Source organism: Peromyscus leucopus, chromosome 6 (assembly GCF_004664715.2).
Source record: "Peromyscus leucopus breed LL Stock chromosome 6, UCI_PerLeu_2.1, whole genome shotgun sequence".
Taxonomy (NCBI): Eukaryota; Metazoa; Chordata; class Mammalia; order Rodentia; family Cricetidae; genus Peromyscus; species Peromyscus leucopus.
In genome coordinates, this window is record NC_051068.1 from 117,472,949 (window position 1) to 117,533,896 (window position 60,948).

The 60,948-nt window shown below is 44.6% G+C and overlaps 1 protein-coding gene and 1 non-coding gene across 5 annotated transcripts; one reads left to right on the forward strand and one right to left on the reverse strand.

Annotated features, from left to right (window-relative positions):
- Positions 1 to 1,861: 1,861 nt before the first annotated feature.
- LOC114698292 lies at positions 1,862 to 1,963 on the reverse strand. The gene has a single exon (XR_003735337.1). It is a non-coding gene; the product is annotated as a U6 spliceosomal RNA (small nuclear RNA).
- Positions 1,964 to 19,218: 17,255 nt separating this feature from the next.
- Positions 19,219 to 59,940, forward strand: LOC114698274 (SSX family member 2 interacting protein). 4 transcript variants are annotated; one of them, XM_037207178.1, is made up of 15 exons: positions 19,341 to 19,453; positions 22,408 to 22,506; positions 36,406 to 36,534; positions 37,006 to 37,175; positions 37,861 to 38,073; positions 41,599 to 41,709; positions 43,343 to 43,478; positions 44,733 to 44,808; positions 44,881 to 45,061; positions 48,774 to 48,924; positions 50,597 to 50,733; positions 51,048 to 51,221; positions 54,525 to 54,639; positions 55,155 to 55,320; positions 56,410 to 59,940. In XM_037207178.1, exons 3-15 carry the CDS (start codon positions 36,492 to 36,494, stop codon positions 56,594 to 56,596), a joined length of 1,860 nt encoding a protein of 619 aa, XP_037063073.1. In that variant the 5' UTR covers positions 19,341 to 19,453; positions 22,408 to 22,506; positions 36,406 to 36,491; the 3' UTR covers positions 56,597 to 59,940. The 4 variants fall into 4 exon arrangements, with proteins under 4 accessions (XP_037063072.1, XP_037063074.1, XP_028732710.2 ...); XM_037207177.1 differs by lacking the exons at positions 19,341 to 19,453; positions 22,408 to 22,506 and adding an exon at positions 19,219 to 19,305 and having other exon boundaries at positions 56,410 to 59,939; XM_037207179.1 differs by lacking the exon at positions 22,408 to 22,506 and having other exon boundaries at positions 19,339 to 19,453; positions 51,051 to 51,221.
- The last annotated feature ends 1,008 nt before the right edge of the window (positions 59,941 to 60,948 follow it).

The window sequence follows — 60,948 nt, forward strand, 5'->3', positions numbered from 1 at the left end:
ACCCTTGTATTTACTGTTTTCTTTGCTAGAGTAGCCTGCCCCAGATTTTTCATGGACTGCTGTTCCTGAGGTGACCCCTACCTGTCACTCATGGTCATGCACGTTAAAGATTTTGCAGAATATATGATCAGAAGGAACAAAGCACACACCTAGACAGAGGTCAGAATTCTCCCAAACGCTTGCTGGATGAATCCTGTTACTCAGCACTGCTCCCTCTGTAGGCCGTTGCTTATGGAACCTTGCCAAATTTGGAAATGGGGACTGTATTCAGAGAAAAGACATACTCTTTCCTTCCCATTTCAGCATTTTGTCGGTTGCCACAGAAGATATCCAAGAATGGAAGCAAGTGGATTCCTTTCAAAGATCTTTGTTGACAACAGCACCTGTAACATCTTTACAGGGCACAGGACTTCTTTTCTGTTTATGCAGTGAGTTCAATACTTAGAGCCTTGATGCAATGGGAAAACTCAAACATCCATTCAGCTTCTTCCCAGGAGGCCACATAAAAAGAAGCTCCGGTGAGTCTTTGCAAATAGATAGCTCTTTCCTCCGCCTGTGTGAGTGCCAGTATGTTGGTGCCGCACATATGCTTAGGGCAACGTGAGTCTCCTGAAACATGTCTTCAGGAGTTTCTACAGAAACATGAAATTTGTAGAGTTCAATGAATCCTTGTAGAGCATTGAGGGAGAGAGAGGTGTTGGCTGCCTCTGGAGGCGACAAAAAGGCTTTTTACAACCCCAGTCCCCGGGTGACTAGCCTAAGTGAGAGATAAACTGCCTCCAACAATGGGCTCATGTCCGGGGACAGAGTGCTGTCTCTTTTGGAGTTCTCCTTCCATAGTCCTATGCTCATGTCCCTTTGGTTTTTGTGTCTCTCCACTAACCAACTGCTGAGACTCAGGAGTGCAGTATTCTCATTGGCCAAGACTGAGTCTCATAACTACCTTCAAATTTAGGGTTAAAATCAATCTATCTAAACTTACTTCAAGGACAACTGTAGAGATACCCCTTAAAGACAATCAATGCTGTCACCAGTATGGGGAATAGGTACTGGGTAGTCCCAAGAAATCATGTCTTCTGCCCACTCCTGTGGCTCAAGGTGGAGTCCCAGGCCTCAAGACTTTGAATCAGGAGGATAATTTTGAAGACTTCGGGGAGGGGAGATCCCTAGATAACGCCACCTCCTCCAGCCCACTCCACTTGCAGTGAGAGCCATCTGGTCTGGATTTGTCTGCTGTATCCACACTGCTTGCAGTTCTAGCTTCAATCCCTTTGCTTATGAAGTCAGCTAGCAGCCTTTAAACAAGCCAGAGTCTTAAAACGCCCGGATTAAAAACAGCTCATCGCGCTTTAGAAACACAGGCGGCAGCTCTGAGGATGTCGGCCTCTCCAGACCTCCAGCAGAGCTGGTGGCCCTTCCTGTTTCATTCATTTTGCTTTGTTGCACAACATAGTTGAAAAAAGAAAATATTTGATTATCAACAATTAACCTTCTACTAAAAAATGATATAGCAAAACCTTCTTTACAAATAAACTTTGAATACCTATTTTATTTTTTTTAAGGCAATGAATTTTTGAATATTTTAGAATGTATTTGTGTGGTTGACTTCCTATGCTGGGTCTATAGGAAAATATGAAAATTAATTTATAAGTTTAAAATTCTCTGTGTGTGTGTGTGTGTGTGTGTGTGTGTGTGCGCGTGTAAACCTGTGCATCACTGTGCACATATAGAGGTCAGAGGACAGCTTGTGGGAGACAATTCTCTCTTTCTACCCTGTGGGTCCCAGGATATAAATCAGGTTGTCTGCCTTGGTAGCAAGCACCTTTACCCACAATGGAAACTGAAGGGTTTTTTTTTTTTTTTAAATATGGAACACTTTACAAATTTGCATGTCATCCATGTGCAGGGGCCATCCTAATCTTCTCTGAATGTTCTAATTTTTAATGTGTTGCCAAACAAGAACTAAAAGTGTTTTGTTTTGTTTTTTATGAAACTGGTAACTGAAGGTATTAATCAGATCTTTCTGACGTGTGTTGCCAACTTGGAAGATAACAATTGGATTCCTTTTACTTTTCTCTAATCTTCACTTCTTACGATTTTTGCTTAATGTTTCATAAACTTTATGAATGAGTGGGTAAGACATTGTCAGTGCATTGGCACAACTCTCTTGAGTGTGGAATGATTGTGATCTAAACACAGCTTAGTCATAGTTCCTTGGACTTGTTTGCTACCCAGGTTTCCAGGCTCCTCTTTCTCTTCAGGGCATGAGTCGTTTTCCTATGTCCTCCATCCCCTTTTCTTTGGTGACAGCATTATCCCTCTGTGGCCTTTCCTTTTCTCTCGTGTTTCTGATTGGACCACCAATCACAGCAATGCTGCCCCTGGCAGAGAATTTTATCATGACCAAAGCTAGGCTAGTGGCTGCCATGTTTATTAGGACACAGTGATCTGGTTTAGAAGTGACCACATGACCTAGGAACAGAGCCGTCCACAATGGAAAATAAAGGTAATTGGTAAAGGGTGGTGCTACCTACAAAGACAAAATGTTAAAGCAAAGACTAGCATCTTTCTGTAAAGAGAAGCAGGAAAACATGCCGATACTTGGAGAAAATAATATGAACAGGAGGAGTTTTTGAAATGACCTTTGTTTGCTAATGGGAGCAATTCAATGGCGAGAGAAAAATTTAAACATAAAGGGTAAAAAAGCATCTTGTGGGTAGTTATGGGAGAAGAACCCAAGGTACAGAGAAGGTGGTGTGTCAAGCAGATGAAGAGGAGGAATATATGGGGAGAGCTACAGTGAGGTGTGTTTGATTGTGCTGCTTGTGGTTTTCCTTAAGAAATATGAGTCGGGCTGGAGAGGTGGCTCAGCGGTTAAGAGCACTGGCTGTTCTTCCAGAGGTCCTGAGTTCAATTCCCAGCACCCACATGGTGGCTCACAACCATCTGTAATGAGATCTGGTGCCCTCTTCTGGCCTGCAGGCATACATACGGGCAGAACACTGTGTATATAATAAATAAACAAACCTTTAAAAAAAAAAAAGAAATATGAGTCGTGGCCAGTGAAGCAGGAAGAGGGCAATGGGGTTTTGAGAACAAGAGACTAGGTGAATCAAAGACATTAACTAAGAACATGCATAAAAAATTGGATTGCAGCACTGGGGGATAGCTTAATATCTAGGGATAGCATAACCATGGTTCTATTGAGACATATTCAGATTCTAAAGGACAGGAGACAAGAAGATGACCGGGTGGGGCTAGTCTAGATTTGAGGATGGATTTGGGAAATGGTTTGAATGATAATCCCCATTGGCTGATATATTTGAATGCTTGGTCCCCAGTTGGTGGGACGGTTTGGGAAGAATCCTTGGCCTTGTTGGAGGAGCTTTGTCCCTGGAGACAGGCTTTGGGGTTCCCTAAGCTCATACCATTCCCAGCTAGCTCTTTGCTTCTTTATTGTAGATCAGATGTGAGCTCCAGCTACTGCTCCAGCACCATCCCTGCCTGCTGCCATGCTCTCCTTTATGATGGTGATGGACGTTAACCCTCTAGAACCCAGAGCCCCCAATTAAACTCTTCCTTTTATAAATTGCTCTGGTGTCTTGTAATGGTGGTAGAACAGTAACTAAGACAGATGGGGATAATGCATTGGAAGTATTAGACAGTCAAGAAAAGTAAGAATGTATTTGAAGGAGTAATTATGATGAAGGATAATGGAATTGAGGTAGGCAAGAGAGAAGCAGGCAATGGGAGTCTTGGGAGAGATACAGTGAAAAGCAGTAAGGTCAAAAGAACGAAGTGCTTGGCAAAGTGGAATTTTTAGATCTGGGGCATGAGGGACAAGAGCTGAAAATGTAGGAGTAGGAAGTCTAAAATGAAGATGATTAGCAGGTGCAGATATTTTAAGTGACAAGAGGAGAATGTGGAGAGCAGTGGGTAAAGTTCAATGGTAGAAGCCGAGCTCACTGGGGATAAAGAGGCTCATGGATGGAGAGGTCGTGGTAGTGAGTGGACTATGCATGTAGTATTAACCTTACCAGGAATCGTGGCAAGATAATTAAGGGAGCAGGCCACTAAAACTGTGCTGATGTCTTCAAGGAAGCATGAAAGTCATCTAGAGAAAATGACAAGACCACAGTACAGATGTCTGGGGGGAAGTCGCTATGGTTTAGGCCATAAATACACCCACTAAAGGACCCCATGATAGAGGTTTACATTCTGGTATGGCTCTGCTGGGAGGCTGCAGGACCTTTAGAGATGGAGCCCGCTATCTCTAAATCCCTGGAGGCATGGCCTCACCCTGTCCTCCTCCTCTTTTACTTCCTGGTCATTATGTGGACAGTGCTCTGTCAATTGCTAGGCTGCTTATCCACAGGCCCAAAAGCAACAGGGCCCACAGATTATGGACTGAAACTTCCCAAGTGTGATCTAAAACAGCCCTGGATCAGATTGTCTCCGATATGTGTTACAGTAACGGGAAGCTGACTCAGACAGAGAGACAGTTGGTGAGAGGAGCGTGAAGCAGCTGCTGAGGAAGAGTGAGGAGGACACACTGGTCTGGAGGTCACAGCAAGGAACAAGAATGCTGTGTGCATCACCTGACAGCCCTGTGGAACATGACAAGTGGGAGAAAATTGGTCACCACTCACAAGGACCACAGAGAATTCTGTGGCTTTGACAAAAAGACAGCGTCCTTTAGGGTTAAAAGATGAGAAACTACTCAAATAGCATGTGGTGAGAGGAGACTTTTTTCTGATGTCAGGGAGATGGGAATGAGAGTGGGAGATTTGACCAGAGAACCTGGACATTCTTTGGTCACTGAAATAACTATTTACAGGATCATGTGGTGATTGCTTAAAGCAGGGAGTATTGGTTCAGATTATTCTTGGAACTTGAGTCAGACAAATCTGAGATAAGGAACGAGCAGGAACTAAATGTTTTAGAATCCGGCTGAGTCAGGATCCATTCTTCTTTCTCACTGACTCCGGCTCCCCTTTCCCTTAGGTCTACGCTGAGTCTGTCTTTCCTGGGGTCCTCAGTGCTTTCCTAGGCGATTACAACTGTTTCCTGGTCTCTCACACGGCTTGTTCATCTTTGACATGGTTCTTCCTGTGTCTCCAGGGTGTTCTTTGTAGATTATTAATTTCAGTACGTGTCTCCATTGCTCTATACCCATGCATGGCTTTCCAGGTGCTGCAAATCACAGCACTATAGTTAATAAAATGGCTTCATGCTCAGGACTTCTGCTAAATAAGATCATTCCTGCTCTTGCTACGTAGAGGAGAAGAATGATGTTTATTTTTTTAAAACACCTTTTATATTGACCAAGTGAATCACCAAGACAAGCTTGGAAAAAAAAGAAAAACAGTTTACAGAATTAATTAAACCACAGGCAAAATGGGCAAAGCTAAGGTTGAAATCATTATAAGCTTTGGAAGGTTGGCCTTCATGCACCAGTTAAAATTAACCAGGAAACAGATCTTAGCTGTTCAACATATCTCAGTAAAAAGTGACTGGGGGGGGGGGGGGAAGGCTCAGCAGTTAAGAGCATTGGCTGCTCTTCCAGGGGACTAAGGTTTGGTTCCCAGCACCCACACGGCAGCCCATATGTCTGTAACTCCAGTCCCAAGGAATCCGATGCCCTTTTTTGGCTTCCGTGGGCATCAAACATGCATGTGATGACAGGCATACATGCAGGCAAAACACTCATGTACATAAAAATAAATTTAAACATATTTTCAAGTAGTTAGGATAACCTAGTCTCTGGGTAAAGACAAACTCAGTTCTCAGCTGTTTGATGAGTGTCCCAGCCATGAAGAGCAGAGAGCAATTTATTTCGTTTTATGCAAGAGCTGTTGTTCTGTGTACAATTTTGTGTTCACGATGACCTCGCAAGATTCTAAGCATCTTGGAGAAAGCTTCCCTCGTCTTCAGTTTCGCCACTCACCTTCATCCTTGTATCCCACGTCTTTATGTTGTCACCTATAATTTTTCATCTCAAGTTTTTGACAGAGACTAGATTGGCTGGCCAATGAGCTCCATACTCGGTACCACTCTAAGGGACTTCAGGCTGGGACAGGGAGTGCTGGGGAGGGTGAGGGGCCACTTAGCCCAGGCTGAAGATTTCCGTTAATTAATCAGGAGTCTTTCAGATAAAAATGACAGGAATCAACAGCGATGAAGGAGCAGATTGGCACTGGCAGATGGTTAGGAGGAGAGCTGGGCCAATCCCAGCTCTGAAATGCACTAAGTAGGATTGTTACCCTCTCCCGGGTAATCCTCATCTGGAAGTGGAGGCCTTAGTGACAGGGTTAGAGGGATTAAGTGAGTTTGTACAGGAAGCCCTGACCTGTGCTTGAGGCTGCAGCCACCCCATGAACAAACAATCCTGGGAAACGAAGACACTTGACACAATAGCTCCAGAGAAGTTAAGGTTTTATATACGATTTACCGTTACTAAAGAAACTTGTTTTATTCACACGTGAGACAAAAAACAAACAACAAACAAACAAACAAACAAACAAACAAACATGATTCTTTTTCTTTTTTCTTTTTCACCTCTCTTCCCTTTAAATGGTAGTTATATGTCAGAACCACAATTCTCGCCTGGAGTTTTCACTTTAAGGACTGTGTTGTGCCCCTTGAAAGACAAATGATACAAAAATAAAGGAAATTGGAGATGAGCAAGCTTGGAGATTATTCCTTCTAGATCAAATGGTGGCACATTAGACAGAATTTCCAATGTCCCTATTTCCATAGTGGTGAGACGTATTCGTGGGCTTTACCCTCATCTTTTATAGCCACAGAAATGCCCATCATTTCCATTTATGATGCTTCTCCCTACCCACACACGTATGGATATATATATATTCCAGCTTTTTACCCTTAGACATTCAGGGCTGTGGCTCTCTGCTGTTGCTGGGGCTTCAGGAAGATTGTGTTTAACTTTTATTTTTGCTAAATGAAACTTAGAAATTTTTCTCTCATATTGTTTTCTTTCCCTAAAACTTCCAGTTGTATCCACCCCCGCATTTGAGTCTAAATTTGGGGTTTATGTTTGATAGCATAGTCGAGTTGAAAAATACAACAAAGCTTGAAAATCCCCATCTGAATAATGCTGACTTCAGGCACAGCTGTTAAGATAAAATAAAACCAAGACAACCCAGCAACTGAACTCAATTGTTTCTCTTCTTAAAGGGACAGGCAGGATTAAATGGCATCGTCTGAAATACAGTATTTTACTTGGTGCAAAAATGTTCACATCTGAGATTTTACGTGTTTGTTTTGATTTTGGTTATAGAGAGGATCCTATTCCACAATAACCCAACTGGAGCAGTTATTTGCTAACGGTCACTGAGCATGTGAAAAGAAACTGCAAATGCCAGAGAGATGGCCCAGTGATTCAGAGTGAGCACCGCTCTTCAGAGGACTGGTGTGTTCACTCCCCAGGGCCCACGGCAAGCAGCTTACAACCACCTGTAATTCTAGTGCAAGAGGACCCAATGCCTCTGACCTCTTCGGCTCAGGTTGCCTCTATGTACACATTTCCTCCCACCCAACCCCCACATAGTTAAAAATAAAATAATTGAAAAACAGAAACTGCCTAATGAAATATAAATCATAAAGGCAAATACATATTCACCAATAAAATAAAATTGAATTGGCCATTGAAGAATTTAAAGGTTAAAATGTTTGCTTGATTCCAACAACTTAGCCTTCTGTAGTCTGATCCATCCTGCAAGAAACATTAAAATCACCTAAAAACAAAAAACCAAAAAACAGTTGTAGCTGATGGCAGAGAAAACTCTTTCGAGGGAAACCAGAATATGGAGAAAGGTCCCTAGCATGAATGTAGGCTAGATGTTTTGTTCTACTCCGGCATGCTCATCATGTAAAAGGATGTATCAAGTTTCCCTGTAAATATTTGACTTCAACAGGGCATTTAAAATACGATTAGATCTGTAAAGGTTTTATTTACATATCATTTTTTCCTGGCAGGTATCCATTACATAAAGCAAGAGCAAGCAAGAAGACATAGTCGTGTGGCCTAAAAATTAAACAACAATAAATCATTTTGTAAAAGTTGCATTTATCAAAATTCTTTTATAATTTATTTAATACTGGGGAGACTGATGGGGGAATAGACGTACTACACAAGGATGAAGGCCTGAGCTTCACCCTCATCACGAAAACCCATGTCAGAAAACTGGGCAGGGTAATGGTGAGATTTGTAATCCCGATGCCGGAGAGAGGACAGCCAGATCCCCAGGGCTCACTGGAGAGTCAGTTTGGACTAATCCGTGAACCCCAAGACCCTTTCTCCCAAAACCAAGGCAGACAGAGCGTGAGATTGAGCACACACATGCACACACTTGTGTGCCCCCACACACATGCACACACTTGTGTGCCCCCATACACATGCACACATACGCAACCAAAACAGCAAATCAAGTAAACACGATTCTGAAAAGCTTTTTTTTTTTACCATCAATGTATAATTCTAACACAAGTCTTAGATTTGCCCTTTGATGATTTGGATCTTAAATGTCCCCAAGGGGGACATCATGTGTTGAAGGCTCACTTCTTAGCTGATGGCACTATTGAGAGACAGAGGAACGTTAAGATGTAGAAGGGCTGGACATGGTAGTGTACAGACCTGTAATCTCAGCACCGTGTGCATATCGGAGGGGGTGGAGACAGGAGGAACACAGTGGGACATGTTCTCTGCAACCCTAGTTCCAGTTCAGGAAGACATCCCATCTCAGAGGAATGAGGTAGAGACAGAGGAACAGAGCAGGACACCCGACATCCACCTCTGGTCTTTGTGCACACACAGGCACATATGTGCCACACACACATTTTCAAAAAGAGATGGGACCTACTTGGAGAAAGTTAGGTCTCTGGGAAGGTGCCCTTGCAGGGGATACTGGGACCCTCCGCCCCTTTCTCTACTTTTCAGCCACCATGATATGAGTAGATGAGTTAACATTCCCCCAAACAGTGGAGCCAACCCATGTACTGAAACCTTTTTAAAAATTTATCATCCCATGTACTTTGTCACAGCAGTGGAAAGCTAATAGAAGCCCTGAATTTTTCCTTCTTAATTATTCCATTTAACCTTTATTTTGTAAACAAGTCTTCTATTGACTATTGTTACAGCTGATCACATTTATAGCAGTAACACAAAACATCACAGCCTCAGATCATTTCTTGAGAGTCTTGTTTGCCTGTCAGTACTAGGTAGCACTCTTGGTTGGAAGAACAGCAGCCTAACAGTGGCTTGGAACCTTCGTGGTTTACTAAGAAAACACGCAGAGAAAGGTGGTCCCTGCAAGTTTGGGAGCTCAGTGACATCACCATGGACCCAGGTAGTGTAGCTCAGAGTTTAACATTGTCATTATTTTCCCTTCCTTGGACACTGGAGTTCCTGTCGTGAACAGAAAACTTTTCTTACATTGCTTGGCACACAGTCACCATTTAGTAAATATCTACTAAGCCATGAGGTTGGCCTAGGACGTGGTGAAACTGGAGTGCCATGTACAGAACCAAATGTTTGAATTAATCAAGTTATGCTGGATTGTGCTTTTAAACAGATTTCTGTATAGCTGAAGACATTTTGGGATTATGTATAATCTTTGGGTTCTTTGGAAGGTTTTTTTGCCAACTGAGCAAGGCTCTATATTTAAATTTTCAAGTCTAAGAGAATGAAGCAAATTAAATTACTCTGTTTTTAAAAAGGCATGGACATCTGCTATTTGGTAAGGTAGCTTTGTGGTGTGTGTGTGTGTGTGTGTGTGTGTGTGTGTGTGTGTGTGTGTGTGTGTCTAGTGTGCACACTTGTATACTGGAAATGAAGGACAGACTGAGCAAAAGCCATGTATGAAGAAGGATTGAGAGGAGGTGTGTTTGGGGCTGGTATGAGGGCTAAAGTTATGTTTTAAGTTTAAATTACTGTATTTAAGAGATCTAAAAAAAAGAAAAAAAATACCACTAACCTGTAAGCCCCACGTGCTCAAGGACAGATAACTTCCTGGAATGCTGGAGGCTGTTGTTCATGTAAGATAACAAGCCACTTTTGTAAACAAGGTTGGTGCCCCAACTGCAAGGGATGTGCTTAGCTCACCCGTAGGTGGGAGGTACGTAGGCAGGACATACGTCAGGATGTACACTTGCCCCCGACTGGATGAAGGTGGGAAGTACGCAGCCTGGTGGGTTTTGCCTTTGTAAGCACTATTCAGATTCTCATGGTCATTCATGGGAATACTAGGTAAGGACCTGGCCAGGGCACATTGTCCTGGCCTGAATTTAATAAAGCTCGCTTCAAATGTTGGCTCAAAAACTGTGGTAGTGGTTTTGTTCTTGTCTAGTAGGGATTAACAATGGTTTTGTAAATGGTGATTTTTTTTTTCTATTAGACTTGAGACCTCACAAGCTTTCAGTTTCTGTAAGTCCTATTATAAACTGGGCATAAGGGCACACATTTGTAGTTCCAGCTACTTGGGAGCCTGAAGTAGGAGGATCAGTTGAGCTTAAAAGTTCAAGATCAGCCTGGACAACATAGAGGGACTTGATTAAAAAAGGGAGTTGAGCTCCTCTTCATATGAATGATTGATAAAGATGAGTTTCTGTCAAGAACTTGAGATGAAGTGTGAGATGGAAATTTAGAGCAGTCAGTTCTCCTTAGCGTGCTCACCATTCGCGTGTGTGTCATGTGTGTGCCCACTCTTTCTGAAGGCAGTGCACTTGTCTATTAGAAATGCAGTCTTAGCGGCTGGGAAAGATGCTTCAGTCAGTAAAACAAAGACCTGAGTTTGATCCCTCAGACCTACATAATGCAAAGGCATACTCCAGTAACCCCAGTGCTGGGGAGATGGACACAGAGGGGGCCTTGGAGTTTGCTGACCAACCATTCTAACCCAATAAATGAGTTCCAGGTTAAATGGGTGACACTGTCTCAAAATATCAGATGAGAGTTACTAAGGAAAACACTTGATGTCAACTATGGCCTTTACATGTACATACACATATACATATGTACATGTGAATGCCCACACATAGGTGTACATACATGAACACACACACACACATAATACACTCTAGAATCTCTCTGGTTGATACCTAACCACCTTTCTATGATATATTTTCTCAATTGCTTGGATGATCTATGTATGATCAAATTTTGCATGACATTTTAAATAACTCAATCTTGAGACACATGGTAACTTGGGAAGCACTGTGTTAATGTCTGCTGAAACCCATCAGGTATTCTCAGACTCATTTCATAAGAAGTCACAGAGTAAAGCACTTTGACCAGACCAAAGCCTAAAGTGCTGAGTAGGGAATGCCCAGGCATCCACCTTTGTGGCAGGATGGAGTCTTTAGTCATGGATAGTTTGATTGCCTGGGGCTTTTTACCTGGACCAACAGGAGGAGTAGGCATTCTCTCCAAATACAGCTCTTTTAAAGCAGTGTTCACAGTCATTTCAATTATGCTACTAATAGTCCAGAGGGACTGGTCAGAAAGACATTTTTGTAAATACAGCATGATGTCACCCATCCATGGGGATAGGTAGGAGACTGGGTCCCATTAAGTTTATAGCCGAGTCCTAAGACTTTCGTTTTGTTTGTGTGGTGCTGGGGGTTTGGGGGCAGACTGTGGAACCCAGAGCCTTGCATATACTAGGGCAAGTGTTCTACCTCTGAACCACATTCCCAGGTTTTGGACTGGTTTTCCTTTTTTCTTTCTTTCTCTTTTTTTTTTTTTTTTTTTCTTTCTCTTTTTTCCTTCCTTCCTTCCTTCCTTCCTTCCTTCCTTCCTTCCTTCCTTCCTTCCTTCCTTCCTTCCTCCCTCCCTCCTTCCCTCCCTCCCTTCCTTCCTTCTCTTAGAATTACTCAGTTGACAGACTTAAAATTGTCCTAAAGGTTTATACTCATTTGTCAATCCCTTGTGGACTATTCCCTGGCAGAGAAGACTCTGAATTCTCTTGGCCCTTGAACTCTGGCCATACTGCGACAAACTGTTCTCATAAAGACTATGAGCACAGGAGCAGCCCAATCAGTATTCAGCAAGACTTAAGTTTACCCATCCTGCTGTCCTCAAAAGGGTAGTCCTGGCCAGAACCCAGAAGTAATGGAAGCAGGACCATTAACAGAAGTGACTCAGCCCAGTCTTGTCTGTTCCAGCACACATGCACACAGGCCCTGACAAGAAATGTACTTCAGTGGATCCAGAAATCATTGCTTATTGAACAGCCCAGATGGTATGCACTGCAGCAGAAAGCATTTAGGCGTTGGCCTGTTACTACCCAGCTCTGAATCTGCATGCCAGAAGAACCTGTGTCTGAGTGCATGCCCGGGTATTTGAAATACTTGTCTCTGAGAAAGACAGATGAATTGAACTGGGGGGTTCAGACGCTATTTCAGCAGAATTAAGATATTTTAAAGATCACAATAATACCTACCTCTAAAAATTCTTGCATAGCAGAAATTAGTAAGCTGAAATGCAAGTGTTTCTTTCCCCCATCTGCCTCTTGCCTAATCACAGCAGTTCGGTTAGTGGAGGCTTAGTCCAGCCATGAGCAGCTGAGGCTACAGAAATGAACATGGCGAGCACGGCCCCTGTCTCCTGTTATAATCTAGTGGGAGGAGACGGATACACAGCAAGCCAACAAACTGAGAAGGCTTCTCCGTGTCCAGGTGGGATCTGAGTGAGGAAAGGGAAGCAGTGTTGAGCCTTTGTGGGAAGAAATCTCCAAAGATATTGTTACAGTTTGATTTGAAATGTCTCCCAAATGCCACAGGATAATGCTTTGTCCCCAGACATCGGCGATATGGGGCAGTCGAGGAACTTCTGTGTGGGGGACATAGTAGGAAGGTGGTTATCAGGGATGTGTCCTTGAAGGAGATTGAACACTGGCCCCTTCCTCCTTCCACCCTCCCCATCTCAGCCTGCTTTTTGTTCTGGCTACCCAAGGTGAGCAGCTCTGTTCCAGGGCTGCTGCCCACCCTGCTGTTCAATCTTGCCCCGCCCCAAAGCCGCAGGCCAGCCAGCAGTGAGCTGCAAGCCCGAAACTGTGAACCTCAGAACGCCTTGCTTCCTTTTCACGTTATCTCAGGTACGTGGTCACAGTGACAGAAAGCTGAGATATGACTGAGAGGTAGGTGCAAGAGACCAGTGGATTTACACGGGGCCTCTTGGCTGCCACTTTCTGTAGTTGGAATTTTCTTTGGGCCACCAACCAGCTCCCAAATAAAGACAAGGAGACTTATTATTATGAATGCTCAGCCTTAGCTTAGGCTTGTCCCACTAGCTCTTTTAACTCAATTTAACCTGTTTCTATTCATCTATGTTTGCCTTAGGGCTTTTTAACCTTTCTTTCATTCTGTGTGTCCTACTTTCCCGCTTCTTCCGCTGTCTGTCTGGCCCCTGGTGTCTCCCTGACATCTTTTTTTCTTTCTTCCAAGAGCCTAAATTCCTCTTCCTACCTACTCTCCCTGACTGGAAGTCCCGTCTATACCTCCTCCCTCACTATTAGCTCTTCAGCTTTTTATTAAACCAATCAGGTGCCTTAGGCAGACAAGTTATATGTCTTTACATAATTAACCAAATGCAACACATCTTTACATATTTAGGCAAATATTCCACAACATAAACAAATGCAACACATCTTTACATAGTTAAACAAATGCAACTTATCTTTGCATAATTAAACAAGTCTGTAACAACTTTCTGTGCTAAATAAGAGGTTCCAAAAATTTCCAGAAAGTTCTGCTTAAGCCAAATGTGATAGAGTAGGAGGCTTGGTCCATATTAGTACACTGAGAAGTAATGTCCTAAACCAGAGTTTAGTTGCTGGGAATCAGGCTTATTCTCAAGGAAAGTATCAGTCATATACATCCTGAGGATACAGATGTGAGCTGCATCTTTGGAGGATGTATAGTTTTCACTGATACAAGTGTTCACTTTGAAATAGAAAAGATTCACCTGACAGTCATCAGGTACTGAAAACCACTCAAAAGCCCCAGGCACTGAGAACACAGTGAGCAGACAAAATGGCCCTTGCTTGCTGAGGCTGTATTCTAGTGGACCAATCAAGCAGTCAGAAGAAATGATAAAGTATGGCTGGTGGTTAAATGTGAGCAAGGAAATGGATATTTGGGAACTGGAGGGTGTCTAGTTAGGCCTCACAAAGATGGTGTCTGTGTAAACTTGAAAGGGGAGAGGTAAGTAACACAGTGCTAAGGGGAAGCAGTCGATCACGGGGATGGCCAGGGCAGTGGTCCTGAGGCAGTAGTGTGTCTGGGAAGGTTGAATGAGGAGATAGGAGTTAGTTGTTAGTGGACAGGCCTGTAGGATAACAAGGTCGGAGGGCTAGAAGATGTGTATAGACGGGGCATGTCACTAAGGTCGGAGGGCTGGAAGTTGTGTATGGACAGGGCATGTCACTAACGTCGGAGGGCTGGAAGATGTGTATGGACAGGGCATGTCACTAGAGCCTTGCAGCTAGGAAGAATTTTGGCTTTGATGATGAGTATAAAGTCAAAGTAGAGAGATGGTGTTTTATACAAATTTTCCTAAATGGAGGTGAACAGACTACAGGGCAACAAGGGTGAACATTTTCATGTCTTGGAAAACAAAAACATCATTACATATCACTTCCTCTAATTCTGCTGGGGAGGAAATCAGCAAAAGTAAATCTGGAAAGAAACCAACCAACCAACGCTGGCCTAGCCTACTTTACCTCACCATAACAAATTACATTCTCTCAAGCCCAGTCTCTTTCAGCCCTGGGCTGCAGGTATCCTAGGCCTTCTTTCAGACAGCTGCCTCAACTATCTATCTTGTCCTGTGTGCCAGTCCAGATCTTCTTGGTCTAAGCAACTGAACACCTGACCCCAAAAGCCTTAACAAGGAGCCTATGTCATGTGAGGAGTGGTCTGGAGCTGTCACCCAGGGTCAGCACAGGCTGATTTAGCCATTCAGTGACATCTGGGTTTCAGGGTACTCTTCTTTGTGCTTCTGTCTCCTGACTGTAAGATATGCCACCACAGTTCTAAATATGTATTAAACTGGAGGATGCCAAGGCAAGAAGGAGGAAGAAAAAAAGACTTCTTACAGGCTGTGTAGGCAGACGTTTCTGTTCTGCCAGCAACTCCCAAATACTGAGCAGCCACTTCCCAAATAATTGACTCAGAGGCTTAATATTACTTATAAATGCTTGGCTGGTAGCTCAGGCTTATTACTGACTAGCTCTTACACTTAAATTAACCCATAATTCTTATCTATGTTTAGCCATGTGGCTTGGTACCTTTTTTCAGCATGGTATTCTCATCTTGCTTCCTCTGCATCTGGCTGACAACTCCTGACTCTGCCCCTTCCTCTTTCCAGAATTCTCCTAGTCTGGCTCTTGGGCTCAATCTCTTCCTGCTCAGCTATCAGCCAATCAGCTTTATTATTAACAATGAGCATAAACCACAGCAGGCTGACAGGAAGGAAAGCTTCCCTTGAAGTGCCCTACTCTCTCTTTCTATTATGCATTGGCCAGAATTAGGTCCTGTACTCAGCCCTTCAATCAGCACCTGTGAAAGAAAAAGTTTAGATCAGTGCATCTCAAAGGATGATCTAGCTGGGCAGTGGTGGTGCACGCCTTTAATCTCAGCACTCAGGAGGCAGAGCCGGGCGGATCTCTGTGAGTTCGAGGCCAGCCTGGGCTACAAAGTAAGTTCCAGGAAAGGCGCAAAGCTACACAGAGAAACCCTATCTCAGAAAAAAAAAAAAAAAAAAAAAAAAAAGATGATCTGTGCATTCTTGGGAGAGTCTCCCTAAAAATCTTCCAAAGGTAGTCTATGAGGTCAAAGCTACTTTTGTTATAAAACTAAGACATTTGCCTTTCTCACTTTGTCTAAGTACACAATGGGGTGTTCCAGATGCTACTAGAAATATCATCACAGAATGTAGAAACTTGAAAATCTGTATGCCTTCTACTGTCTTTGCATGTAAAGATACATGCAAATTTTTAAATACCGTTAATTTTAAAGCAATGTGGATTTTCATTAAAATCTGTTATTTATGTTGACACTGATGTTTATGTTTTATCATATGTTTTATCCACAGATATGACCTTGTTGTTGAATGGGTGTGGGAAGAAGACACAGCACACTTTAAGGATGTCTGTTTAGCCTTTCCAACTGTAGAGGGAATCAACCTCTCCCAGGACTGAGACACCTTCCCTTAGCCAAGGGCATTTTTATTGTTCTCCAAATACATACTTCTAGCAAGTTGATTTCCATGTTTCCAAAACATCTTGAGGAAACTTCCAAAGGGACAATGCCAAATGCAAATTCTCGATTAAGGAATATCACAATTTGCCTGATTTTTCCCAACCAAGTTTGCATACACTTTGTACCCTTGGGGAACTTTTAGAAAAGATTCACAGAGAAACAAAAGGTGGATAAAGGCTAGGTGCTACTAGCACTCTGGAGCCAGACCAGGTGTTAACTCAGTGGGAATTCTTCCATCATGACCTGTACAAAGGAAAGCTTTGGGGAGAACCTTGGTACTTTACTGTGGTGCTTCGAACTGCAGGAAATGTAATGGAATCCAACTACTATCACTAAAGTTACTACTTGGAAAGGTCAAGGACTTTTCCGAAGGTCAAGCCGTGGCTTAAGAAGTCTTGGTGATTATTTTAGCTTTTGTATATGTATTAGCTGGTTCCTACAGTGATTTTCTTGTATGCTATGTGTGGTTCCAAGAACTCTTAACAGTGCATTTATCTAAAATAACTATCAAGTATCGAAGGCCAAACAATCTCCTGAACTAAGTAAGGTAACACCCTTGTGGGAAATGCCTGGTTCCTAGGTTGGGCGTTCCTAGCTTTCTTTCTTGGGCAATTTTAGCTGGGATCCTTTCTTATACAGCCTTAATAACATTACAGACTCCTAACTTCTTACCTAACCTTTTGAGCACATAAATCCCCTTTTCTTGATATACTAACCAGTCATTAGCTCTCAGTTGACCTCCTCCTTTACTACTCCCTTTTTGGCTTGTAAAAGAAAACCTGATGGTCACTCCCTGAGGAAAACTCTTGTCTGCCTTTATGACCCTGTAAGAATTCAAGCCTGGTGACCTTGCTTGGCCAGAGGATTGTTATTGCTTGGGTTTATAAATGAATGCCCTAGAGAACTTGAGGATGGAGAACTGAGAGGGAGAAGGAGGATTTTGACTAGAGAACTTGAGGACAAGACTGAGAAATTAGAACAGAAGAACTAGATGGGGAAGAACTGGATTGAAGGGCTAGAAGAGAGGACAAGAGGAACAAGATGGAAGATGAGGAAGGGCCAGATGGGGAAAAACAAGATGAGGAAGAACAAGATGAGAGAGAAGGAGATGGGAGAAGGAGCTAAGCTGGGAAAGAACTAGATGGATGAGAACCTAGATGGGGCAGAACTAAGATGAAAGAATTAAATTAGAAATTAGAAGGGACAGCAGATAAAGGTAGAGAGAAATCAGGCAAGAAAGGAGCTAGGCATGAGAGCAGAATAGAAGCTGTGTAGACAGAGAACTGACTCAGAATAATAAAGTGTATGGACTAAGGAATTTTGTGTATGTAGATTCATTTAATATCATCAAAAATTAAATTATCAGCTGGTTGTAGATTCTTCCCAGACCCTAGGAGGGGACTCTCAGGAGCTGGACCCCCACAGTCTCGTTACTGTGTGAAGCAGGGCCTGAGACACAAAGGCTGAACACCTCTCGTTATTCAGACAGGTTGATCTGACTGACTCAGCTAACTCAGGAGTGAGTGCTCAGTTTCATTGCCAGAATGAAACGGTAAAGATCAAGCCTTAATTACTGTTTCAAAGGACAAATTCATATTAAGATGTTTTCTTGAGACAGGAAAGAGTGACATTTTGGAGAGTGGACAACGGAACTTATACCCCCTGGGTGCAGAGGGAGCAACCACAGCCCCTTAACGGTCTGATTTAGGGTGCAAGATAATCAGTGGCAGTAGTTTCTCCCTAGCTTCAGCCCTGCATCGCAGAGCATCTTTTTAACGATGGGTCCTTGCTGTGTTTCTGACGGTCACTCATCTGTACTCAACATCTAGTCTGTCTCCCTCCTCTTGTATCCAACGCTCATTTCTGCACCCAATCTCCCACCTAGGACTGAGGGTACGTGTAGTCCTCATTTCTCTCTCTTGTTCTTTGGTAGCAGTGGCTTGCATATTTCCTGTTTTCTCTTTATGCTGTTTTGGTCTCAAACTGCTCTCAGGAGCCACTTCAAAACCCAAAACCTGTTTTCCTCCTCCCGAGTAAACCCCTGGCCTGAACCCCACCACTTCGCACTTGACTGCGATTTTTCCATCTAACCTCGGGGAGTTTTAGGCAGACATGGTAGGGAGGTGCAGGCTGATTTGACACCCCCCCCCCATGCTGTTTATACGTTTTCTTGGCACTCACCGCTGAGCCTAAGGAGTTTTTTCATCAACTTATAGTTCACAGGCGCCATTTCTTAGTTTTCCCCTTGCAGCTGTCTCCTCCTTAGGCCCCTTCCTTCACTCTAATTTTATTGACTCTGTTTTACTCATCTCACTCGAGCTCCCAATGTAGTCGGAGATGACCTTGAACTTCAGTTCTGCTGGATCACAGACACGCACCCTCACGCGCGCGTTGTGTGCGGTCCTGGGGACTAGAACCCTGGTTCTAGCTTTACACGGATTTGTGTACCATGGGCGTGTTCTGCACTCAAGATCCCCGAGGCCACTACCTCCCTTCTCCAGGGCCTGACCTAATTTTGGGTGCCTGTCGTCGGTGTTCTCTCCATTCTGGCCAGCGCACCCGACTCTCCTGGGAGCCCCCCTTTGGCTCTTTGGGGCGCGTTGGGGTTCAGGGGGCCCGGGAGGCCGGTCTCTAAAGCGGCTGGGACCCTCCCCCTGCCCCCGCGGGGAGCTGGGGGCGGGGAGCGGCGGCCGGGTGAACCCGGGCGGGCGGGCGTAACAGGTGCGGTGGCCGCAGCTGCGCTGGGGAGAGCGGCTCGGCGTCGGCTCGGGGCTTTTCGGAGCCCGGTCCTCTCCGGACCAATTGGGGTCGCGGTTGTTCGTCGCCTGGCAACCGGCGGAGCCAATGGGCGGCGCCAGCGCGGGGCGGGGTGGGATGGGCGTCCGCCGCGGGAGGCGGCGAGAGGCGGGCCGGAGCGGCTGGAGGCTGCGCGGAGCTGCGGGGCGGGCGGGGAGCCGCTGCGTGCCGCCGCGGGTGCGGGCCCGCGGGCTGCGGGAGGCGCGAGCCGCTCCCGGTGCCGTGACGGTGAGCGGCGGGATTGTGACGCGCAGGCGGGGCGGGCGGCGGGCTGGACGTGGGCTCAGGCACCGGGGCCGGCTGTCGGCGTGCTCGGCGCGGCCGTTGCGGCGGTTGGAGAGCGTTGCTGCCCGCCGCCTGCAGCGGGAGGTGCGAGGTAGGTAGTGGGGGGCCCCCCGCGCCCTTGCGGGATGTGACGCGGGCACGGGCGGGGTCCGCTCGGCGCGCGGGCTCGGCGATTTCTCGGAGGCTACCACAGGACTTAGCGAGTGGTCCTCCGCAGCTGCTGCAGGGGAAGGTGCTTCCTAGGGGTCCAGCCCCACGTTTAAGGGGAAGAACTTACATCATCGCCCCGGTAGGCTTGCTTGAGAACGGGTTTGGCCTCGGATTTCCCAGTGCAGGACGGTGAACGGCGAGCTCCGGTCAGCATGTATTTCTCCTAGTGCAGATAGCCGGGTTATGCAAGTCACCTGGGCCCAGGAAATAAAACTTGCCAAATAATTCCTCATCAGCACCAGGAGAGGAATCTTAGCATTAACACCCGCAGTTTAGTCCCGAGTGTCAGACTGATTACTGGGAACGCTGATGCAGTTGTGAGAACTGGAATTTCCTTCTAGAGTCTAGAATCTAGACCGTATGGAAGGCGGAGGGTTTCCAAGCCCAGGGGATGAGAGCTTCCTGGATTTGAGATTTGCCTCCATTCAGGTTAGAGTCCAAGCCTGGAGTTAGATGAGAACAGTGCTGCCATGGAGCCCTCGAGATTCTGGAAGCAAATCCTTCTAGCTCATGATTTGATCTTGAACTGGAAAGGTCTGTATGTGATGCGACACATTTACGAGGCTGGATAAAGTTTGGAAAGATCCGAATTAGAAACGTGTTGTCTTGAAATGTAGAAGAGAGGCAGATTTGTAAACTTGGATCCAGCCAAACTTAACCCATCCAGTGTCCTTAATCCCCGACAGCTCCTGGGCCCAGGGAGCTTACAGTGTTCATCCAAACTAAACAAGTATGAGAAGCTGTGGTCCCATTTGACACTTGGTCCTGCCTGGTGCGCATGAAAGTTCTCACACAAAACGGCTCTCTGAGAGGAGGATTAGGAATGGATAGAATTCAGACCAGGGCTTTTTGGTGCCTGGTGGGGCCTCTTGGGCTTAGTCATTTTACACCCGTCCTTCCCTCTCGTTCCCCATCTGTACAGTGGAGATAGTAAGTTCAAGGATTAAGTAACCGGGTGAAGCAGCTTGAAGATGAGTGCAGTTATTCTAGGATGAAATGCGAAGCTCTCTCCATAGCACACTGAGCCTTGTGACGAGGCTTGTTTAAGTGTGTATCATCCCGGACTTGCTGAGGCAGGTATATACAGAACAGGCAAGTTAACTGTTCTTTGTTTTTGTTTTTGTTTTGTTTTAGTTCCAGAGGCCTCAGATCCAGCCCAGTCAAATTATAGACCTGGGCTCTCCTAAAACCGGACAAACCAGCTCTGGCCCAAACTGTCAAGGATACAGATTTTGTGAAAGTGTCCTCATTTAGCATTGAGAGAGAGAGAGAGGAGCAGAGACTAGAAAACACCTTTCCACAGTGATTTGAATTCATTTCGTGTTTAAATGAGAACAGTAAGCCTAGTGTGGCTGCTCATGCCTTTTCTCTCAGCTCTGCAGGAGCTGAGGCAAGAGGATAGCTTGAGTTGATGAGATCCAGATAAAGAGAGCAACATGCTGATTCCATAACAAAACAAAACAAAACACCTCTTCCTTCTAAATGCTCCCACCCATTCCTTAGGGAACCAGACCCAGGGCCATGCACATGTGTTCTGTCTTGAGCCATGAAGCCAAATGCTCCTTTATGAAGCTGGGTTGCTTTGTCACACAGCCTCCTGGGTAGCTGTGACTATAGCCTTGGGCTACTGGGCCCAGCTTCAAAAGCAATTTTAGTGATAGCTCCTATACCTTTACATATAGCCGTAAAAACAACTTGTTGGCATAGCCGTTTGTTCATAACTGTGTGAGTTGAGTCTGTGTCTTGGGTGACTATGGCTAGCTGGTATGTCTTTACCTTAACATCATGGGCTTATGAGACAGTAGAGAAATACATCATCCATTTCCTTCTTGGTAATGGAAAAACCTAGACTCACACCGTTGATGCTGGTCCTGTATTTTATATAGTGTAGGAGCAGATTTATTATATGTTAAAAAATATATTTTTTAAATCAACATTTATTATCAGACACTCAGCTGCCCCTTGCCAGGCCTAAGGCTAAAAAAGATGTGTTGCCCCGAGTATTTTGTTCTTAGGGAGTTTTATGTGTGGAGAAGGGGGAAATGCAGACATGGGAGGGCTTTAGAAAAGAAGGCATTTCAGCTGTGTCCTGATAGGCACTCACCAAGCAACTGGTACATTTTGCACAGCAAAGCAGGTGCAGGTTACAGGTGGGTGGTCCAGTCCAGGTGGCTGAGGGACTGCAGGTGGCTGCTGGAGCTGCATTCCTGAAGAGTCACGAGCAGTGCTGTGAACCTTGACCAGAAGGAAATAAGGAATATCTAACCGTTTTATTGCGGGACTGTGTTGCTTCTGACATAAGAGTATGTCCACCCAAGTCAATAATTTGCATAGTCCATGGGGCTGTAGACTTCAGTGGTTCAGGTGTGACCTGAAAGTAGCCACTTTTCACCAAGCACCTAATTGGAGTCCACAGAAACCTTAAAAAAGCAACAGTAGTTCCTTGCAAGCAGGTCTGTAGCAAACTTTTTCATTGGCTACCAGTTCACAAATAATTACATGAAACTATTATTGTGAAAGTTTGGGATTTAGCTTAGGCTTGTCTCAAACTAGCTCTTAAAACTTATCTATATTTTTATTAATGTATTTACTACCGTGTGGCTTTTACCTCTATCCCATTCTGTATGTCCCACTCATTATGCATCTCACTGGCGTCTCTCATGTGCCTAGATTCCCTGCTATGACTTCCTCTTTTTCTGCCTTAAGCTCCACCTATCCTCTCCTGCCTACTATTGGGCCTTCAGTTCTTTATTACACCAATCACAGCAACCCATCTTCACACAGTGTACAACTATTCTGCATAGAGGTCTTTGTTGAATTGTCTTCTGTTGCTAGGACTGGGTGGTAAATCTCCCACGGTGATGAAGATGCAACCCACCAGTGGACAACAGTCCCAGTGCAGAGCAGAACCTGAGGGATGGGAGGACCAAAAAGGTCAGGCGAAGCAGTGTGTGATTCAGAGATGAGATGTGAATCGATAACAGTGGAATTAATGGAAATTAATTAATTAATTAATGGAAATGAAAGAGAATTGTCTGATTACTGTTCTGAACTGCTGTGCATGCCTCTCCTCTGTTCATAGTTTCTCCCCAGTCAGATGTTCCATCACCACCCTGCTGGTCTGCTTGTCATCAAGGAGAAGGGATGATAATACTGTGTGTGACCTACTCCATGGGGTTGTGCTGATTATATAAGTGTGTCCTGGTAATACCTACAAAAATAATGTACCTTTGGAACACTTTCTGTGTGATAAGTGTTTGTAATTAGCCAGGCCCGGTGGCACATGTAAAGTCCTTGTATGCTGGAGGCTGAGGAAGAAGGATTCCAAGTTCAAGTCCACCCTGGGCTACTAGGTAATCCCAGTCTCAAAAAAACTGAAGCAAAAATCTAAATGTGACTCAATACAAACCCTAAGTTTACTTAAAATATGAAATTTGGGTGAGGTTTTTTTGAATTTTTTTTTGTAACTCGATTGTGTAGTTCTCATGGGGGAACTTTGTGGATGATAATGTCATTTCACAGTTTCAAAGGTTGGATGTGTCTGCCCTTGACTTTAATCTCCATTGAATTCTTCTGCAGGCACCTCTGTAGTTTCTGCCCTGATATTCTCTATACACATCTACTCAAATCCAATTTCATTAATCTTATTCCTCTGTTTTAAGTGATATTTTGTCTAGTACCAAAGACAGACTTTTACTAGAGAGAACATGTGTTCTTTCTGCCCAACTTCTGGAATATTTATTTTCTGCCCTTCTCTGTCCAGCTCATCATGACCATAAACTACATCATTTGCTGTGTCCTTCTTGAGAATATTTTTATTTTATTTTATAAAAGTATGTGTGCTTATATAATGAAAATTGGGTCTAGGCATAGTGATGCATGCCTTTAATCCCATCCCTCCGGAGACATAGGCAGGTGGGTCTCTGTGAGTATGAGGCTAGCCTGGTCTACATAGTGAGCTCCAGGATAGCCAGGGCTACATAGAGAAACCCTGTTTCAAACAAACTGAAAAAAGAAAAAAAAATGGAATAAAAAGCAAAAACAAAGAAAAAAGTACTTTAAAATTTTCTTGTTATAGTTCTGGAATACAGTGAGCACTAAAAAATATTTTTGTGCCAGGTTGCTAAAAATAGAACTTAGAAATATTGTTTGGAGGAAATCTGCAAAATGTTTCTCTAAAAGAATTGCAGTCCTGTGATATTCACATGGTTGGCAGGTACTCACTCCTGAGGGTACCAGCTATTAACAGAGTACGGTGTGCGCTGGGCCTTGGGTTTGGTTGTCCCCAGCCAGAAGACAGCACCTTCAGTGTTCTACTTTATAGACTGCCCCTCCATGTGGGATCTAGAATAAAAAGGTGAGACAACAGCTAAGAGATGTTATCCTGTGGGGAAGAGACAGGCTCAGGGAATTGACCCCGCCCCCCAGGATGGGGAAGAGACAGGCTCAGGGAATTGGCCCCGCCCCCAGGATGGGGAAGAGACAGGCTCAGGGAATTGGCCCACCCCCCAGGATGGGGAAGAGACAGGCTCAGGGAATTGGCCCCGCCCCCCAGGATGGGGAAGAGACAGGCTCAGGGAATTGGCCCCGCCCCCCAGGATTGGGAAGAGACAGGCTCAGGGAATTGGCCCTGCTCCCCAGGATGGGGAAGAGACAGGCTCAGGGAATTGGCCCCGCCCCCCAGGATGGGGAAGAGACAGGCTCAGGGAATTGGCCCTGCTCCCCCAGGATGCTTGTTGAATGATGAGTGGGTCAGGGTCCTGAGGTCCTAGAAACTACCTAGTTTGTGTTCTCCCTTCCAGGCCTGTAGCTGTAGATAAAATATCGGTTTCTCTCCTCATAGAGTAGGGCTGTGTCCACTCACTCCTTTCCATGGCCATCTAAGGAGTAAGGGACTTAGCCAGTGAGCCACATGTGGCGTGGGGTGGACGCTGGAGTTGTCATCTCCGTTAGCTAACGTTCCATAAACAGATGGCACATGCGTTCTTTATCTCACTGCACAGTTTCTTCCCAGTCTCTGGATAGCTTCACAGATCTCTGAAACTGTAGCTAGAGCTCCTGGTCTTTACACTTTACAGGGGAGACATAAAACAGTTGAATCCCAGAACTCTTGGCTCATTGTGCCCCATGTCCAGGAGGCCTGGAAAATTTCAAATTTTTTTTTTTTAAATGTGATGAACAGTGTGCATTTTAAAAGTTTATAAAGGACTTCAACTACAAAGAATTAACTACTTTGTATTAACTACATTGTGTTTATGTGTGGGTCACATGGCATGGGTGAATGCATACTTAGCATGCATGTGTGGAAGGTCAGAGGACAATCTCAGATGTGGGTCGTTGGGTGCTTTCCACATTTTGTTTGAGACAGGGACTGTTACTGGTTGGGACTTTGCCACATACTGATGGAAAGAACTAAAGAGAGAGATTACATAATTCATCTAGATATTTATCTACAGCTGTAAACCTGGAGGAATAAATACTACTACAGCATTCTAAAATCCTTACACATCCTGGCCCACTGTTAACTCAAAATATCCTGAGTGAATGATGGGAATTCTCTGAGCCTGTCTCAGCATTATAAAATAACGTAGCTAACTATGGGGTACTTACATGACCACCCATGAATTTGCCTGTCTTTGCCTACCATCTTCCTGCACCTGGCTTTTGCATGGGTTCCTGGAATCCAAACTCAGGTGCTCAGGTTCATAAGACAAACTCTCATCACACATTCTTTTGTCAGTTTTATTTATTTTAATAATAAAGCACCATTGAATACAAAAGGGAACATTGACAGTAACCTCTATATAACTAAATGTAGACCCTTCAGTCCCCTTTTTATAAGGCAATGATCACTGAGTCCTGCACCATTCTTGTATCTTGTAAAATACAGATTTACCATATTTGTTTTCCACATGTGTACAATTAAAAGCCAGGTATTACATGCTCTGTCTTTTGGAACGATCTTTCTGTGGTGTGTGCTTTATAATTTATCTGTTGTGTGTCACTAGATTTTCAATGGCTGCGTAACAGTCCATCTTGGGAGTCGGTCCCACTTTTCCCTTATGCCGTTGGAAGATGAGTGCTTGGGTCATAGTGGGGTCATACATACCCTGAGCTGTGTGACACACCATGTATCTCACAGACCCTTTCTCCTGGAATACATGTGTGCTGCACAGTCCTTCATAGTGCAGCAATAATCAAGGGTGTGTGAGGACTGTGACTACAGAGTGCAGTGTGAGGACAGTGACTACAGAGTGCAGTGTGAGGACTGTGACTACACTAAAGTGCAGTGTGAGGACTGTGACTACACTAAAGTGCAGTGTGAGGACTGTGACTACACTAGAGTGCAGTGTGAGGACAGTGACTACACTAGAGTGCAGTGTGAGGACAGTGACTACACTAGAGTGCAGTGTGAGGACAGTGACTACACTAGAGTGCAGTGTGAGGACAGTGACTACACTAGAGTGCAGTGTGAGGACTGTGACTACACTAGAGTGCAGTGTGAGGACAGTGACTACACTCGAGTGCAGTGTGAGGACAGTGACTACACTAGAGTGCAGTGTGAGGACTGACTACACTAGAATGCAGTGTGAGGACAGCGACTACAGAGTGCAGTGTGAGGACTGTGACTACACTAGAGTGCAGTGTGAGGACTGACTACACTTGAGTGCAGTGTGAGGACAGTGACTACACTAGAGTGCAGTGTGAGGACAGTGACTACACTCGAGTGCAGTATGAGGACAGTGACTACACTAGAGTGCAGTATGAGGACAGTGACTACACTAGAGTGCAGTATGAGGACAGTGACTACAGAGTGCAGTGTGAGGACTGTGACTACACTAGAGTACAGTGTGAGGACAGTGACTAGAGTGCAGTGTGAGGACAGTGACTACACTTGAGTGCCGCGTGAGGACAGTGACTACACTAGAGTGCAGTGTGAGGACAGTGACTACAGAGTGCAGTGTGAGGACAGTGACTACACTCGAGTGCAGTGTGAGGACAGTGACTACACTAGAGTGCAGTGTGAGGACAGTGACTACAGAGTGCAGTTTGAGGACAGTGACTACACTAGAGTGCAGTGTGAGGACAGTGACTACACTAGAGTGCAGTGTGAGGACAGTGACTACACTAGAGTGCAGCGTGAGGACAGTGACTACACTAGAGTGCAGTGTGAGGACAGTGACTATACTAGAGTGCAGTGTGAGGACAGTGACTACACTAGAGTGCAGTGTGAGGACAGTGACTACACTAGAGTGCAGTGTGAGGACAGTGACTACACTAGAGTGCAGTGTGAGGACAGTGACTACACTAGAGTGCAGTGTGAGGACTGACTACACTAGAGTGCAGTGTGAGGACAGTGACTACACTAGAGTGCAGTGTGAGGACAGTGACTACAGAGTGCAGTGTGAGGACAGTGACTACACTAGAGTGCAGTGTGAGGACAGTGACTACACTAGAGTGCAGTGTGAGGACAGTGACTACACTAGAGTGCAGTGTGAGGACAGTGACTACACTAGAGTGCAGTGTGAGGACAGTGACTACACTAGAGTGCAGTGTGAGGACAGTGACTACACTAGAGTGCAGTGTGAGGACAGTGACTACACTAGAGTGCAGTGTGAGGACAGTGACTACACTAGAGTGCAGTGTGAGGACAGTGACTACACTAGAGTGCAGTGTGAGGACAGTGACTACACTAGAGTGCAGTGTGAGGACAGTGACTACACTAGAGTGCAGTGTGAGGACAGTGACTACAGAGTGCAGTGTGAGGACAGTGACTACACTGAGTGCAGTGTGAGGACAGTGACTACACTAGAGTGCAGTGTGAGGACAGTGACTACACTAGAGTGCAGTGTGAGGACAGTGACTACACTAGAGTGCAGTGTGAGGACAGTGACTACAGAGTGCAGTGTGAGGACAGTGACTACACTAGAGTGCAGTGTGAGGACAGTGACTACACTAGAGTGCAGTGTGAGGACAGTGACTACAGAGTGCAGTTGAGGACAGTGACTACACTCGAGTGCAGTGTGAGGACAGTGACTACACTAGAGTGCAGTGTGAGGACTGTGACTACACTAGAGTGCAGTGTGAGGACAGTGACTACACTAGAGTGCAGTGTGAGGACAGTGACTACACTAGAGTGCAGTGTGAGGACAGTGACTACAGAGTGCAGTGTGAGGACTGACTACAGAGTGCAGTGTGAGGACTGTGACTACAGAGTGCAGTGTGAGGACTGTGACTACAGAGTGCAGTGTGAGGACTGTGACTACAGAGTGCAGTGTGAGGACAGTGACTACACTAGAGTGCAGTGTGAGGACAGTGACTACAGAGTGCAGTGTGAGGACAGTGACTACAGAGTGCAGTGTGAGGACAGTGACTACACTAGAGTGCAGTGTGAGGACAGTGACTACACTAGAGTGCAGTGTGAGGACAGTGACTACACTAGAGTGCAGTGTGAGGACAGTGACTACAGAGTGCAGTGTGAGGACTGTGACTACAGAGTGCAGTGTGAGGACTGTGACTACAGAGTGCAGTGTGAGGACTGTGACTACACTAGAGTGCAGTGTGAGGACAGTGACTACACTAGAGTGCCGCGTGAGGACAGTGACTACACTAGAGTACAGTGTGAGGACAGTGACTACAGAGTGCAGTGTGAGGACTGTGACTACACTGGTGTGCAGTGTGAGGACTGTGACTACACTAGAGTGCAGTGTGAGGACAGTGACTACAGAGTGCAGTTTGAGGACAGTAACTACACTCGAGTGCAGCATGAGGACAGTGACTACACTAGAGTGCAGTGTGAGGACAGTGACTACACTAGAGTGCAGTGTGAGGACAGTGACTACACTAGAGTGCAGTGTGAGGACAGTGACTACACTAGAGTGCAGTGTGAGGACAGTGACTACACTAGAGTGCAGTGTGAGGACAGTGACTACAGAGTGCAGTGTGAAGACTGTGACTACAGAGTGCAGTGTGAGGACTGTGACTACAGAATGCAGTGTGAGGACTGTGACTACAGAGTGCAGTGTGAGGACTGTGACTACACTCGAGTGCAGTGTGAGGACAGTGACTACACTCGAGTGCAGTGTGAGGACAGTGACTACACTAGAGTGCAGTGTGAGGACAGTGACTACACTCGAGTGCAGTGTGAGGACAGTGACTACACTCGAGTGCAGTGTGAGGACAGTGACTACAGAGTGCAGTTTGAGGACAGTGACTACAGAGTGCAGTGTGAGGACAGTGACTACAGAGTGCAGTGTGAGGACTGTGACTACTCTAGAGTACAGTGTGAGGACTGTGACTACAGAGTGCAGTGTGAGGACAGTGACTACAGAGTGCAGTTTGAGGACAGTGACTACAGAGTGCAGTGTGAGGACAGCGACTACAGAGTACAGTGTGAGGACAGTGACTACAGTATGCAGGGCCCTGCTCCCTATGCTAGAAAGAGACTAGCTTTCTGATGGCCACTTTGGGTTAGTAACATGCATCAAGAATCCTGTCTTTGGCAGAGTTCATAGAGGAAGAGATTGCTGTCACACACTGCAGGGCCAGATGGCCAAGAGACTGGCTGTGTAGACCAGGGCTGGAATCCTGGCGCAGCTCTCTGCTCCTCATTAGCCCTGTGACCCTGGATGCATTACCTAACCTCTCTGCTTTAATTGTCTCATGCATGGAAAGGAGTTAGTACGGCATACAGGGATATAGTGAGGTGGACTTGGAAATATGTGTGAAGTGTTTAGACCAGTGTCCTGTGTTCTGGTTGTAGTTCTGCACCTTAATTAGTTCTGACTAATTAAGTTCCTGCAGCAGACCTCAGAAATAGATATTGTGGCCCTGATCATACAGGTGAGGAGACCAGCTTGGAGAGATGGTTTGTGGGAAGTGACTTAGAGTAGGATCCCAGACCTATGGCTAGGCCAAGGAGGCCAGCATGGTTTATACTGAATTCCCTAGCTGCAAAATTCCTGGTAGCCATAAACTCAACATGGAGGCAAATCAATGAGAATAATAGCTGTTTTTTAATTTTAGCTCTGTTATGGTACTATTTTCTTCATGAAGAATTCATGCTTGTATAAGTACTGCATGCTCACTGGTCATATCAATGGAGCTCTTCTGGAGAGTTCACATCTGTGGAAAATGCCTATAGTACTATTTCATACAGGTGAAACAATTTAGAGTTTAAATCTGTAAAACTAAGAGGTTGAATTTAGTGTTTCTGTACTTGTAGTTAGCAGAGGTGCTTGTAATGGAATCAACGCTATAGTCTTCTTTAGAATGAAATTATAATTAAAGGTGTTACTCATATTTTAAATAATCAAATTTCATTTTGGAGATTAGTGATATAAATAAAGCATGCTGATAACCGAATCTTCAAGTTCTGTGAGTTTAGAAGATTACTAATGTTTAAGGATTTAGTTTTAACAATTTTATTTTCATATTCCAACAATCTGGTAACTCCCCCTGGTGATATTTTAGCAGAAGTGTTAGTGAACTATCTAAAAGTGGTGTGTAGTATTTAGAAGGCCAGCTGGCCCACGTTGCTATGTTCCTGTGGAATGGAAAGCTGTTATTTCTGACACTTGATGGGCGTTTGTTGTAAAATTCTGATTAGGGAGGCATTGTGCCTTCTCAAGCTTGAATTGCAAGTCAACTCAGAAAGAAGACTTAGAGAATGCACTTTGTAAAGAGGCCCTTGCCATGAAGGTGAGGTTTCTGCCGCATTCCTTTTCCCTTTGTAGGACAGATGTAGGGTGACCAGGGCAGGAGAAGTGGCATTAGATAGCACTTCTTGAAGCATTAGCTCAGCATGTGCATCTTCCTGTTCATACACGTTTGCCAGTGTGGACACACTGACTTGTCATGAGTGGCCATTGGAGTTTTCATTGATTACTGTTGATCATGTATGGATTATTTAACTAGGAGTGTATCTGAAAAGATGAAATGAGTAAGAATATGAGCGATCAAAGAAGAGAGTTGGTGGCAGAACTGTGTGGGCCTTAGGTTCTTGAGGGGAGATATGTGGAGTCCTGCTGCATGTCAGGGCCTTGGCTACAAAGACGGGATACTTCCCACCTCTCCAGAAGCCCATAAACTAGTAGGGAACCATCCAGCGTAATATACAGAAAGATTAAATAGACTAGTAGATTCTAATCATCATAAATTTAGTCATTTGCATTTGTAGTTCCTGGTATCATTTTTAGTTCCATTTCATCAGGATGTATTTAAATTAGTTTTAGAGAGGGCTCAGAAATGTATCTTTTAAAAAAACTTACATATCTGTTAACCAATTATTCCAAAGTTTACCAGCTTAACACAGCAAGCATGAATTACCTCACAGCTTCCATAGAGCAGGAGTCTGGCACAGCTTAGCTGAATGCCTCTGGCTCAGGCTCTCTTCAGGGACCATCATCCAGGTATTAGCCAGGGCTCACGCAAAATCCACTTCCAGTTTGCTCCCGGCTCTTGGCGGTCTCGTGTCCTTTTGGGCACAGATGTCAGTTCCTTATCACATTGGCTCTCAGGGCTACTCACAGCAGGATGGCTTGCTTGGTCCAGAAAATAACTTGACAGACAGTGAAGAAAAAGCTCAAATGGAACCAATGAAAAGGGGAAGTGCTATGGATGTCTTTCTGTATGCTGTGAATATGTATGGCTCCCATTGGATAATAGATAAACAAAGCTGTTTTGGCCTATGGCAAGAAAGCTTACAGCCAGACAGGAAATCCAAGCAGAGAGACAGAGAGAAGAAGGGTGGAGTCCAAGGAGACACAAGCCTGCCACTGAAGGAGCAACAAGATGTCAGCAAACCGGTAACACCACGGCCATGTGGCAATATATAGCTTAATAGAAATGGGTTAATTTAAGATGAAAGAGCTAGCTAGCAGGAAGCTTGAAACATAGGCCATACAGTTTGTAATTAATATTAAGCTTCTGAGTAATTATTTTATAGCAGCTGCAGGATTGTGGATGGAAGCGATTTGTCTGGACTGCTGGGCCGGGCAGGACAGGAAAACTTCCATCTATATCTTGTGCCCCACGTTGGACACCAGACAATGCAAGAAATCCATGGGAGTCTGCTTAAAGAGTATTAGGGAATTTATTAGGATATAAATTGAGGAAATAGACTCACACATACAGTACTCAGTAGACAGCTGAATCTGTCCTCTGATCTGACTGGGAGCAAATCCACCTGGCAGTTTGATCACACTAGGAAGCAGGGAGAAGGGACCTCATGGCCCCGCTCCCCTTCCTTTTAAGAGGTCACGTACAACAGCAAGAAGCACTGCCTCATTTAGGCCCTTATAGCCCAAGGTCATGGGTGGAGCAAATACCACTACACACATTCATAACGTCATTTTCAAAGTGAGATTGTGTCATGTTACCTATACTGTTAGAAGCCGCCTACTAGATCCAGCCCTTACCTAGGAGCAGAATGACCCAAGGCTATCCCGGCAAGACCAGGGCAGGGGACTCTTAGAGACTATTACACCAAAGCTCTAGAGATTGTTGATGTGTTAAGAACATGAGTCTTTAGAAAGGATGGGTATAACTAATCAGAACTCAAAATGTTTGTGTGGAATGTCTTAGTTTGACATGCAGAGACAATCACAGGCTTGCCTGGATTTGATCTAAGTTCTGTAGGAATAGTGTGCTCTACGTGAAGTTACTTAAAGTAGATGAGAAGTACTCCATCTTTTAAAGACATGAGGTGCGCATCTTTCTGACTTTTCAGCAGTTGTAGATGGTTCCCAAGCATCTTGTCCTATTTTCATAAAAATGAAATCTTCACTTAGATTGAGCTACAGTACAGCATTTGTATGAATTAACCTCTTGGTTTTCTGTTGAAAGGTGGTGGTGGAATGAAGGGAGCCCAGAGTGTTGAAAACAAAAGTGTAGCTCTAGGCATCCTGTTGATCTCTCTGGTCCCAGTTTCCAGCATTGACACAGAACGACTAAGCAGGAACTGAATCTGGCATAAAGAATGATGAGTCTGGAAAGTCTTTCTTTCTAAAGAAGCCTTCCTTATGGGATGGGTGAAGACGCCACAGAGGAGGTGCAGAAGCCGGGCACGCATCCTCAGGTCCCTGTGTAGAGATGTGCTAATAAGCCCTGCCCTACACGGAGACTGGGCTGCAAAGACAGAGCAACGTTAGTGCAAACGTCTCACTGCTTTCTGGTTTCCTGTCCGGATTCTACCCTAGAAATTGCAACTAGATCACTCTTAAGCTTAGTGTAAGTACTTCTTCCTGAATGCTAGACAGCCAGCCCTTGCTGTGTTAAGATGAAGGGCACAACATTGGTGCCCAGAACCAACTACCTCAAAAGTGGCAATGGAACCTTTTTACTGAAGTTATTGCTATTTTCTGAAATTACTATAATTTTCTCTTATGGAGACCATTGATCAGAATATGTGTTGAAAATACCTCCCACAGGCGAGTTAATTAGAAGGCTGTGTACATGCTACCTGGAAATAGTGAATAAAATGGTGTCTCTGGTGTGAAAAAGAGAAAGGTTTTTGTTTTAAACAGTTCTGGGGGTGAAACCCAGGGCCTCCCATTCTAGGCAGTGCTCTTTGAACTCTCCCCAGTGTGAGACTGCTGATGTTCTCATGGGTTGTTTTGTAGATCTTGTTCCCTCTCAATTTGAGATGAATGAAATAGACTTGGAGTGTCGTTTCAGTTCTTGACGTTTCAGTTATAAAATGTGCACGTGGACCTGACCGGTCGTGGAGTCTGTACGACTCTCCCAGCTCGTGGTGCATGCACACAGTGAGGAAGAAGTTAGAGAAATGTTAACTTTTCCCTCTTTTGAAATGCTAGTAATGCTGCGAGGGTAGCCAAGCTTGGCTGATACGGTGTGATCCACCACGGGTGGTTGCAGTCGCAAACAGCTGCTCGCTGGGTTGTCGTGAATCTGTCGTCCCAGCTTTCATGACAGAGCCCAGGCTTGCTTTTAGTGCTTCCCCTTTGCGGTGGGTTTGTGGTAGTGTAAGGCTTGTGCAATGTGGAGATGCTGCCGTTACTGTTTTTTTCTTTGAAATTAGCCTTGTCCTATTTTAAAATCATAAAAATGAAATCTTAGATTGAGCTATAGTACAGCGTTTTGTGTGAACTAACCTTTTGGTTTTCTGATGTACATTGTTCTTCTTTCTTGAAAACAGCTGGTAGAGTAACTTCTCCCAAGGCTCATGGTATGTGCTTTGGTCCGTCCTTAGATTGTGTTAATGATTGTGGGTCTATATCCCATGGGATACTATGACATGGTATGATACACTATGATATGCTATGAAAAACTTGATTTGACTTGTTAGATGTTGTTATATCTTATAGTCAAGAACATAGACTGTACACATACAACTTAATGAATTGTCTGCGTACCCACATAATTGAGCCTCAGATCAAGACGTTTCTAGAACCTCAGAAGGCTACACTATACCTTATTTACTTCCTCTTCCCACAGGATAAACCACATAATGTTTCCTTTAATTAGCTTTTAACATTTAAAAATTGGTAGATTTCATATAAAAGTGCAGAATTCCAAAAGTTGAAAGAGCCTAAAAATTGGAAAAAAACTTGGAAGTCTCTTCAGCATAGAGCCTGCCGCCTCTTGACTGCAGAAGCAGCTGTCCAAAGTGTCACACATGTCCTCCCATTTGCCCACACTCCTCACCTTCCGCCTTCTGGAAATCTGGTGCTGGTTGTCAATTATAATTTAATTTGAATTGTTTTTCTTGTGGTAGAAATATGTCTCATCTGTTAAAATGTGGAAACATGAATAGTAAACAAAAGTTACTTCTTAATTTAGTCCATTTTACTCATTGTATTTCTAGACTGATATTTCTTACCCATTTTTAATTCTATAGTTTTGTTTTAACTCTGTACAGTGTTCTATTGCATGAGCCAGTTTTCTGTGGAACATGTTTCTGCTTTGATTTTCTGTATTATAAAGGACACTCTGTAGATGAATCTTTATGTACGTTATCTTCTTGGGATAAACTTGTGAGTGGCATTTCCAGATCCATGTTGCCAGCTTTGCTCCTGGAGTGTGAGATGATGTTGCCTAACGGGCCACACATAGGAATGTTTCTTCCCTACTCTGTGCCAGACTGGGCTTAGAATGTAAAAGATGGGCTAATATTATTAGGAAAAACAGCATGGGGATAATGGCCAAGAAGGTTTCATCTTCTCATCTACATGAATAAGAGTTGTTCTTGGATATGATGCAGAAATATTCCGTATTAGAGTGCTCCACCTTAGAGTTATATCAGGTACCATGTATCTTGGGAAACCCTACACACACACACACACACACACACACACACACACACACCACACCACACCACACCACACACAGTGTCTCTGTGTTCTAGTTTCATTTTTGTTGATGTAATTAACATCCTGATCAAACAACTTAAGGTGATTTATAATTCCAGGTTATGGTATATCATGCGGTGAGTCACAGAGGTAGGAGCCTGAGATAGCTGCTCACACTATATCCGTTGTTAGAGCAGCGAGGAGTAAACATGTAGATTCTGCTTACTTGCTGTTTTGGTTCAGCTTCACTCTTACACAGTTTGGGACCCAGCCCACAAGATGGTGCTGCCCACATTCAGGGTGGTCTTCCTGCCTCCGCTGATAATGAAAATGCCCCGACAGGCATGCTCATAGACAACCTGATCTAGGTAATTCCTTGCTGTGGGATGATCTGTATGTCCTGTGGGAGCCCTTCTTGGGTTCTTTGTGGCGTTACCCAACAGGTCCGTATAGAGGATGATTAGGACCATGGGCCTGAGTGCAGGTGTTTGAGATGGTCTGCACTTGGGGCTGGGCGGTGGTGGCACACGCCTTTAATCCCAGCACTCGGGAGGCAGAGCCAGGCGGATCTCTGTGAGTTCGAGGCCAGCCTGGACTACCAAGTGAGTCCCAGGAAAGGCGCAAAACTACACAGAGAAACCCTGTCTCGAGAAAAAAAAAAAAAAAAAAGGAAAAAAAAAAAGAGATGGTCTGCACTTGGCTGTGCTGGGGAATGGTCTGTATGTCAAGTTGTTCTGATTGATCAATAAATAAAACCTGATCGGCTGTGGCTAGGCAGGAAGGATAGGCGGGACTAACAGAGAGGAGAAATAAAAGGACAGGAAGGCAGAAAGACAGGCTGCAGCCGCCGCCATGACCAGCAGCATGTGAAGACGCCGGTAAGCCACCAGCCACGTGGCGAGGTATAGATTTGTAGAAATGCGTTACTTTAAGATATAAGAATAGTTAACAAGAAGCCTGCCACGGCCATACAGTTTGTAAGCAATATAAGTCTCTGTGTTTACTTGGTTGGGTCTGAGCGGCTGTGGGACTGGCGGGTGACAGAGATTTGTCCTGACTGTGGGCAAGGCAGAAAAACTCAAGCTACAATTCCTCTTTAAGATTCCCTCCCCAGGTGATTCTAGGCTGTGTCAGTTGACAATTAAAACGAACCAGCACACTGTGCACCTAATATTTTCTCTGTGTACATAGGAACAAATATTGTAGAACCTTTCTGTTGTAAAGGACATGTAAATGAACTGCAGAGATGGCTCAGTGGTTACGAGCACTTGCTTGCTGTTGCAGGGGACATGGGTTCAGTTCCCAGCAACCACATGGTGGCTCACAACCGTTTGTAGCTCCAGTTCCAGAGGACCTGATGCCTTCTTCTGACCTCTAGGAGCACCAGGCACGCACATGATGCACATATATACATTCAGGCAAAACACTTATATGCAAGGGTCATGCATATATTTGAGGAACATGCAAACTATTCTTTGCTTTCATCTTTTAAATTAGATGCCTCTGTCCCTTTCTTTCTAAGGAGATGCTCACGTAGAGTGACAGAAGCCGTTGTCTGTGTTTCAGCACTGAACCACCTCCTCAGGTACCCTGGCTCTGGAAATTGCTATGGGAGATTGGATGACTGTTACAGATCCAAGTCTGTGTGCAGGTAACTGAGTCCAAACAGCAGACAGCATCTGAGAGGAATTATTGAGAAAACTATAAACTAGATACCGTCAGTGGTTATGGCATATCCAGTTTTCATTTTCAGTAAAGTTATAAAAAGCCAAGCTGGGCTTTGGGTGGGCAATAGATTATTTATTATCATTTTAAGGGAAATTTTATGCATTTGAAATGTATTTATTGGCTCCTTCAGTCTCTAATTCCTTTAATCACATAAACTGAGTGGCACAGACAAGTATGTTTTTTTTCTATTTTTATAAACCCAGTAGTGGAAGTTAAGGTGTGAATCTATTTAACATACCTACCAAGAAAGATTATTAATGTAATCATGTTATTTTCTCATTTTACACTACAGTGTCTTCACCCTAACTTTAAAATACTTTATATGTAGTTCAGAATCTTTGGTAATGGAGATTATGTTAGCTTTATAATTGCTTGAATGTTTTTTTATTTTCAGAAAGCAAAAATCTCTCTCAATATACCTCAGAAACAAAGATGTCTCCATCAAGTTTATACTCCCAGCAAGTGCTGTGCTCTTCGATACCTTTATCAAAAAATGTGCACAGTGTTTTCAGTGCCTTCTGCACAGAAGAGAACATTGAACAAAGTATTTCATATCTTGATCAGGTAATGCGTTTTTTGTAAGAACTAAGAGCATAAGTCATCTTATGTACCAGAAAATATCAAAGCTACAAGAACAGTATTTGCCAAGCCTGAGTGTGTCCTTACACAGTGGCCAGGACTGAGACATGCAGAGACCATGGTGAGCTTCTGTCTACACAAGGTTAACCGCGGGGTGTGCAGCAGCCAGACGCCTTCTGTCCCAGACTCCTGTGCTGGGAGTCCAGCCCATATTTCATTGATAAAAAACCTGGAGAACTTAGGCCAGGCCATGGGTGAATGTTCAGTGAAGAATTTAAAGTTGTTCAAGTGCTCATTCTCTGAATATTTAATATTAATGATCTAGGAATGGTTTTCTCTTTTTCTCTTTTTCCTTTTCACTAGGTTGTCTGTTAATCCACTGAAAAACAATTAACTTACATATTGAAAGTTTCAGTTGACAAGTTAAAAATATTATGTACTGCATACCGTTTTAAATCTGTGAACATGTGGAGTGGTTCTGACATGCACCTAGTGAGGGTGGTGTGTGTCAGGGTGACCTCGGTCTACTCTAGTTTTCAAGAATCAAGACATTGTTACTAGCTTATCACCGTGTGGTGCATGCTCCCTCTTGCCAAACTGAAACATCCTGCCCTCAGACCAGTGTCTTCCCAGAGATAACAACCGCTAAGCAAACATTTTCTCCTCTCAGGAACTGACTACCTTCGGTTTTCCTTCCTTATACGAAGAACCCAAAAGTACAGAGACAAAGAGAGAGTTAAATATAGTCGCTGTTTTAAACTGTATGAACGAGCTCCTTGTGCTTCAGCGGAAGAACCTCCTGGCCCAGGAGAGTGTGGAAACACAGAATCTGAAGCTGGGCAGTGACATGGACCATCTGCAGAGCTGCTACAGCAAGCTTAAGGTACTCGTTCTTCTGCCTGTCTCAGCGCTGGGCCACGGGACACACTGCCACAGCGTGCCTTAGCGCTGGGCCACGGGACACACTGCCACAGCGTGCCTCAGCGCTGGACCACGGGGCACACTGCCACAGCGTGCCTCAGCGCTGGGCCACGGGACACACTGCCACAGTGGCCGTGGGCTTCAGACGAGATTCAGGGCTGTTTAAAACCTGATATTCTTTTAGTTGTCGGTAGAAATGATTTCAAGTAATGTGCACAAGTTGGTGGTTCTGCTTCTCGCTGTCTATGTTGAAGGCCCTGGTTTTGCTGTTCAGTGGCTTGCTGAAGCTGTACAAAGTTAGGAAATACTTGGGTTCTGGAGAAATCAGGGTTCTCTCACCTCATCCAATCTTGCTTGATAAAATACATGCTTCATAACATGTTGATTCCAAGAAAAATATTCCCAGGTTTGTATACCAAAGAGCAGAGCTCAGGAATGGAGCAGGCCAGACAGCAGCCGACAGCAAGGAGTCCCCACGCTGCAGGGGAGACCGGAGGTTCCTGTGTCCCTCCCTGACAGCAGCCGACAGCAAGGAGTCCCCACGCTGCAGGGGAGACCAGAGGTTCCTGTGTCCCTCCCTGACAGCAGCCGACAGCAGGGAGTCCCCACGCTGCAGGGGAGACTGGAGGTTCCTGTGTCCCTCCCTGACAGGAGCCGACAGCAAGGAGTCCCCACGCTGCAGGGGAGACCGGAGGTCCCTGTGTCCTCCCTTGTAGCCCTTCTCTGTACTTTACAGGGCCATTGACCGGCCGCCTTAACATACAGACTGCTGTTGCTGACTTCTGGCTGCTTTCTTCTCTATAGAAGCTCTTCTATTTTTTTTTTTTTTAATAAGGAATATAATTTCCCCTGCGAAAAGAGGAACACGCATTTGAATCATGGTACAGGAAAGACTTACATTATAGTCGTGTGTTAAGAATATAGACCATAGAAACCATTTTCCTCAATGCTCTAAGGCCTGCTTACGAGAACAAAGCCTTTGCATGCATGTGTATACTCTTGGCAAACTGGCTTCCTTGTGGTTCTCCATGTGTTGGTTCTTGGCCCTCTTTCTTCTGTATGTCTTCTTGCTACCCCACCCCTTCTAAAACAGGTAAGAAAAGCCAAAGAACCTTGACTTTGGGCTCCATAGGAGAATGGTAGTTTCTGCGTAATATTTATAGGGTACTAGCGTATGCTATGAGTGTATATGGTGTGCACTGCCCTGCTCATGAATGCCAAGCACATTTGGGGATACTCTAGAGAAGTGTCCCAGACCCTCCGTGGCACATGCTCCTTTTAGTCCACCACTGCTCGATGTGTCTTGTCATCCTCAGACCAGGTGCAGTGACGCTGTCTCTCTCTAACAGTGCTTTTAGCTTAGTGTATGTACATCCTGTTTGCCTGAAGGACAGGCAGAGTACCCCACTGTGTGTCTTGGCTAGCTAGGGACCCTGCAGGGCTGGAGAAGGAACTTAGTGGTTTCTAGGGCTGTGAGCTGTGCATGCCACATTGATTAACAGCATTCTGTATGTTAATCCAGGTCCTCTTCTCAGGGCCTGGATGCTCATCAGGCTGATGCAGATCTAAAAACCTGGAAGACAGTGCTGTCTATCTGCATACCACTGGCCAAGTGCCATGTGAGTCGTTAGTGCCCAGCTGTGCAGTATGAGGCAGGTTAAGTTGGAGCGAGTGAGGTCTTCCCTTTAAGGAATGAACTAGAACTACCCAGAGCAGATTGTTCTATGATGATGTCATCTAACTTAGAATTGACCTGGGCCAGAATCTGTTATTTGGCCTAGCTGAGGACAGAAATTTGTAAGGTTTCTAGATCTAATGTGATTAATTCACTAGGTACTGGGGGAAAAATAGTTCCTGCTCATGTGTTTTCCAACTAATGGAGTCTAATACATGAGTCCATAGTTATAATTATTTCAATGCACACACACACACACACACACACACACACACACACTCACACCACATCACGTTTTCTTTATACATTCATCTCTTTATGTCTAGACTTGTTCTGTTGCTTGGCTGCTATGAACAGCACTGCAGTAAGTGTGGGTGTACAAGTCTCTGCGGTATGTTGACGTGGGATCCTGCAAACTAGACCCAAGAGTGGTATACTGATCGTAGAGTGTTTCCTCCGCTTTTAGGTTCTTGAGGAACCTCTGTACTGGCTTCCATAGTGGCGTCACTCGTCTCTTCCTCGCATCCTCGACAACATTTGGAGTTGTTTATTCCCTCGTTGGTAGTAGCCGTTCTGACGAGGGTGATGTGGAATCCCACTGTCGTTTTCAAGTTGTGTTTCCCATAGGGCTAAAGATGTTGAACACTTTATATACTTATTGGCCATTTGTAGTTCTTTTGAGAACTGCCTAGTCAGTGTGTTTGTCCATTTTCTGTGCAACTTGGGGCTTTTGTATTAAATATTTTGAGTTCTTTTTGTAGATTGTAATCATTAGTCCCCTCCAGAGCTGTAGTTGGCAGAGATTTTTTCCATCGTTTTCCACTGCTGACTGCTTCCTTTGCTGTGAACAGCGTAAGCTTTTTGACTCCGTGATGTCATGTGTCATTGGAGTCCTTTTCATCAAGTCCCTGCCTGACCCTCTGTCTGAAATGTTTTCTCTGTTCTTTCCTCTGGCAGCCTCAGAGCGTGTGGTCGTAGACTAAGGTCTTGGGTCCATTTCGAATGAAAGTTTTGCATAGGATGGATGAGGGATCTATTCTGCTTTCCCAGAACAGCTTATTGCAGAGGTTGTCCTTTCTCCAATGTCTGTTTTTTTATACCATGGTCAAAAATGAGGTGGCTGTGCGGTGTGGGTTTCTTTCTGGGTCCTGTGCTGTGTTCCAGTGGCCTCACGTCTGTTCTCATGCAGTCCTGTGCTGTCTTTGTGACTGTGGCTGGGCTGTGTAATTTGGAATCGGGTTTTGTGGCGCCCGCAGCTGTCTTCTTTCTGCACATGGTTTATGTCTTCTTTCTGCACATGGTTTATGTCTTCTTTCTGTGTATGATTGCTTTTGTTCTTTGGGCCTTTGTGCTTCTCTATAAATTTTAGGATTTTTAAAATAATTTCTCAGAGTTGAGACTTGAACTTGTGCAGTGTGAAGGATAGTGTCCCCAATCTCTTCACACTCAGTGGCTTTTATTGTTCCCTAAAGCCAAGCATCCCCCAGAGGATGAAGGTATCACTTTAGATGACAGGGTCTTCTGAAGTGTGCTCTTAGAGCGTGAAAGTCTTACAGAGAATTCTGAAAACTTGAGTAACAGCATCCTAGAGGAAGAGCCTTGTAGTTCTTGTATATAAATAGAATAAAAATGAATTTAGATAAGGCATGTGATTTTACACATTGAACTTGGTAGTAATTGCTTTAAGTACACGTTCAGCGTGCCGCTGAGGTTGGATACAGTTCCCAGGTTGATGTGTGGTTTCTGTCCCACTCTTCTGAGGACTTTGGGACTCCTCTCGGTTTCACTCAGATGACGTATTTCATGTTCCAGGAACAGCTGGAAACCTCAAGACGAGAGATGATTGGGCTTCAGGAGAGAGACAGGCAATTACAGTGCAAAAATAGGAATTTGCATCAGCTACTGAAAAATGAAAAAGATGAGGTGAGTTTTCTGTTACCATGCATGAGGTGAACTGTTGGGTTTTGGAATTTGAGGCCACTTCACTTTTAAAAAAGAACTGTCTGTTCATCCTGTGTCACACTGTCATGGTTGGTGGGCACTCCTGTGCTTGGTCTGCCCCTGCTCCAGGGACATCAGCCCATAGCTGGCAGCAGGCAGTGCCCCTCTACCATCCTTCCCATACTCACCCACTTTTTCTCAAGCACAAGAGAGCTCAGAGTGTGCGTCCTTTGTCTCCCCCATACCGTGACAGATGCACAGCTCCACGCCACACCCCTTTGCACCAACACCTCACGTCAGCAAAGTCTCCCTCTACAATGAAGGCCTCTCTCTGGCTCTCACTTGACCAGGGCCCCACTCAAGCTAGGCGAGTGCTCTACCACTAAACTCTTCCCCTTTCCTCTTGTCTGATCTTAAATGTACCATTTTTCATCTCGCAAAGAATTAACCTTTTAATGGCCACAGTGCTGAATACTTGCCTAAGCTGCACAAAGCTGTGGCAATTCATATATTTCATTTTTAACTCCAAATATCCTAATTCTAATCTTTGCTTAGTAGGTACGTAGACCCCTTATTTTTAGTTTAGTGCCAAGAGCACTGTGATGATGTGGAACTAGCATTAGTGCATCTGAAGGCGTTATTTATAATGCATCTGAGAACAAGCCATTGGATCTTCCTTTTCTGTGTTGTGACCCCTGCCCATATAATAGCTATAAAAATACATTATTTTTAGTGTTTTAGTATTTAACTAAGAGGCTTAGAAGAGAGTTTATTTCCATTTTATCTCTCTTATTTTATTTTGTATGTGTACGGGTATTTTGTCTCCATGGCTGGTGCCTTCGGAGGCCAGAAGATTGGGTCCCCAGGAACGAGAGTTACAGGTGGATGTGAGCCATCATGTGGGTACTGAGAACTGAACCCAGGTCCTCAGCAAGAGCAGCAAGTCTCCTAACCATTGAGCCATCTCTTCAGCCCCAGGAGTCTATTTCATAAATATCCCATGAACAGATGGATTTATTTTTACTCTATTAGTTTTTAATAGTGAACAATGAATATCTAACCAAAGTTACTACATAGGAAATTTCGATATGATATGTTGATTACATTTAGTTTGACTATAGTTTGTCTTTGGTATGGAGTAAGCTAAAACACCACCCTATGGCCGGGGTGGAGAATAGCTTTAAAGAACAAACTATACTTCCAGTCAAGAGCTGCCTGAGCGGAGCTGCTAGCACAGGCCTGTAATCCCAGCTGCTAAGGTGGTGGGCAGCAAAACTGAGAATCAAGTCCAGCTTGGACAGCTTTGTGAGACCCTGCCTTGAAGTAAAAAGCAGTCTGGGAGTGTGGCTCAGCAGTAGGCACTAGCCTAGCCTGCACAGGGCGGACTCAGAAGAGCAGGCTGTGATCGGGGCTCCCAGTGGTTGCTGCTCAGAAGACAGCGTGCTGGCAGCTGGGTGCCACTGTGTATTGCTGTCCTTCACTGTGTGTTTCCTAAGGTAGACGTGGAAACTCACTTTGTGGGAAGATGGGAACTAGGACCTGTTTTACCTTTTGAATTTTCGGATTTTACTGGGTTTAGCAATTCTTGTTTGAAAGAAAGTGTTTTTTCTTTCAGGTACAGAAATTACAAAATATCATAGCCAGTCGGGCTACTCAGTATAATCATGATATGAAGAGAAAAGAGCGTGAATACAATAAACTAAAGGAGCGTCTGCATCAGCTTGTTATGAACAAGAAGGATAAAAAAATAGGTATGACGCTGATGGAGTGAATGGAGTATCTGCTGTGATGTGCCCATCACGTGAAAGAGCGAAGTTGTAAGCGTGGCTTTAGACTAGGCATTTCCATGTAAACTGTAAGTTGAGACACTGATTGGTGGGGGGAAACAAAAGTGGGTTGTTTTAGTTTGCATCACTAGCTACGTGTTGTCTTAATTACTTTCCTATTGCTATAAGACAAAGTAACCAAAGCAACTTAGAGGAGAGTTTGTTGGGCTTCCAGTTTAGATGGCAGGCAGTGACTGTCATGGCGGGGAGCGTGGTGGTGGGCAGTCAGGCATGGTGCTAGAGCGTTGCTGAGAGCTGACATCTTGAGACAACTATGAAGCAGGAAGAGCCAAAGCCCACCCCTAGTGACACTCCTCTTCCCACAAGGCCACACCTCCTAAGCCTTCCCAAACAGTTCCACTAACTGGGGACCTAGTGTTCAAACATATGATCCCTGGAGGGCATTCTCATCCAGAGCACCACACAAGTGTTTGTTTAGCATGTTGGGTGTGGAGTTGAAAAGTAAGCCCGAGGACAGTGGTTCCATAGAAAGAACTGGAGATAGGAAGCATCACAGTGGCTTCTGAACGTCACAAGAAGGGCGATTTTGGAGTTAGCTTTGTAAGTGGCAGCAGCGGCAGCAGCCAATCAGAAATAAACGATAGATTTCTTCTTATTTGAAATTAGAATAACTTTTTTCTTATGTGAAATGAGTCTGACTGCTTCTGGGGAGGATGGAGCATTAGTACTGTTAAGAGCTTTCTCTCCTCTCAAGATGACAACAGTGATGTGCTAATAGGGCAGGACAGGCCGCCTCTGTAAAGCCCAAGCCGTGAGTAAGTTCAGCGTGAGTGCTTCCTCTGCCGTTGCAGTGTGTAAACAGGCGGCTGTGGCCGAGTTCTCGGAAAGCTTGGTGGTCAGGAGTAGGCAGCCAGCCGCCTGCAGCCTGTGTGTGGTCATCCCCTGATAGTCGAGTTAATCGTGACGAGTAACATCGTGTGCCAGACACGTGCCCCTCCATTGAGTACATCCCTTATCCTTAGGAACCGGAGGTGTTTCTCTCCTTCCCCCTGCCAGGGAAGAAGTGAGCTTAGCATTTGAAGAATTTGCCGAGCCCCAGGGTGTTTGAAGGGTCCTGGCCTATGTCCCAGGTCAGCTTCGGTCCCTCGTATGTCTCCAGTGTGGTAGGCTCTTAAGCGCATGATAGAGATTGATTATGTTTTGTGCTTACATTTGTAGCCATGGACGTCTTAAATTATGTGGGTCGAGCTGATGGAAAACGAGGCTCGTGGAGGACTGATAAAACAGAGGCCAGGTACAGCGTGTGACCTGACGGTGTGGGCAGGGGTTACTGTCACCGTGTTCTCACACCGTGCTTTCTCCGCAGGAATGAAGACGAAATGTACAGAATTCTGCTGAACGATTATGAGTACCGCCAGAAGCAGATCCTAATGGAGAATGCGGAGCTGAAGAAGGTCCTCCAGCAGATGAAGAAGGAGATGATTTCTCTTCTCTCTCCCCAGAAGAAGAAACCCAGGGAAAGGGCGGATGACACCACAGGCACTGTTGTAAGTGCCTCTGATGCCAGCCTAGGCTGCTAACCCACGCAGTTCACACCCCGGCTAGGTAACGCAGTGAGGGCACCAGGAGGATTTTGCACAGTACAGTCAGTGCTCTGCCCCTTGTAGTCACTGTGACAACTGAAAATTGCCCCTGGGTGTTTCCAGGCACATCCCAGAAATCATCTGGAGATGGTCATCTGGTACTTCATGAGTATCATCTCAGTTATATTTCTCCTGGAAGTGATTTCCAGCATTATAATTCTTAAAATGTTATAATAATTTGACTAGACTTTAATTATACCCATCTTAGATGTGAGCAAACTGAGGCACAGTAGTTACTAGCATGGCATGCAGAGCAGAAGTAGGATTGGATTTGCATCTGCCCTCACCCTCCGTGCTATGTGTGATGGTCTTCAGTACCTGAAGCATGATTATAATTAGTCTTAACAGTAAAAACCTGGAGTCAGATATAGAGGCTGAAAGATCAGAGAAGCAGAGCAGCAGCCACCAGAGACTTCAGACTGAATGTGGTGATCCTGTCTCTACTCCCATGTGCTGGGATCACAGGCATAGCCATCACCACGTGGCTCTGTTTCTCTTTTAGACTGGTTCAATCTCGTGTAGCCCAGGGTGGCCTTGGACTGATCTTCCTGCTTCCTCCTCCCAAGTGCTGGGATTAAAGGTGTGTGCCACCACTGCCTGGCCACTATGGTTAACTAGTGGACAGCTCTGTCCTCTGATCTCCAGGCAAGCTTTGTTTGTTAGAGCACAAGCAAAATACCATACAACAAATACCATGTTCTCTCTCTGGAGCTAAATAAACATTCAGTCCACACCTTTATAGAAGCTCACTGTGTTCTAAGTCCTGACAAGACAGAGCTAAGGTTTTGACAGTTCCTTCAAGAAGCACTTTGGGAAGGGATAGACATGTAGAGAAATGGTTACCACATTGCTGCTCAGTCAAAGAAGACATCACAAAGAGAGCAACTCTGGAGTATTCTCTTCCAAAGCAAGTAGATGCTCTCAAGGTAGAAAGCGTGCGGAAAGATGACTCAATCATCTGCCATGAGAACCCAGGTTCTGGCCTTGACCTGAAGGTCACAGTGGTTAAAATCTGAAGATGACAGTTTGAGATCAGGTCTGTCTGCTAGCCAAGCCACTGAAGTACATTTGTAAGCCCATCTTCAAGGATGCTTTGTTTCGTGGACTCTTAAATTAGCCAGCTGAGAAGCCCGTCTCACCTCCTTGCCTTTTTTTTTTTTTAAATATTAATGCACGGGACACAGTCCTTTTTTGAGGGTCCCAGAGTCGATGCCCGGAACTATAGATAGTACCAAAACAAATCCTTACGTGTCCTGAATTCCCTGTGTATACCTATGAGAACATTTGATTTCTAAACCAGGGACAGTAAGATTAACGCCAGTAACTAACATTATAATAATATATGGTGATGGATGTTAGCGTGTGCTCTTCCTCCCCGAATGTGACTTTAGAACAAGGGTGCCCCTGTGTTCTTTTACAACTTGTGACTTAATACCTGCTTTAAACTTAGGTTTTGAGTTGTCACTTTCAGCTGGTTGTGAACTTGACCAACATAGGTTGCATCCCTTACGAGGTGTGTTCAGGGTTGGCTGGTCCCTTATTAACGGTCAGTAGAAGTGGGGAAGAAATCAGCAGTGCCTTCCCCTTCGTCAGGCAGTGGTCACATCCCCGCTGGTTCCTCACAGTTCAGAGCTGAAGGACGTCAGAGGTGGTTTTCCTGTTAAAAAGTTCTTTCTCTACTTGCTTTTCTCTTAAAACTTAGGTAATTTTCCATTCTCTTCAGTGAAGGTTTTAGGACAGAAGAGTAAGAATAAGTAGACCCTTGGGTGCTAGGTACCTTTTGGATTTCACTTATGTTTAGCTTGTACAGTAGCCAAAATATGAACCCCAAATTAAAGTTAGGTGGGTTTGGTTTTGCTTTAGGTTTTTCAAGATGGGGTTTCTCTGTGTCGGCCTGGCTGTTCTGGAGCTCACTCTCTACCCCAGACTGGCCTTGAATTCAGAGATCCACCTGGCTCTGCCTCCCGAGTGCTGGGATTAAAGGTGTGCACACTATTCTCTGACTTGTTTTTTTTTTTTTTTTTTTTTTTTAATAAATCTTGTGATTGTAGGTTTTTACCCAATCTGGGAAACAAGTAGTAATTTTGGTTTTGTTTGTTTGTTGTTTTGAGACTGGATCTTGCTACGTAGTCTAAGCTAGCCCAGAACTTAAAAAATCTCTCTGCTTTCACCCTCCTATGCTGGGATTTTAGGCGTGTGCAATCACACTTACCTATTTGGAATTTTTCAACTTAACTTTATTGAGGGCAGTGTGGAGATCAGAGGACAACTTGTAGGAGTCATTTCTCTTTTTCACCAATGCACCATCTAGGTCCCAGGTATCGAATCCAGGTCGCCCAGTTTGGTGGCAGGTGCCTTTACCTGCTGAGCCATCTCACCAGCCTGGTAAGAGTTAACAGCAGGTTTATAATCAGGGTGTAGCACCATGATCTGAAAAATAGAAATCCATCCTGCTCTGCAAGCTGCAGCTTTGAGTGTAACATGATGCTGCAGTTGGAAAATTGCAAATTTGATCTCCCAAGACAGCTCAGTGATGAGACTCGAGCCGCACAAAAATATAACATAAACTTACTTTCAAATTGTGCATACAAGGTACATTTTAAATAGAGCTGGTGTTTAGGCTTGCATCATATCCCTGACAGAAAGACAGACAGACAGACAGACACACACACACACACACACACACACACACACACACACACACACACAGACAGAGGAGAGAGATACTGTAAAATCCCAGAGTGTTTTAACTCCCAAGTGCTCAGGCCCTGGCATCTCTGTTGAGCGATGCTTTGAAATGGGTCACAGCTCCTGGAGACCGATGATGGCAAGAGCAGTCACTGAGCCATCTGCCGAGCCTGAGTCACCTGCTCTGCTTAGAGCAGATCCCTGTTACTCCAGTGCTGATGTCAGAGCATCCAGCCAGCTCTTCATTCCTGCTGCATTTGCCTATGATTGAGGGTCTAATGACTTTTTTTTTTTAATCTTTTGCCGTCTTTCCCCTGAGGGGTATTTTTCATAGTCATGTATTTCGACCTTTCTGAAGTTAATAACAAATAAGGACTATTTTATGTGGATGCATGTTTGGTTTGCACATTTAGTATTGTTTCTCTGTGGTAACTTAATCAACTGATACATTTTCCTATAATTTCATGTCTTAGTACAAAAAAAAAAAAAAAACAAGAAAAACATGTCAACCATAAAATGATAGGAGAATTAGGATTGATTATGTGACTCTGTAGATAATTTCAAAAGGTTTATTTGTTGCAGCAATCTAACTTAGAGACAAGCTGACCATCTCAGTCCTGCCTGTCTGGTGGCTGGGTGGCACTAAGCCTGCCTCTAAGCCTGAGTTTACTGTTTTGCAGTTTGAGAAGGAAATGTGGGGCAGCATCCCACACAGCATTGCACAGACAGCAGCTGTCTCTCCTCAGACAGCTCTGTCAGAGTCACACGGAAAGAGATCTGAATTTGGGAGCTTCTGTCTTCAGTGTTAATTGCGTTGTTAAAAGATCCTGGGTAATGGGCAGAGAGACTGTATCAGTCTGGTGTGGCTGCCTGGGTGTAAACCCCTGTAAGCTGCTGGTCTTTCCTTTTATTTTTCCCTGTGCTGTAGGTTATCTCTGATATTGAAGATGATGCTGGGGAGCTGAGCAGAGAGAGTGTATGGGGCCTTTCTTGTGATACCGTGAGAGAGCAGCTTACAAACAGCATCAGAAAACAGTGGAGAATTTTGAAAAGTCATGTAGAAAAACTTGATAACCAAGGTAATTACTGCTCCAGTGCATGCAAAGTGGGCTGTGATGTAAACTGTTGCTGTCCAGTTGCTCAGACATTGGTACCATGGCCTCAGAGTTGCTGCTCACAGCTCAGCCTGCTGCTCTTGAGTGTCCAGTTCCGTCTGGTTTGCCCCTGGCTTTGCATTCACTGAGAGAGATGCACCTGGCTTCAGAACCAACCTTAGAGAGCAGTGTCCCTCAGGTTCTGATGCTGTGTCCCCGTGCAGCTCAGTAATGAACTCAGTAACGTGTAACTTAAGAGTGTGAAGGTGAGCCATTCTGTGTGTATTAAAGTCTGCATGCTTTAAGTCAGGAAAGTTAAATTTTGTATTTTTTAAGATTTAGTTTTATCATTTTAATTGTGTTTGTGTGTCTGCAAATGGGTATATCATATGAATGTAGGTTCCTATGGAGGCCAGAGGTGTTGGCTTCCCTGGAGCCGAAGTTATGTGTGACTGCCTCCTGCGTGGGTGCTAGAAACAGAACCTGGGACCTCTACAGGAGCAGAGTACACTTTTTACCTCAGCCTTTCTTCAACACGAAAATCTCTATTTAGTAAATGAAGTCTACTTAAAATTGATTGAATTATCAGTTTTAGTGCTGATGCTGTAGGTTGTAAAAGGCAAACGCACAGTTCTCATAGTTCCCCGTTGATTTGCGTGAACTGAACTCACGTCATCATTGCTGCTCATTAAGACGCATGCCTGGACTCCAGTTTTGTAGGCTTTAAGGTGAGCGTACACAGCTGGTAGTACTGTCCACTCTGTCAGTCCCATCAGAAACAGTTCGGACATTTGTGGGGTTGTGAGCATTCTGCTGTGGCTGAGCCAGCTCCTCCCGAAGACTGGCTGTCAAGAACCAGAGACACAGTGAGGTGTGTTACTAATCTTCTCATGATAGTCTTGAATAAATGTGGTTTATAAGTTAAATGTTGGCAACAGTGCTTATTTGTAAAAATCTGTTTAGCCCTAAAATTATGTAACTGTATAGTTAGAACTTAGATTTGTTCCGCTTTAAAACATTTAATTTTGTTATAACTTAGAAAAATGTAAAATGTTAAACAAAATAACTTCCTTTTACAAAACCTGTGAGAATCCCAGAAAGGGAAGAGTTGTGAGAGTCTTTTATTTTTAAATGTCTGTTCAAGAGCAATGTAAGCGGACGGTGGCTTTAAAACCTGTGCCTAGTTCTGGCTGTTCCAGTCAGGGTTTCTATTATTTGAATAAACACCATGACTAGAAGCAACTCAGGAGGAAAGGGTTTATTTTACCTCATAGCTCACAGACCATCGTGAGGGGAAGTCAGGGCAGGAACGGAAGCAGAGGCCACAGAGGAGTGCTGCTTACTGGCTTGCTCCTCTGGCTTCCTTAACCTGCTTTCTTATAGAACCCAGGACCACCTTCACAGTGGCGGCCCCACCATACTGAGCTGAGCCTTCCCACAAGGCCAGCCTGGTCTACAGAGCCAGTTCCAGGACAGCCAGGGCTACACAGAGAAACCTGTCTCCAAAAACAAAGAATCATTAGTGAAGAGGATGCCTCACAGGCTTGCTCACAGCGCAGTCTGATGGGGCATTTCTCAGCTGAGGGGCCCTCTCCTGAGATGGCCCTAGCTCGTGTCAAGGTGACAACAACCTAACCAGCACACTGGCTTCTGTCAGTTTCAAAGGTCCACCTAGAAGGCCTCAGTGATGAGGACGTCATCTCCCGACAAGACCACGAGCAGGAGACGGAGAAGCTGGAGTTGGAGATCCAGCAGTGTAAAGAAATGATCCGGGCACAGCAGCAGCTCTTGCAGGTAGACGGGAGGGGCAGGGTGATGATGCTCCCGAACCTGCTAGACCTCTGCTCCTCCATCCCCGGTCGGTAGAGGGGACGACGTTTCCGCCGCAGTTGAGTTCTGCTCCAGCAGTTAGTGAGCTGCATCCCCTCTTCACATGGTCCTGCTTTGCCGAGGGAAGCAGCAGCACTTGGGAAGGCAGGTTCTCATTGGCTCGCTGATTCTTCATAGTGTATGTCCTCAGCCAAGCTTTGACCCATCCTCCTCACCTTCACTTGAATGTGCGCGAGCTGTGTGGGCTTCCTGACTTACCGTGTTTTAAAATTTAATAGCAGCAGCTGGCCACTGCGTGTGACGATGACACCACCTCACTGTTGCGAGACTGTTACTTGCTGGAAGAAAAGGAACGCCTCAAAGAAGAGTGGTCCCTCTTTAAAGAGCAAAAAAAGAATTTTGAGAGAGAGAGGCGAAGCTTCACGGAAGCCGCAATCCGCTTGGGGCTGGAGGTGAGCTCTGCATTGCTGGGTTGGCACGGGTGTGCGGGGATGCTCGCTTCCAGATCCCACCTGACCATCTTACTGTTGTGCGGTCTCTACCGAGAATACTGCTCAGACACAGGGTTAAGCCAATGGAAAGTCTTTATTATCCGGCCAGTGACTACATTGTGTGTTTGGGATCCCAGCCTTCCTCAGGCTGAGCTTTCAAGCACAAAAAACAAATCTTGAGTTGACATACTTCAGTTAGCAAGAACAGTTAGCCAGAAGCAGAACAACGGAAGCCAGAAAGCAAGGTGAGTCCATTTAGAGCCTTTCCAAGAACTGTGGACCTTGACGGATTGGGTCTTCCCTTCTGTTTTGGCTGGTGGTGCTGTCTACCTGCTGAGTTTCATGGTCTGCGTGGCTCTTCCATCATGGAGTCAGATGTGCTAAGGCCTGGGGCCTGTTCCATTACAGGTAACTGGAAAGTGAAGGGGCTGAGCATAGGGATGGTCTCTGTTCGATCTTCAGTTCCTTTTGGGCCTCTGTCACGTATGTACTGTCAATACACGCGGTGCAGAAGGTAGTACCAGCAGCATCCTTGTTGAATAGAAAAGAAAGCACAGGAAAAGATTCTGTTTCCCAGTCCTCAGAGAGGAATGTATACAAGTTAGCAGTTTGGATTTTTCATCACATATGTCCACAGGTTGCAGTCTGTCAGCAGTACAGTGCCTCCATAGTGCCCTTTCAGAAATTAAAGACACGGGGTTTGGATGTGGTTTTAAAACTCAACCTATACAGAATATTGTGGAGTGAGACAGTGCCTCTGACTCTCCAATTTCATCCCCTAGAAATAACCACTGACTTAAGACAAATGTCCATTTGAATCCGGGTGTGGGGCACAAGCTTTGAATCCCTTCAGAGCTGGAAAGGGTACTTGCTGCTTTTACAGAGGCCCTGACTGGGTTCCCAGCACTCACAACCATCTGTCACTCCAGTTCCAGGGGAGGAGGCCTTCTTTGACCTCCATGGGCACCAGGCCAATGTGGTGCACATACATTCAGGCATCCATACACATCAAATAAAAATCAAATCTTTAAAAATGGTTAAAATACTATAAAAGTTAAAATTCTCAGAAATTTTTCAATAGACATTTTTGTCTTATTTTGATTATTTTGAAACAGTCTGTGTGTGCTCTGGTCTAGAATTTGATGTACAGGACTGGCCTTGAACTCACAGAGATCTGCCTCCTGACTGGGAATTAAAGGCATGTGCCACCGTGTCAAGTAGAAACCCTTGTATTAGCCTTTCCCCACCTCCCTTGCTCGCCCCTCCACTATGCAGTCGTATGAGATTGTTTTCATTGTCCAGGTGCTACCACATAGACCTTCTGCCCTCGACTGTAAATATCTGTAAATCCGGTGATTTGTCTGCAGTTGGGGCCTAGAAATGGAAAGCCAGAAAATGATGTTGATAATATGATTATGTGACATTACTCATTCTATAAACAAATCATGCATTTGAAGACATAAATGATGGGGGTCCATCCAGGGCCTCATACATGCAAGGCAATCCTCCTGCCTCCGATCTAGTCTCGGCCCTAAAATACAGTCAGACTGCCTGCCAGGAAGGCTGTATCGCCCCCTAGTGTTTATGCTGTGATCTGTCGAGTCAGACTGCGACTGTGTTCCTGCCACTCGTTAGTCCTTTTCTAATCCATGTCACGGTCTTACGTCACCTTTTAAAAAGAAACATGTCATGGTCACAGCTGTTCTGAACACTGGAAATTCTAAAATGATGTTAGACTGCATCAGCTGGCTGTTTAATTTGAACTTGTAGCTTTCACCTCAAAATTAAAAGAATTATTCATTGATTTTCATTTTTGTTGTGGCTGGGGGGCCTAGGTGACAACGCAGCCTGTGTTACTTGTGGTAATTTTGTGGGGCACCGCCCACATACCTTCTATGGAAGTTTACGGGTTTCGTAGTTCCTGGGTTCCTCATCCGAAGAGGCCGATGATGTTTTCTCTTGCCTGTCCCCGTGTTTGACTTGTCCATGTCAGGTGTGTCTGTGGCTGACGGTGGGCTCCACGTTCTGCATAGTCTCTTGTTTTAGTCTTTGGATCAGCTCTATTATTTACTTCAGAATTTGTAATTTCCCTTTTCTTTGTATACTATTATTGTTTTGCATGCATTTATGAATCTTGTAATATGTGTGACAGTATTTTCAGAACTCTTGAAACATTGTAATCTGCGGTCAGCTTATTGTCCTGGCCTTTTTTCCACTTCTGTGGTTGGTTTTCTTGCTGTCTGGTGACACTTGGTTTCATGCTTCCATTTATGAGTGACAGACTCGGTGCTGGTCATTTAAGGGCTAACACCAATTCCCTCCACGATTGTAAAATCCTTCCATCAAGCCACAGCTGGTCACGTGTCTGTCTGAGAACATGTCTGCTTGTAGACACAGGTGAGAGTGACCGATCAGACGGAGATGAGGGAAAGAAAGTGTAGTTGAGGCATCCTCTGCTGATGAGGAGGTGCTTGGTGTAACCAGTGCCTGCCCTCTTGTGGCTCAGTAGCAGTGGCCATGGCAGATGGCTAGAGGACAGAAGAAATGCCTGATGAGTCAGTCAGAAGGTCGTTTCTAGGTGACTGACTCATGAAGCAGGATATTGTTCTGATATCAGTTTTATGGTTGAGTTTCTTTGTATTCAAAAATTCTGCTGATACTCTGTTCATGGGAACCCCGGCAATTGTTGGAGTAGTAAGTGAAATCTCTGACTTAGTATTATTTAAATTATTTGAAAACTACTATTTATGTTTGAGGGTGTCTGTGCACCATGTGTGTGCCTGGTGTCTTTAGAGGCCAGAAGAGGGTATCGCATTCCCTGGAACTGGTGTTACTGATGGTTGTGAGCCACCATGTGGGTGCTTGGAATCGAATCCAGGTCCTCCGTAAGAGCAACAAGTGCTCTTCACCATTGCCCCATCTCTTCCGCCCTCATTTTTTTTTTTTTTTTTTTTTTTTTTTTTTTTTTTTTTTTTTTTTTCGAGACAGGGTTTCTTGTACTTTGCTTTCTGAGCTCACTTGGTAGCCCAGTGGCCTCGACTCACAGAGATCACCTGCTCTGCTCCGAGTGCTGGGATTAAAGGCGTGCGCCACCAACGCCCTGCTACCGCCCTCATTTTTTAAATATAATTTTCTCAAGCATCTTTTAGTTTCCAGGAGACTATTTCATACAAGATCTATCCAGGGCCCCGAGAGGGAAGAGTTGGAGAAGTTCAGGAAGTGACAGTGAAGTAATTGCCAACTCTTTGGTTGTTGTTCCCCTAGAGGAAGGCATTTGAAGAAGAAAGAGCCAGCTGGTTGAAGCAGCAGTTCTTAAACATGACGACCTTCGACCACCAGAACTCAGAAAATGTGAAACTGTTCAGTGCCTTCTCAGGAAGTAAGTGCTCACAAGCTGTGTCCTCTGAGGCGTGCACATCAAGTGCAGAGGCGAGCATGCAGCCTCACAGTGCACAGGATGATCTGTGTGTGGAGCTAAGACTTCGTCTTCGTGAAGCATTTTCTGTTTTTGATCTCTGCTCACCTGTGTGCTCAGGTGCTGGCAAGCAAACCCCGGAACTCAACCCATAATAGGTTCCAACTCAACAAGGAACAGTGCCCCCCGCCCCCAAATCAACTTATTGATTTATTTACTGAGGTCACAGTAGAGCCCAGAGGAGAACCTTGCATATAAAAGTATTTTTGTGAGTGTATAATAATGCCATGTTTTTGAAGATTGATGATTTTAGGTCTTGACCTTTTTTAAGCTAGCTCCTTCTATTTACAGAGAAGGCAGTTAATATGTTCTTTCTCCAATCCCACTCCAAACTGCAGTGATTGCTCCTGGTTGACTGTCTTCGTTATGTTTGATGTTTTACCATGTGCCCCACTCTTTCCCTTGCTTCTGAAAAACAGGTTCTGATCCAAACAATCTTATAGTGCACTCCCGGCCACGACAAAAGAAGCCACACAGTGTGGCTAATGGGGCACCAGCTTGCACATCAAAACTGACTAAATCCCTTCCTGCTTCACCTTCTACTTCAGACATTTGCCAGACACACTCCTATGCGTCTGAACACAGGTATTTGTTTTGAAATGACGTTTCACATACTTGTAACGTGGTGAACACTGCACTGCTCAGGAGAGGTTGTTATACATAGATAGCATTTGTGCCAGCAGAGGCCTGGGAGAGAAGTTAGATTCTGGATGCACAGAGATTCCCAGTGTGGGAGGCTGGGTGCTCAGTATGGAAGTCTAGTGGCGAACAAGGGAGGATGTGGCTCATTTTCCATTTAAAGTATAGACTTAAGGACCAGCCATGATGGTACACAGCTTCCATGCCAGCACTCAGGAGACAGAGGCAGGCTTGGTGTATGTAGTGAATGTTCAACATAGTGAAGGCTCTAAGTCAGTCGGGACTGCGTAGTGAGACCCTGCCTTAAAAGAGAGGCAGGGATGACTCATTTCAGGAGTCACTTAAAAATCTCAATACTTTATTTGTATTGAAGGATGCCATTTTGCTAGTTTTTCAGAGTTCATAGTTTAAGTTTCTTTGGTATGCCCATCGCACTGGTATTAAAGGCAGAGAGCCAAGAAGAGCCACTTCCTCCTGGGTGATAAAGGAGATTCATGCCAAAGTGAGAGTATTAATGCAGCTTCTTTACCCTTAGGAAACCCATACATATCATTTTATAAAATAACTTAGTCTGTATTTTTAGGTCAGTAATCTTCTAAGAGCTACAGAGCAACTATTAAGAGGAGGGGGAAGAAAAGCAGGAGCTTTATAAAAATAGTACTGCCCTTGTCTCTGTGGGAGACAGATTATGGAGTCAGGACTATGGTGGGGGAGCCAGTCAGAAGGCACTGCCGAGGTTGAGATGAGAGCTGGGCTTTGTTTGGAATACACAAACCAGCAAATGATTACAGGGAGAGGACACTGGTGTGCACTGTAGTGATCTTGCCGCTCAGAGTCCGTACCTACTGTGGTGAATGGAAGTCTCAAATAGCGCCCCTCTTCTGTGTGTCCCTCTTACTTTCTTAAATGGTTTCCCAAAATGTATTGTTAGCACAGACATGGGGCAGTCAGACTCGATGTGTTCAGGAACATCTGCTCTAAACCGTAATCAAGGAGCAGGCAATTAGTTATTAAGATTTACCTTACTTTTTCCAGGAGTTCAATCAATGTGCTGAATATAACTCCTGAAGAAACTAAAGCGAATGAAGTGGGACGAGAATGTACAAAGTCAGAAATGGAGCGTGGTGTCGAGACCTGGCTCACGGGAAGGTTGCTACAGTGGATGCTCCTCGACCTACACAACTTCTCACGTGGAAAGAGACGACTTACCTTAGATGCATAGACCGCAGTGTTCTCACTAAAACCTGAGTTAAACAGGGTGTATCATAAAGTCAGTCATCTAATTTAAGATGGTCTGGGTTGTTTGTCTGGACTTCCCGGTCTTCCCCCAAAGAGCTGCAATGCTAAGCAATGTAAAAGGATGCAAAAGCTTTGGATGTGTGTTAGTAGCAGAAGCAGCTGGCTCTGTGAAGAGAGGAATGTATGATGTTTGGATGAAACAGAAGCACTAGAATGGATTCCCTTCCAGGTATTGAAAATAGCACTTTTAGGGGACTGATTATTGTAAACATTAAATTTTTGTCCCAGATATGGTTGGCATTGGAAGTTTAGCCTTTACTTGAATGTATACTGTAGATTTTTAACAAAGCAAGTTCTATATTTATTATGTTTCGTGTGATTTTGGGATTACCTCTTTCATATGTTTTACATAAAGTGAAATTTATGTATGTTCTGTACATAGATACACATGATTATGTTAAGAGGCTTTAAAGTTTCAGGATTTCACACATGCTTGAGTGTAGTATTTCCTGCCAATAAAAATGTTTTCGGTGGCATTGTGTTTACAGGTGTGTTAGGACCACTGCCACACGACAGTTAAGATTTTATTGTTAAGCCATCTAGGCAATAAAAATTCAAAGCCACTCCATGGAAACTGAGTTCGGATAACTAGAACTACTAACACTACATTTTTGAGATTTTTAAAGCATTATATTTTATTTTATATATGTGAATGTTATCATTTCTAAGAGGAATATTGATTATGGAGTAATGGGGGAAAGACAGAAGTATCTTTGAATAACAATATTAGAGCATTGGTTTAAGATATTTGGATGATAAAGGATATTTAAGATGCTGGATGGTGATATTTTCCTTACCAAATGGGTGCCAGTACAGTAATATCTGTACCAGCCAGGGCTTTATATCATTGCCAATAATTTTGTAATTAAAAACTTTTCCACTAGCTACTACTGCTAAAGAAGTGAGACCGTGTAAAAACATTGACTTTTATAATGGAGATATGACATTCTGGACACTGGGTCGTTTCATTTCAGAACAATCGTAGGCTCTTTGTCTCTAATGTTTCTGCTGCATGTTTCTTCATGAGAAGTAAGTTATTATTGATAGTAATGACGGTAATAATCACAGTAGCCCTAGGCCCAGGCTTCTCCTGGATGGGTTTTCATCCCAAAGCTTTTAAGTGCCTCCCCTGCTTATCTCTGCACATAGAAGCCTACACAGTCCTTGCTCAATGATGCAGGTTAGCCCGTCTGCCTTCCTCTTTCTTGCCCCTGTTGTGGCTGTGCATTAAATTCATCATGCTACCAAAAGCGAAAACTGGTGTTGTCCATTCACTCTGTGACTGTGAGGTCATTCAGCAGCAGCAGCAGCAGCCATTTGTCTGGGGCTGGTAAGACAGCACGGCCCCGTGAGTGAGGCTTTGCTGTTGAGAAAGCGTTCTCTTGCTACCAGCCATGCTCACAGTTCCGGAGCTAGCTTGAGAGTGTGAGCCGTTCCCTTCAGTCTGGTGTATGATCACTTCTTCACTGTTTAAGATGTGACCTTTCAGAGACACTACTGTAGTCCAGAGGAAGAAACCCAGCTGGGATGTAATTACCTTGCTGCTGAAGAAGGCAATCAAAGTTGTGAAGTAGTTACTGATTATTTCTACCCCACATCCCCACAGGGCTCGGTCTCCATGACAGCCTTGGCTAGATACAAACATTCCTGTTTTTCATCATAACTGTGCTGTATTCCATGAGGAGGGGTTTCTGGAAAGGAACACCTGCTTTTTTGCTGTGTTTGCATTTCAGCACGGGCTGAATTCTCATACTGCAAAGAAATCCCCGAGACTTCCAGGTGCAGAGGAAACCATAGCAGAAAGCCAGATCCCTTTGCTTTCGGAGTGTGCACGAATCTGCCCAAAGCTGCACATCCTCCTAGCTCTCTTGTCTGCTGCCCACTCCAACTCTAAAATGATCCCTAGTCACACAGACTCCCAGAGGGGGCCCGAGGGCTGTGCTGGAAAGCAGGAGTTGACAGGAAAGCTCCCCGGACTCTGCCCTTTTTGGGCAGGCATTTGCAGTGTGCAAGCAATACAGCCAGCTGGTCTCATGAGTCGATGAGCGTCCCTTGGTTCAAAAGCCTCCTGGTAGTCATATGTGCTTTACCAATATTGTTATTGTTTGTCAATATGGAAACCTGAAACTTTGTAACTCAAGTTGGTTTTTACATACTTGACATACCCATTTTGAATTTTCAAAGCTTAAGATTGGCTCTGAAAACTTGAGATAGTTGCCTACTCTTAAGACACTGTTACTTACAATGATTAAAAACTTAATAGAAAAATCGGTGACGGGAGAAAACCATGGCTAAGATTTAATAAAGGAGTATTTTCTTACAGAAGCAAATAGTAAATGACTTAAGTTTACAGTACTATCCATATAGCAAGTTGTTTGCCTCATTGTATAAATGAAATACAATACATTGTTTGGGAATAATTCTGTGGTTCCTATCCCAGCTAAGTAGGATTGTCCAAAGGCTTTGTAATAACCTGATTGTTGTGGGAAAACATATTCTGTGGTGCATGATGAGAGAGTGCTTGAAATCCAGTTTTAACCTCCCCTGTGGTCCATCTGAAAGGCCTTGGGACCCCAGGGGCAGCTTCTAATGTGTGGAAGCTTGGAGCACTGTGAGTTAACAAAGCCCTTCTCTGATTGCCCTGCTGTAAAAATTCTTAGAGTTATATATACCGGTGTAGAACATGTTTTTGGGTTGAATCGTGGAACTTCAGTAAATACACTTTGCTCTATGTTCGTGTTTACTCTTCCATTGAGTAAACATGGGCGGAGGGCCTGCTGTTGACGGGGTTTGTCGTGGGGGCCCAAGGATCAGAAGATGGGCATGCTCACCAGACCGTTGAGAATCCCTGAGTTGGATGCCAGTCGTCAAACCTCAACTGTCATGAGCCAGTGGTATGTCAGTCTCACATCTGGACTGTCCCAGGGCCTCTTGCCCCTTTCATAACAGTAGTTATGGTGCGTGGCTTCCGTGAGTCCTGCCGGTATTTCCTGTCGGATGCACTATGGAATTGGTTTGCAGGGTTTGTTTTTCACAAACGTTGATATGCAAAGCAGATAAGACTTTATCCCCACAGGGGAGAAATGGATTATCATCCAATAGAAACAAAGCAAAGATGTGAGCATGCAGGTGAGATCATGAAGTGGGTGATTTTAGTCTGTTTTCTAAATTGAGTGTTTGGTGATTTTTTTTTTCTCCTGGGGCTGAATGTAAATTAGAATGGAATGGACTACTGACTACTGATTAAATGATTTGATCTGAAACCACCAGTTGACTAGTTGAAGTTTTATTTTTGTGAACCCTTAGGAATAGCACATTTCAAAGGGTTCAGGAGATACTGTTATGCCCGTGGCATATACAGACTCACGTCAGTGTTGGCCTGTTTAAAACTTTGGAATATCTTTATCAAGTGTACCATTTAACGATAGCATCATTAAGATCTGTTGGGAAGTTGTTAAGTATGGATGGGTTTAATTAAGCGGCACATTTCTTCATTGGAAGAAGGGACAGTAACACTGACCTTAGTTCTCAAGCTCTGCCTGCTGAGATGGCAGCTCTTGTTTTCTCTGTCTCTAATGCCTGTGTTTGGTCCTTTGTGGGGTTTGAGGGTGGAGTAGATCACACGACATATAGTGAAAGCCACACAGTGTCCTAGAAAAGGCTCCATTCCTGGAAGGCCTGTGTGGCTGAGGCAGCCCCATCTTCATCCCAGTCAAGGACATGTTCAGACATGAAGAGCCGACTGGTGACTGGTGTGCGCTCTTCTTAAGGTCCAGACCTGCACGGCGGGCCTTTCACCTGCGGCCTACCCAGGAACAGTGCGGGGGATAAACAGCTTTTTACGGTCGGCCGTGGGATGTCCTTGATCCGGATACTTCTTCCACTCAGTCACTACAAAAGCACAATTCTGCAGTGGGTTTACTGGTGACTATGGAAGCTTCAAGTATTCTTTATCTTTGGAAAAAACATTTATTTTGAGGCTTATACTTTAAAATCTTTTTCATAACAGATTTAAAAATGTTTAAATGGTATTTTACCTATTTAATTATTAAAATACAGTGTACAGAACACATTTTGTTTTGGCTCTTTCAGTAGACCTCTGAAAGAATATTAACACCTTCTTTTAAGATTTAATAACAAGCTCGTGTTAAATGATAGCCCTGGGCCGCAGAACTAGTGAGCGTGGAACCAGAGCATTGATGACTCCTGGTCCCCGATCTCCTGCCTCCTCGGCAATGCCGTAGTTCCCGAATTGTTTTTAAATTTTTAATTCTT

What these genes read in the sequence shown, in the direction of transcription:
- LOC114698274 (XM_037207177.1), top strand. Translation starts at nt 36,492, where the DNA reads ATGGGAGATTGGATGACTGTTACAGATCCAAGTCTGTGTGCAG. An exon ending in ATGACACCACAGGCACTGTT is followed by an intron (nt 45,062 to 48,773) that starts GTAAGTGCCTCT and finishes CCTGTGCTGTAG; the next exon opens with GTTATCTCTGATATTGAAGA. An exon ending in CACAGCAGCAGCTCTTGCAG is followed by an intron (nt 50,734 to 51,047) that starts GTAGACGGGAGG and finishes AAAATTTAATAG; the next exon opens with CAGCAGCTGGCCACTGCGTG.